The 64,145-nt window shown below is 33.8% G+C and overlaps 5 protein-coding genes and 1 long non-coding RNA gene across 7 annotated transcripts; 5 read left to right on the top strand and 1 right to left on the bottom strand.

The window, feature by feature from the left end:
- The first annotated feature begins 3,911 nt into the window (after positions 1-3,911).
- On the top strand, positions 3,912-5,537 carry LOC123905290 (F-box/LRR-repeat protein At4g14103-like). The gene is made up of 4 exons (XM_045954902.1): positions 3,912-4,873; positions 5,036-5,076; positions 5,129-5,172; positions 5,265-5,537. Exons 1-4 carry the CDS (start codon positions 3,912-3,914, stop codon positions 5,535-5,537), a joined length of 1,320 nt encoding a protein of 439 aa, XP_045810858.1.
- A 4,477-nt stretch (positions 5,538-10,014) lies between these two features.
- Positions 10,015-11,885, top strand: LOC123908592 (probable E3 ubiquitin-protein ligase ZFP1). Of its 2 annotated transcripts, none has more exons than XM_045959274.1 (3): positions 10,015-10,271; positions 10,443-10,525; positions 10,822-11,813. In XM_045959274.1, exons 1-3 carry the CDS (start codon positions 10,119-10,121, stop codon positions 11,408-11,410), a joined length of 825 nt encoding a protein of 274 aa, XP_045815230.1. In that variant the 5' UTR covers positions 10,015-10,118; the 3' UTR covers positions 11,411-11,813. The 2 variants fall into 2 exon arrangements, with proteins under 2 accessions (XP_045815230.1, XP_045815229.1); XM_045959273.1 differs by having other exon boundaries at positions 10,028-10,271; positions 10,440-10,525; positions 10,822-11,885.
- Positions 11,886-14,662: 2,777 nt separating this feature from the next.
- Positions 14,663-17,220, top strand: LOC123908893 (60S ribosomal protein L11-like). Its single transcript, XM_045959619.1, has 5 exons — positions 14,663-14,822; positions 14,924-15,031; positions 15,123-15,165; positions 16,169-16,364; positions 16,812-17,220. Exons 1-5 carry the CDS (start codon positions 14,820-14,822, stop codon positions 17,005-17,007), a joined length of 546 nt encoding a protein of 181 aa, XP_045815575.1. The 5' UTR covers positions 14,663-14,819; the 3' UTR covers positions 17,008-17,220.
- A 3,057-nt stretch (positions 17,221-20,277) lies between these two features.
- On the top strand, positions 20,278-21,888 carry LOC123908892 (senescence-specific cysteine protease SAG39-like). The gene is made up of 2 exons (XM_045959618.1): positions 20,278-20,754; positions 21,171-21,888. The coding sequence occupies exons 1-2, from the start codon at positions 20,319-20,321 to the stop codon at positions 21,752-21,754; spliced, it is 1,020 nt and encodes a 339-aa protein (XP_045815574.1). The 5' UTR covers positions 20,278-20,318; the 3' UTR covers positions 21,755-21,888.
- A 20,348-nt stretch (positions 21,889-42,236) lies between these two features.
- LOC123909458 lies at positions 42,237-43,572 on the bottom strand. The gene is made up of 2 exons (XR_006809926.1): positions 43,366-43,572; positions 42,237-42,415 (listed from the first exon to the last, which is right to left on the bottom strand). It is a non-coding gene; the product is annotated as an uncharacterized LOC123909458 (long non-coding RNA).
- Positions 43,573-46,841: 3,269 nt separating this feature from the next.
- Positions 46,842-54,714, top strand: LOC123908526 (chaperone protein dnaJ C76, chloroplastic-like). Its single transcript, XM_045959194.1, has 9 exons — positions 46,842-47,281; positions 51,595-51,723; positions 51,801-51,930; positions 52,498-52,618; positions 52,814-52,895; positions 53,180-53,233; positions 53,326-53,364; positions 53,805-53,904; positions 54,380-54,714. The coding sequence occupies exons 1-9, from the start codon at positions 47,042-47,044 to the stop codon at positions 54,508-54,510; spliced, it is 1,026 nt and encodes a 341-aa protein (XP_045815150.1). The 5' UTR covers positions 46,842-47,041; the 3' UTR covers positions 54,511-54,714.
- The last annotated feature ends 9,431 nt before the right edge of the window (positions 54,715-64,145 follow it).

Below are 64,145 nucleotides of genomic sequence, written 5' to 3'. Positions count from 1 at the left end.
CTCCAAGAATCTACGATCTCGTTCAACATGCGACACTAATTGTCCGGTCATTATCCAAATCCAATTACCCTTTCTTCGACAAGCCTCTCACAAAATCTTTCGAATTGTTATCCTACTTCCATCTTCGAATAAACTCGATTATTCATACAATCCTTACTTCCCATGATTCAACAATCATACTCATTCTATCACAATGCCTCTTAATCCCATTCTAATCTCATTTGAGAATTCACATCTTTTTCCTGATTAATTACCACCAACGGTGCACTAATTTTAATATATATTTCTCAAGCTTCTCAAACTTCTTCCAGAAATCACTTCGCACACTAGGCTTAGAACTCCGAATTGTTCAACCAATTCAACCTACTACCATATATAAATGTGGAACACTATCCAACATTTCGTCTTTATTAAGATAACACTATACCTTAATATACGTCTTTATCGAATAACATAATTCGATATCCTTCTTTATTAGAATAACATAATCCTAATATCCTTCTTTATTAAGTTGATTAACACCTTAATATACTTCTTTGATATTTAAACAAACATCATCAACACAATCAACACATACCATGCATTTACTCACATTTTTAACACAATACTAATAATATAAGTAAAGTGTATTAAGCATACATTTTATCATAAGACAAACACCGGAATCGGAATCTACGCGAAAAACTGGGTAAAATACATAATATAACATATTGGAACCCTCAAAGCCCTTCAAATTTCAAAACAGCAAAGTGTTGTGCTGTCACGGTGGCTGAGCGAGGGCTTAGCGAGTCGTAGCGAACCTGCCCTGTTCGCTGAGCGAAGGCTTAGCGAGCCGTAGCGAACCACACCAGTGGAACTCATGCTCGTGGCGAGCTGTAGCGAGCCGTAGCGAACAGCTCCTGCCAGAACTGCTCAAAACATGCGATTTCCACCCAAATTCACCCAAAAATCCCATTTTTCATGTTATAAACCCCAAATGAGTTTGTATTCAAGTGCAACAAGCATATCTAAACACAAAAGGACGGTTCATTTCACCGATCTACCATTTTTACTACGAAAAAGTAAAGATTTACCACTTTTACTCAAAACACTCAAGAACACAATGTTCTTGAGTTTAATCCTTTATAAATCTCGTTTTTAACCATTAGATTTGTTCATACATCATGATAAGAGCATGTTAAACATGTTATGAACCTTAGAATCGATTTCCATTAAGAAAATCCATCCAAAACTAAAACGAAAATGGGGTGGAGGAAGTTCGGGTGAGGAGAAATCGACATTCTCCCCTTCCTCGAGTCACCCACGAATATGAAATCTACTCTCTTACCTTAGATCGACGAACTCACGAAGATTGCTCCTCGAATCTTCCCTCCAAGCTCTTGCCCTAGCTCTCCTCTTGCTCTCCCTTCTCTCTAGCTTTCTTAAGAACAATGAAAAATATGAGCTTTCTCTCTCTACCTTGCCCTATATGGGCGCCCCTCACATGCCAAGGCCCATTGGGCCTCAAGCCCAATTGGCTGGCCCAATAACGCGTTAACTCCCACTAACTCGCGCATTAATTAAAACTCTCGATAAATAACTTAAAGTTACTATCTTACTTAAAAGCCACGTCACCAAATAATTAAACACTTAAATAGTGAATAATAAATTTGGGTCGTTACAAGTAAATTGACAAATATACCACTTTGTGTTGTATATTTGTTTGGTCCTTTGTGTCTCTATAACATTTCTGTAACCAGAATTCTAGAAGGACCTAATAACAATTTCGCAATAGAATCGTAACTCCACTATTTGGGCTAGAATATTACTATCTTGGGCCTCACAATTACTATTGGGCTAACTCATAAAAAAAAAAACATCTGTTCATAGTACAAAATTATTCAATAATTATATTTTTTGATAGTCGTCTTGTCTTGTGACAACATATAGGATACCCTATGTACAACACCTAAATAAAACTTATTAAATGAGACCCACTAATAATTTTATATCATCTATCAATAACTTTATATCACTATCTTTTATTTTTTTTAATCTTAAAAAGTGTGGGTTAGCGATGACTAATCTCCGTCGGGAACTTGTGGGACACACAACGTGAGTTCTCCTATCTCAACTGAATTTTCTCCATACGCATGAGTCAGGAATCGAACCCTTACCACTTGAACCAATTCATTGTTGGTGTTATTGCTAGTTTTTAAAGAGCCTCATTTTAAATTTCACTTTAGTCCTTCAAAGTGGTTGGACCGGCATGCAAGAATGCGGATATACATGTGTGTGCATTTTGACGTAGAATTTCATATTTCTCCATATTTAAGATGTGTGAGATTAGTCTTTTTAGACTACTGGACAACATTTATGCCTCTCCCATAATTTGTTTTTTCTCATTACCCCTATGTTTCTCCTAGACCCCTTGAAATTTTGTTTTGACCCTTTCCAACTATTCCTATTTTCTTCACTTCTTCTTCATCTATACTTAACTTTAATTCTCTCAAAAAGTTTTCATTTCTAGTTAGATCAGACAGATAAAGTTAACATTGGAATAGCAGATTATAAATCTTGAAAATAGCGCTACTTAAAGTCCCCTGAATTTCTTGTGTGTCTCCTGAAATTAGCAAAATACTCTTTTCGCATATATATATATATATATATATGGGTCATGCTAAACAGTGCCCCAGGGGCACTAGTTAAGCATACTAAAAAAGGAAACAAATGATAAAGTTAATGATGAGTAATAATTTTTCACATCATTAAAACATTGAATGCACAATTTACGAGATAAAACTTCTATATTTATATCCTTAACTAGTGCTCCGGGGACACTGTTTAGCATTTTCCTATATATATATATATATATATATATAACTTCCTCTCGTCAAAGAAGCTCAAATAAATGATAAATTCTCTTTCCACCCCCACCCCCACCCCATGTTTTTTTTTCACCCTTTGGATTTTCGCTTTTGTCCTTTTATAAAAAATTCTGTTTCTATTTATTGAATTTTTTTTGTCTTAGAAAAAAAAAACAGGTTCTTTTACCGAATTTTTCCTGAATTTGCACTAAAAAAAATCGGTTTCTGCCTACCAAATTTTTTTGTAAGGGCAAAATTGAAATTTTGAGTTTAAAAAAAAAATACCGATCTGGCCGTGGGGCCTGTGGCCCGATAACAAATTTTCACCCTAACTAAACGAACGAGTCTCACTCACATATCAGTGGTCGCACCTTGCCGTACTGGAACTCCTCGCTGCGCTCTCTTACCGTCGCCGTTTCAACTGCATTTTTTCATCAGTTGAGTTATCACATACTTATATTATATTTTACGTTTTCGATTCAACACATTTATAATGGTTTTTGTGCTTTAATTTTTCACTTGTTTGCATTGCCTTCTATTCAACAAGTTTGTTTCTTTTTCTGTTGCTTTTTTACACCTTGCACTCAAATCCTTTTTCTGCGAACAATTTTCAGACATTTGTTTGGGTTTGCAAATGGTACCTATGTTTGATTCTCTGTAATCTCATAGACATTATTTTTATTTATTTTGATAGGAATGTCAAGTTCATGAATATATCAATTGTTTGTTCAATAAATAAATACAGCAACCAAAATTATTTTGATAATAAGTTTGTTTCATCTTATTTTGATAATAAGTTGTTCAATATAGCATATGAAAACAGCTCGTAGCATATATAAAAGCAATTTATCTTTTGCTATAAAAGATAAATGTGCTTGTGCTATGAGCTGTTTATCAAAACAGACCCGAAATAGACCAATGAACTAATAATTTGCCTCTACGCATATGATAATTGTGCTATTTGTTTTCTTCCCATTCTTGTAGTATACTTTTCACTTGTCATTATTTTACAATATGTAATTTTATTTTATTTTATTTTTTATATTTTGAGCAGGCATAGAGATCATGACTGATGCAATCTCATTGTCAAAATTATCTAAGCTCCAAAGACATAATGTGGGTAATATGAAAGATATGATTAGTGAATTACCTGAGGGAGTTCTTCTTTATATTCTTTCTTTTCTCCCTACAAAAGATGCCGTAAGAACTACCATATTGGCCAAAACATGGAGGTACTTGTGGACTCACTTATCTGTCTTTGATTTTGAAGTTTTTTGTCATCAGCATGGGTCAAAGCCAAAACAGAAGTCAGAAAATCGCCTCATAAATCAAGTGGACAACCTACTTCAGAGATCTAACCGTGTAGAAAGACTATGCATTAAAGTACGCGGAACTATTGATGCACAAAAAGCTACTTCTCTGTTATCTAACACATTACTGCACAAAGTCCCTGATCTTAAACTTTCCATAGAAATAGAATATATAAATGACATGTTTGTGTTACCCAATAGTTTCTCAGCATCGCAGTCGTTGAATAACTTGTATCTAGAATTTGATTTTAATCTTAATATAGGTGATGATATTTGTTTCCCTAGCTTGAAGACATTATATCTTTCACATATTTGCTTTGTAAATGAAAAGTCGGCTCAACGACTGTTGTCTGGGTGCCCTGTCCTACAAGAGTTGACCTTGTTCAGATGTTCTTTGTTGAACGTAAAGCAGATCAATGTTGCAATGTCCGCATTAAGGAAGTTAACCATCGAGGGTCTAGGACTAGGTTATCCTTTTCACAATTGTACAATCAAATTTGATGTTGGGAATCTTTTATCTTTAAGTTACACAATCAATCCTGCTATAAATTTTTTCCTTGTCAACCCTACTTCCATAGTTGATGCATCTATTCATCTTCGGCATTTATATCAGCAAAATGAACAACTACATATCCAAAGTGTAATTGAGCTATTGAGTCGACTTAGTAGTGTCAAAACTCTCAGTCTATCAAATTATATTCTTCAGGTATGTTTAACGTTTACTTATTATCATCTTCATTTTTCGAAATGTTATATAAAATAATGTATAGACAATGTTGCATGGGTTATATGATTTCTTGTATTCATTGCATATTCTTTTTGTATCACAATGATGTATCTATTTTTGTTTCCTTTATTAATGTCTTAACTATGCAAAAGACACTCTTCATCTTTTGCCTTCGTTCGACAATTTGATGCATCTTGATGTGTTCTTGGATTATTTTCGCACCACTAATGAAGCATTAGCAAGCATTCTTTGTAAGACTCCTAAACTGGAAGTTCTTCATATTAATAAGGTACATCTTGTATCTTTGCTTCTTCTACCATGTTTCACGACTAACAATGATATAATTTCCGTTCATCGACTTATCTATTGATTCTTGTTTAGGGATCTTCCTTATTCTTTGATGAAGGATGGACATCAAATTCATTGCCTTGCTGTTTGAAATCGTCTCTCAAATTATGTTTTATTTCAAATTTTCATGGAAATGAAGATGAAATTCGATCGGTACAGTTTTTGTTAGAAAATGCTACAGTCTTAGAGTATATCAACATATTCTGTTCGGAATATTTATCACTAAATTTGGAGGAGCTGGCTGATGTCAGGAACCAACTGCAACATTTAGGCCTGGGTCGACGTTGTATCATCAAGCTTCAGTAAATCTTTTCTTTCTTATTTTTTCTTTTGTTTTTGTGAGAAGAGATTCAATTTACTCATCTAACTTCATTCCTTAACTTAAGATAGTGGTTAAATGAAATGACATAAACTTGTTAGACTACCGAGACTAGTTTATAGATCTTGCACTTTGCAAGAGTTTATATTATTCGAACTACACATACGATTAGATAACATTGTGTAGAGATAAAATCTTCAAATGATTTACGAAGTTGCAAGAATTGTCACCTTGATTGTTCAATATTAGCTAAGCCTTACTGTAATCAGCTCTATAAATTTGCATTCCCAAGTTGGCAACAATTTTGTTAAATGACCAAAAAACGTGTCATTCCTAACTCTCTGTTAAATCAGCTAGAGGACCTACGATTTGTTATGAATCATGGAGTCGAAGGGATAAAGATCATAGATGTCGGCAAGATAGAGTGCATAAGAGTATTCATGAGGAAGATACTCATAGAAATTCATATTGAATGAATATAGATTGATAAAAGAATGATAAATTGTACAATGAAGTAGCTTATTTATAGGACTATATGGAGTAATTAACTCCCTAACTAACATTGTAAACTCTAACTAACTTGGTAACCTATCAAATAACTCTAGTTGATTAACTATACTGTAATAGTCCCCCTCAAACTCAAAATGGAGAATTTCACCAATTTGAGTTTGAAATACAATGAAAATACAAGTGATTAACTATACATAGTAACTAGTGGAGAAATAGGGGTAAACTAGCAAAACAAAAAATTAAAACATAAAACTGATAGTAACTAATGGGTTAAGCCCACTTGCAGATTTCAATCAGGACCCAAGCATTGCACATGAGGGTGGAAAACAGAAACAACTTCCAGAACCTTCAAACGCGATCTATTGAGCCAAACCACAACGCCTTGGAGTCTGATCTGTTTCCCTTTACTCACAAAACACAAACGCGATTTACTTCTTCAAATGATGCAAACATGTTGTTGAACCAAAATAGCTTATTCAAAACGCGCTTTTGCAGAATCAGCTTTTCTAACCTCCAAACGTGCTTCTGCAAACCAGATTCACTGCTTCTCTCTCGCGAGAACTCTTCAATGGCGTCGCAGCGTTTGTAATCGACAATACCGATGGCTGTGATTCCGGAGAGATCGACGATAGATTCCGACAAATAAACGATGATAAAGAACATCTCCTCCGGGATCAAAAACGAAGTGCGATGATTTGAAATAATGAGATCTTAGTGACAACATCATCGCAAGGAAAAGGAGACAAAGAAACGTTGCAAACTCAGTCGATGTAAACAAAGAGGATCGGAACAAATTTGTTCCACCAGGATCAAAAACTGTGAAGCCTAAATCACGATGGTGAGAACTGAAAACGATGCTCTCCGACGAACAGAGTAACAAATCAGAAAGCATATCACCTTTCTTGCTGTTCTGATCGTGATCTTGCGAGAATCGGACGGTGTTGCCGTGGTGTTGACGCTCGACCTTGATCGGAGAAGAGTATGCTTGAACACCGAATTGATTCTGCAATTGCTTGATTTCTGCAGAAACACCAAACTCAGATTTTCGTTCGTTCAGTCCTTTGATTGCTTCAGAAACCACAATTTCAGAATCAAGATTCGTTGAATTCTCATTTTCTTTCGAAGCGGCAAACGCAGATTCAACGTTACAATTTGAAGAAACAAGAAGAGATGCGATTTCCCCGATCTGAATTGTGAATCCATCAATTGTTGGCGTGATTGAAGTGATTGAAGCAGATTGAACGGTGGAAGGGTCTGAATTCCCGAAACTGCCAAAAGAGATTGAATCTTCCGAAGGTGAAAATTCCAAATCTTGAGTGGAATTGCTGAGAATTACAACATCAGCAGATTCATCTTCTTCGCAACATTCAGAATCGAAAGCGGAAGCACTATCTTCATCTTCATCCCTTGGGTATCGCTCTGATACCATGTTATGAATCATGGAGTCGAAGGGATAAAGATCATAGATGTCGGCAAGATAGAGTGCATAAGAGTATTCATGAGGAAGATACTCATAGAAATTCATATTGAATGAATATAGATTGATAAAAGAATGATAAATTGTACAATGAAGTAGCTTATTTATAGGACTATATGGAGTAATTAACTCCCTAACTAACATTGTAAACTCTAACTAACTTGGTAACCTATCAAATAACTCTAGTTGATTAACTATACTGTAATACGATTTAACCTTAGCTGAGCAAGTTTTTCTGTTTTAGAATCTCGGGCGTTTTGAACGGGATTTTACATGAAGCACTGAATCACTGAAGCTCAATTCTGCAGTATCTATTCACCGAGTCAATGAGACTTATCTATGCTCACATTTAGAGAAGAAAATTATTGTCCGGATGTTTTATCCCGTATGGTCATACTATTTAAGATTTCTACCGGTGGTCACAATTACCAAACTATCGTTTTACTTGGGTTTTTTTACATTGGGTTTTGACATAGTTTGACATAGTTTCCCAATTTTGTATTTCCTTTTTTTTTTATAAATAAATTATGGGTATAAGAGATGACAGCATAGTTGAAATTTCTTTTCCCTAGAGTGTGTTTGGATGGGGGAATTTTTTGAGGTAAAGTAATGTTTTGAGGGAATTCAAATGATTTGAGGTGAATTCCATTGTTTGGATGGAAATTTGAAGAATTTTCAAAATGATGGAAATTTATGAAGTATTTTGTTCAAGTTAAATTTAGAGAATTTCAAAATGACACCTAAAACCAAAGAATTTGAAATTCCTTCTTCTCCGTAAACTTTTAAAAATTACTAATTGATAGTAAAACCTAAAATTAGCCGAAAAACCTAAAATTGACGATAAACACTAAATCAGCCGAAAATCCAAAAAATCGGCAGAAAAAACCTAAAATCGGCCAAAAGCCCAAAAATCGACTATAAACTCTAAAATCGGCCGAAAACCCAAAAAATCGGCAGAAAATCCTAAAATTGGCCAAAATTCCAAAAATCGACTAGAAACCCTAAAGTCGGCTGAAAACCCAAAAAATTGGCCGAAAAACCAAAAATCGGCCGAAAACCCAAAAAATCGGCCAAAATCCAAAAAATCGACTATAAACCCTAAAATCGGCCGGCAACCCGAACAATCGGCAGAAAAACCTAAAATCGGTCAAAATTCCAAAAATCGACTGTAAACCCTAAAATCGGCCGAAAACCCAAAAAATCGGCTGAAAAACCAAAAATCGACCGAAAACCCAAAATCGGCCAACATCCAAAAAATCGGCCGAAGAATCTAAAATCGTCCCTAAACCCAAAAAACTCGCCCGAAAACCTAAAATCGACCCAAAATCCTAAAATCGTCTATAAACCCCAAAATCGGCCGAAAATCCTAAAATCGACTATAAACCCTAATATCGGCCGAAAAATGGATTTATAGTCGATTTTTAGGTTTTTCGGTCGATTTTTTGGTCGATTTTAGGGTTTATAGTCGATTTTTGGGTTTTTCGCCGATTTTAGTTTTTTCGGCCGATTTTTTGGGTTTAGGGTCGATTTTTGGTTTTTCGATTAATTTTTTGGGTTTTCAGCCGATTTTAGATTTTTTAGTCGATTTTAGGGCTTTTGGTCGATTTTAGGTTTTTCAGCCGATTTTGTATGTTACTATCGATTTTAGGGTTTTTGGCCGATTTTAGGTTTTTCGGCCAATTTTATGTTTTTGCTGCCGATTTTATGGTTTTCGGCCGATTTCATGGTTTATAGTCGATTTTAGGTTTTTCAGCTGATTTATGGTTTTTGACCGATTTTAGGTTTTTCCACCGATTTTTTCGGCCAATTTAATGGTTGATAGTCGATTTTATGTTTTTTGGCCGATTTTATGGTTTTGGCCGATTTTAGGTTTTTCGGCCGATTTTTTTTTTCCGGCCAATTTTTGGGTTTAGGGTCGATTTTATTAAAATAAATAAAATTAAATGAAGGAAATTCAATTACATTACCCAAACAAAGAATTTTAAAATTGATGGAATTTCATCACTTTATCCAAACAATGGAATTTGAAAATAAAGGGAATTGAATTGCCTAGTATTTTAAATCCCTTGAATTTCTAGAATTCTCCATCCAAACACACTCTAATATAAAGATGCCTATCTTGATCTATCTTTAAAAAAATGGTAAATTAAAATTTTGAATCAATTTTCTCCACGTAAACAAAACTTCAGGTATCCAAGATTATTATTTTTGTTCGATATCATAATCTATTATACAAATTCCAAACTAGTGATGCAATTTTTCCCGTCACCTCAAAGCTTAAAAAATAACGTTTAATAAACAAAGCATCCATTGACACTTTAAGAACATGATTCTTTCTTGATTTGTTTTGTTTCAACATGGAGTAAGCATCAGGCTTTGAATCAGAATAGAAAGCAGAAGAACTCAAAAGTAAGAATAGATCATAGAAGTGACAACATTACATTATATAGCATATATTCTAATCTGACAGCTAAAATGAACATAGCCATTAATTCCCAAAGTTCACAAATGAAGCAATATTTACAATCCCTAAGTAAGAAAAAGAATATATGCATGATCAATTGAGGAGGAAGGTGAAACCATGAGCCGAAACATGAACAATTTCACGCCTTTGCCAGGGCTTTGGAGAACAGGTTCTAGAGCCTATGGTGACGCTTCTCATAATTCCAATAATAGTCACGAATTCAATGAAGTGCCTGTGTTTTACAGATCTCATCACTCTACTAGGGCCAATGTAAGTATATCACAAATATTCTTGATTTAATATCAATATTTTTAAGATATGGTAAAGAATATAATACACCAAATTAAATTTATGTGCATAGAATAAGAGAGTGGAAAATTGGAATAATCATTGTTTTAGGACAAAAAGTTTTATGTATGTAACTTTGGTTCATGTTAGCAGGATGAGAGGAGTTCAGGTGCACAAGATCCGTTGCGGTTGTGGGAAGTTAGAAGAACTCCTGAAGAACATCACAGAATACCAAAGTAAGGCCATATTCCAAGTTTGTGTATGCGTTTAGCTATGTAGCACTGACACTTCAAATTAAAGGTGTGTTTGGTGTCTGACAGTCTGACACATGTGGTTACATTCAATCACTTCTATTTTCTTAAATCAGTGTTTCATAGTTGCATGAAATGAATAACTTATTTTCAGTTGGTAAATGAATAAACAATGAAAGTGATATTCTCAATGATTTAAAAAGAACATAATAAGAGTCTAGTTTTCAATAGTAATATAACTCTTCCAATTTAGCTTATAAGAATTTTGGAGCAATTTGCAGTTTTTCAGCACAACCACCTAGAAGACAACAAACTTATGTTCAAAATGAGGACATGAGAAGGGGTTTCAATTTCAACCCAACCAGACTCGGACAGATTTTTCAGCATTCACCTTCAAGATCAACATCAACAGAACAAACAAACACACAAGTTCCACAATTGGTAGAAAATTCAAAATCAACTATTTTGAGCAAATTAAGGAACGTAGTCTATGATCCTACACCGAAGCGGTTAGCTAGAAAAGTGAGCTTATATTATAGAGGAAATGCTGCAAATGATTTGAAAGATAGTGTGAAAGAAAATAAGGAAGATGGTATGAGATGTGCTATTTGCTTAGAAGATTTTGAGGCCAAAGAAGAAGTGATGCTTACTCCATGCAACCACATGTTTCATGAGGATTGTATTGTTACTTGGTTAACAAGTAAAGGTCAGTGTCCAGTCTGTAGGTTTGTGGTTTTTGAGGGAGTAAAGGGAAACGCTTCATCTTTTAATAGGAATGATATTCCCAATTTGGAACCTAATGATATGATCTCTGGAGAGCTTTTGTCAATTTTGAGGGCCATGGAAGAAGCTTTTCAGTTAGAAGTGTGAATTAGTAATGTTTTAAAAGTCAAACCGGATTGCGAACAATTGAAACTTTTGGATCATGGTTCAACTGGATTAAACTGCTGGAACTAAGACAAAACTGCGATCAAACTGTCAAATTAACTGAACCGCAGTAATGACTGGTTCAAATTTGAATGTTCAACCGGTTGAATCAACCAATTTTGTTTGGTTTGTAAACCAGTGATTACTGATATACTATAAAATTTGATGTGCTGCCAATAATATGGCATAGAAGTATACATTAGTTCAATATAAATTTTATAACAGTGTGTTGGTTCCCAAATGCTTATTGATTTGTATGTCTGATACGGGGTGAAAAACCCAAAATCATGTTCATTTGGTTACAAAAAAGTGATTTTATTGAAACACACCTTCTGGCTGCAGTGTGACCACATGTTTATGCTGAAGCTCCTTTTGTATAAGGGCTCGTTTGAATTGACTTATTCTTTAGCTTATGCAAAACAACTTATGCAAATAATTAAGTTTTTTATGCATTATGATAAGCTTTTCAAGGTAGTTTATGAGAAAACAACTTATAAAGATACAATTTTTATAAATATAAAATTTTATTTATTTGCATAAACTATTTTCATAAGCTCAAAAATAAAATAAATAGAAACGAGACCTAAGTATGTTTGGTTGGGATTTAGATTCTCTACATTCACTTGCATTTAGTGTAAAAATACTAGGAGATAAATGGAGAGAGATGATATGGTAGGTGGTAATGACAAATTTAACCTTAAATATAAACTAAATGTCGGTGAAGGTAGAATTTTTGAACGTAGAGAATTCAAATCCGTTTGGTTGAGAGTTGAGACCCTTGGTTAAATTTAGAGCTCTCTTACTGAATTTTAGTTGCTCATCAACATGTAACTTCTGGACCTATCTAAAATTTCAATGTCATTTTAGTTATCGTAAAATTGATAAAAACTCTAATTTCTAATTTTTAACTCCAAGTTTATGATTTCTAATTTTTGTCGAGTCTTTTTGTGAGGTACAAATTTCTTGGTGTGTTTTTGGGTTGTTTGCCTCTCTTGATTCTTGTTGTATTCCAATATTGAATGTAGATCTTGATGATGTTTATGTATGCCTCTAACTAGTGTTAGAGAGAACCTTGCTTGTACCTATTGTTGATTATAGTGGAGATATTAAGTGGCCTAAGTGTCCCGTAGTTTTTTACTTCTAGTTAACAGAGGTTTTTCCATGCTAAAATTGTGTTGTTTAGTGTGTTTTGTTAGTTGTCGTTGCATTTGGTATTTGGGAGAGATTGCATTGTTAAATTATTCCGTTATGTTTGTGGTTTCCTCCTAACAGTTAAAAAGAATTATAGAGACAAAATCGATTCTAATCAATAACAATCAAACATGTCAAATTAACTTTACCAATCAATTTAAGTCCCCTAAACTGAAGTAGAACCAAACATTAATTGTTTTAGTAAAAAAAAAAGAAATTGAATGTAAATTCTGCTTTGAATATGAGTAAAAAAAATTAATATTTTTAACCTAAAACCACTTAAATGAGATGACGCTGATCTCTTTTACCTTAACCAAAGTTTTGGGTTCAATCCTCCATAAAACTCGAGAGATTAATCTCTACAATTACGCATAGAGGAAACATAATTTACGCAACAAAAAATATATATAACTTTCTAGTTATTACTAAATATTTTCCTTTGTCTCATCTTATTTGTGTACTTTTCCTAACACTTTTTATAAAAATTTCTTATACTTCAATCCCAACTACTTTCAACTCATAAATAAATAAGTGGATGAATTATTTATTTATCTTTTTTATGTAATATGATAAATTTAAGTACTCAACCATTGGTTGAATAAGATTCCGGTGCATCTTCGATATCATGGTAAATTTATTAAAATCACGGTGAATCTTCAACTACAATCTTGCATATTGGTCCTTTTATTTATTTTATTAAATTCACAAAAATAGTTTTTCCATTTTAAAATTGAATTTTTTTGTCTCTATTTTTATAGTTGTTCGAACCATATTTTTCTTTAAAAATGTTGATTTTTGACGTACTAAAAAGTGATTTATTAACACTAATATTTAATCAAAAGGTGAAATATTACATTTGAGACCAAAATCCACCTTTTTTAGCATAAAAAAATCGTCACTTTTATGGAAAAACATGAGTTAAGATCAAAATTGCAACAAACGTGAAAATATAGGGACAAAAAAGTTCGATTTTAAAATAGAGAGACTATTTTCGTGAGTTTGATAAAATAGGAGGATAAAAAGTGCAATTAAATCTTTAATTTATATTTGCTAAATTTGCCCTTTAGAATTTTAAAATTTGAATGACAAAAAAAGAAAAATATCAATTTTACACATCAAAGTTATAAAATTAGAACTCTCCTGTATACCGGTTCAAACCTGTCTATAGCAAAATGAAATTTCAGGATTTTTCACATCCGGATTTTAAAATCTAAAAGCATAAAAAGTTAATTTTATACATCTAGATTTTAAAATTAAATGTGTAAAGTTCACTTTTATGCATCTACTACAAATATTATCAGAGAGACCAAAGTTTGAACTCAAATTACATATTTCTCCACACTTAAATTGTGTGAGTCTAGCCACTATAGGTTACTCGAAAAAAAATACAATGTTACGCATTAATAAATGCTTATATTATTAGTTCCTCTAGATAGAGAAATTGTGACAAAAGGAAGAACTACAAAGGATGGAAGAGCTAACAAAGATAAAACTATCAGTAAATGAGTTATTACATGTAGAATGGTAAAAAATACAATGAACTTTATTGTAGATGAACATCTGGAACATATGGAATTGGCTACACCAAAGAAGCAGATATCTTCAATTAGTTGTTGTATTCGAAACTATGCAAAATCTTGAATCATATAAAAGTGAATGATTTTAGTATCTTGAATCACATGAATTATATTTTGAAGGTAACTATGTTCAATAACACCCTTGCCCATTTTTGCAGGTTTTTCACATCCATATTTAAAAATCCGGATGTGAAAAAATCTTAAAATTTTATTTTGCATTTAAATTCTGAAATCCGGGAATGTAAAATTAATTTTTTACCATAAGAATATTAATACCCAAAAGGGTTAAATATGACCAAAATAAATATAGGGGGTGCGCAAGAACTGTGGTGGTGGGAAAAGAAACAGTCTTGTTTTACAATTAGAATGGGCCAATTCAACCCAATTTCATTGGCCTTAACAACTGATTCATAAAGAGAAGAGAAAATTGTTACTCATAATAATACATAAAACATAAATAGGGTTTAACGCTGTCGTTTTGATGCTCGCTTGAAGGCAAAAAGCTTCTGAAATTGGGGTTTATTCATTCATCGCCGTATACCTAACCCTTCACTACTGCCGCAGCCGCAACAATTCCAAATCCAATGGTAAGCACTATCCACCTCTTCCTTCTCAATTTTCATTCTGTTATTCACACACTTCAATCTTCTTTTCCATTTGTGATGAATTCGAATGAACTGAATCTTAGGCTTCCGAGAAGAAACTTGCGAACCCAATGAGGGAGATTAAGGTTCAGAAGCTCGTCCTCAATATCTCCGTCGGTGAGAGTGGAGATCGCCTCACCAGAGCCGCCAAGGTTTTCACCGCTCTTCTCACTCGATCCGCTTTTTATTTTTCCTCAATTTTTTTCTTTCATTTTTATATATTTTTTTTATGATACATTGCAGGTCCTTGAGCAACTTAGTGGCCAAACTCCAGTTTTCTCCAAAGGTTAGTTTTTAAATAATTTATTACTGAGTGGATCTTAATATTATGTTAATTTTAAGTTTAATTAATTAATTTTATCACCATTTTTTGGATTCTATAATTTTTTTCGTCACAAACACTCCTATTTGAAAGGGTAATGAGTTTCAACATAAAAAATTAACCAAGGGTTTAGTATTAAGTAAATTTTAGGGTTAACAACTTAATATTAATGTTTAAATTTGTTCTGTTTTTATTTTTTAAGTAACAATTTGAAATCTTGATAGTAGGGTAATAATGGTAGTTTGAGTTTTGTAATTATTGGTCACGTTAAAAAAATTTACCGTATTGCTTTTTTTTTTTTTGTAGAAGCTAAAAATATATTAAAACGGTTACCTTAGTACAAGACGTGCTAACATAACGGAAACATTACAACATAAAAAAGTCCATAAAAAATAGTACAAGCATAAAAGATTAACAACATTGAAGAGGATTTGTCCTCCAATGATAACAATCATAACGAAAACCAATGCATTTTGAAGTGATCCACCACCAAGAGCTAGTAATGACTCTCAGAAATATCATCTATGGATATAAACTTTTGCCAAAATAAACAACTATTTCTTTCTCTCCAAATTGACCAAGAGCATGCCAACCAAATAATAATGAAGATGCCCTTCTCAAACTTGATATTATTAGCTAGACCACAAAATTGTCGAACATGACCAAGAGCATGACCACAAATAATAAACCTTATTGCTGAAGCTCTTTGTAGGGTTCTTATGGGTGTTAGAGCCATAGGATTAATGGAAGCATTAAAAGAACTGATGATATTATGGCTTTTACTTTTGTTCTCCTTTAGTGTTGTGGTTTTTGTTTGCTTAATTAAATATAGTTTCCATTTTCGAAAAATAGGAGTTTATCAAATGCATTTTATGTGATAAAAAACCTACTTTATTTTATCACTTTTATGAACTGGTTATTATACATAGTACGGTTGTCTCATTTTTCCCCTTTGGATTTTTGACAGCAAGGTACACGGTTCGGTCCTTTGGGATTAGAAGAAATGAGAAGATTGCATGCTATGTCACTGTTAGAGGTGACAAGGCAATGCAACTCTTGGAGAGTGGTTTGAAGGTGAAGGAGTACGAACTTCTCAGGAGGAACTTCAGTGATACCGGATGTTTCGGCTTTGGAATTCAGGAGCACATTGATTTGGGAATCAAGTAAGCTTAAGACCAATCTTGGATTTTATGCTATTGCTTTTACTTTTGTCATAGATAACATTTTAGGCGGGAAAGTTGATGATCTTATGTAAATTGTGTTACAGTCTATGCATATTCAAAACTGGTTTAAAATATTGGTGTTATTATTTTATTTTTCTGTGCTTGTGCTTTAATACTATAATAATGAAGTTTCTTTATATGAAAGTCTTGAGGAACCAGGGCTTTGGCTAGGTTGATTTGTGAATTAGATTTTTATGCCTTCAATCTATTATCTGTTTTTGAAATTTTCAAATACTCTTTTAAATGATATCTCCGTGCATTTCAATTTGGGATTCATTTTCCCATGTTTACGGTAACTGACTTAGGGTTCATTCTCATAACTGTATTGTCAAGATTTTAATCTATTGACAAATTGTTGGGTGCCTGATGTTTTACAATCTGCATCAGGTATGATCCTTCAACTGGTATTTATGGAATGGATTTCTTTGTTGTTCTGGAGCGCCCTGGCTATCGTGTGGGTCGTCGCCGCAGATGCAAGGCCCGCGTTGGAATTCAACACCGTGTCACAAAGGATGACGCGATGAAGTGGTTCCAGGTCAAGTATGAGGGTGTCATACTTAATAAATCCCAGGCAATTGTTTAGTTAAACCGAGTTATCTTAGGAGTATGTTACCGTTTTTGGCAACAATAGTTTGGTTTCTTCTGGACAATGTCTTAATTTTCAGGCAGGTTTTGAATCACTGTTTTTATGATATTTTATGTTGTTTTATTAAGCACACGGATTACCTATAACTGTGTCAAATACTCCTATGCTAAGTTTGGAGCCTCCGGTAAAGCATGGCTACAATTTGCGATATTTTCTTGGCTACAAATAAAGAGAAATTCGTGGAAAACATTTTACTGTCAAGGGCCGTTGAAAAACTAAACAGGCCCTCCATTCAGTTAGCAACCAACCACACCCACCCCCACCCCCACCCCCACATAAACCAACTGAATCATTGTAGAAGTCAATCTATGATTGCACTCAGTATAGGCAAGACATTTGTATTAACAATATCACTCACTGTTTTTACTACTATACCAATGCTTTTTTTGAAGCTTTTGCTATATGGTAGCATTAGTCTAACGGTTGGTGCGCAGGATAGGATAGAGGTAAGATAGGATAATAAGTTGGAATACAACAAGAATAAATAAGGATAGTGTTTGGTGATAGAATAAACACTTATCATATCATGTGTTTGGTGCACAGATGATAAAAAAGAGGATATGATTTTATTTTATTTTTTATAAAAGGATATCATTATTTTATCTTGTTTGGTACACTTGATTTTTTCAATAATCAAAAAGAATTTAATAATTTTATTGAAAAAAAATATTCATAATTGTTTCATAATCAAGAACTGATGAACATAAACCATTATTTTTCAATGGATACAGAATCATGATTGCTTCAATTTGATCCATAAAGCAAACAATTTATTTCAATCAACAAAGCACATATTTAGGAACTGAAATACAAAATTAGGGGAAATTAGAGATGAGGGAAGCACATCGATAGGAATTATTGGGAGAGAAGAAGGTGGAGTCAGTTTGGAGTGGTTGCAGCGAAAGGAAAAATAATTGGGATAGAAGAGACTATTTGCAGAATATGGGAGTTGAAAATACGTGCATTAAGTTTGTGTTATTCTGTTACTAACCCACCTAAAACTAAGGATTAGAATAACAAAGAGCCAACAAGATAGGATTAGTGATAGGTTTAACTTATCCTTTCCTATTTGTGCATCAAACAACGGATTTAAACAGGATATGTCTTCTTATCCTGTGCATCAAACGGGTCCTAAAAATTTATTTTTGGATGGCACAATGTGTCGAAAAAACCTTGGAAATAAGCATAACAATAAGGTGTTGGTAGCCAAAACAGGGGTGTTAATGTCACTTTCCTTTCCTCAGTTATCGACTTGGACTCTTACTGGGGTGTTGTCATAGCCCTTTCCTCAGTTATCGGACACTTGAAAGTGTTTTTATTTTTTGTTTGGAATTATATAATTAGGAAGACATTCTCCAATACATTCAACAGCCCGTGCATGTCCAATATATATAGTGAATAGGCAAATTAATTATTAAAATTGAAAGTTATATAAAAAAAAAAATACCTTTAAGGCGAATAGGTGGATTGTCTGACTTCGAATTCCAGCTCTTTCATTTATAATGTAATGTATCGATTAACTAAGCTAAGCTAAACTCACATAGACTATTTTGAAATATCAAGTGTTCAAAATAGTTCCTCTTTCAACTAGTTGGTAAAAAAAATTAAACTGTAAAATTAAAATGTAATTTAAAATAATTCCTCGTTTAGCTTTTATATCTCTAGGGGTAAATTCTATGCAAGCCAACTATCGACTAATCTACATATCTGAAATTTAGATTAGAAGGGGTAAATTTATCATGGGTAAATTAGTCTATGATGTGATGACATTGATTTGGGAATAATGCCACACATATTTGATTAATGTTCCATGTCTTTACCAAATAGTAAAAGCTACTAATAAAGAAACATTTTGTCTGTTCTTACTTCATAATTTTAGGGGTGTATTTGTGAATTCACAAAAATAAGAAACTATTTTGTGTAATACCTAAACCAATTTGTATATCTACGGTCTCAAATGAAATAAAGGTAGTACATAGGGGTATACATAGGTTGGGCAAATCCGGTCAATCCGGTCAAACCCATCCAATCAAACCCAAAAAAGTGGGTTGGGTCGGGTAAGTGGGTGGATATGGAAATACTAAAGTCGGGTTTCAGGTAAAATCGGACCCAATCCAAAAAAACCCACTAACCCACTAATGCTATGTTTCTTGAATTTTTTTTTAATGAAAATACTAAAGATTTTTTCATTTTATTATTAAATATTTTTATATTGAAAATGAGTTATACTATTTTTTACGAAAATAAAAAAGATTGAATAATTTTTATGAACAAATATGATAATTTTTCGCATTATATTTTTAAAATTTTAAAAAATTGAATAATTTTCATAAACAAATATAGTGATTCATGGTTTAGTCATTTGATATTAAAAAAAGCAAAAAAATTATTTGGATAACACGCTATCCAACCCGTAAATTAATAGATTTACACAAAAAAATGGGTGATTACTTTTTATAGTGAAAAAAAGTTACCCTATTTTTCAAGAAAATACATTGATTGAGTTATTTTTTATGAAAAAATATGATGATTCAACATTTAGATATTTAATATAAAAAAAATAGAAAAATAATTTGGGTAACCACAACCCAACCCAACCCAATCTAACCCGGAAATTAGTGAATTTACCCAACCCGGCCCAATCTTATAACGGGTGGTTATTTTACTAAACCCAACCCGGAGTACCATATGTGATTTGGGTTTTGGTTTTGGCCAAACTCAACCCAATCCGGTCCACGTACACCCCTAGTAGTACATATTAGCTATTAACAAATTATGTTTAACGCAGAGAATATACAATTGTCATGTAGTCATGAAACAAACTTCCGTGCAAGGGAATTCAATCACACCATACAAGTTTAGTGTCATCAAATCAAATATGGATAAAACCCAAATAAATAATCCATATTCCTATTGTATAAAAAAAAAAAATCCACAATACATAAAGTATTACTTGCCCATACATATTATATTTATTATATTTATTTTGTGTAGGTTGTTCGCTATTCTGTTTTCTTACGTAGATTAGCCACTTTAGACAAAACACAAGCTACCATGTTCTTTAAATAATAATATAAAATAGATATGAATTAATAAAAGAAAATACCCATCAAAATCAAATGCAAATTCACATTAATTTGATTTTTTTTATTTCTATATAAACCACAATGTCATTGCCTTCAATTCATACCAATTTACAATTCTCTCTCAAACACACACCTCAACAAGGCTTTCTTTGATAGTAAGAAATGGTTTCCACTAGCCAAAAACAATACATATTTATTCTATTCCTCCTCTTTGCACTTTGCATTACCAATGTAATGTCAAGAAAGCTGCAACAATCCTCATCATCTTTACAAGAAAGACATGAGCAATGGATGACAAAATATGACAAAGTGTATAAAGACGATGCTGAGAAGGAAAAACGTTTCATGATATTCAAGAACAATGTTGAATTCATTGAATCATTCAATGCTGCTAACAACAAACCTTATAAGCTAAGTGTTAATCACCTAGCTGATTTGACACTTGAAGAATTTAAGGCTTCCCGTAATGGTTACAAGAAGAGATCTCTTGAGGTTACTACAACATCATTTAAGTATGAAAATGTGACTGCTATTCCAACAACTATAGATTGGAGGGTAAAAGGAGCTGTCACTCCAATCAAGGATCAAGGTCAATGTGGTAAGATAAACAATGAACAACATCACACACATGAATACTTCATAATTTTATTTTTTGTTTTAAATTTAATCCCCCATTTTTAAGAGGAAAGGGGCATGATACCTCGATTCAACATTAACTAAATCTCTCTAACCACATGAAATCAACCACTTTATCATATAAATTTAATTACACAAGCGTTCAGTTATATCTTATTATTGACTATCACGCAGGAAGTAATATTACAAGTGACACAATAAGACGATATGATTGAATATCAATGCATAAAAAAAAATATATATATTATGCACATGTGCGTATGTGCGTGCATGCCAGTGTTATATATTGGTCATATTATGATTTTTTTTTTGGCATGACTTAGTCTAATTGGGTTGAATAATTAAATTTGTGTTAATTTTGTTCGAAAATGAAACTAGGGAGCTGTTGGGCATTTTCAACTGTGGCTGCAACTGAGGGTATCAACCAAATAACAACCGGGAAACTAATCTCTCTCTCAGAACAAGAGCTGGTTGATTGTGACACAAAAGGTGAAGACCAAGGATGTGAAGGAGGACTAATGGAAGATGGATTTGAATTTATTATTAAAAATGGTGGAATCACAAGCGAGGTTAAGTACCCTTATAAAGCAATTGATGGAAGTTGTAACTCTGCAACTATTCCTGTAGCTAAAATTAAGGGATATGAGAAAGTTCCAGTAAATAGTGAGGATTCACTTCTTAAAGCTGTGGCTAACCAGCCAATATCAGTTTCTATTGATGCTAGTGACTCAAGTTTCATGTTTTACTCTAGTGGAATTTATACCGGAGAATGTGGTACTGAGTTAGATCATGGTGTTACTGCTGTTGGTTATGGTAATGCTAATGGTACTGATTATTGGCTTGTAAAAAATTCATGGGGTACAATATGGGGTGAGAAAGGATACATAAGGATGCAAAGAGGTATAGCTGCTAAGGAAGGCTTGTGTGGTATTGCCATGGATTCCTCTTATCCAACTGCTTAGTTTGTCCAATTATGTAAATTGTGTCTCAAGCTTGTATTTTTTCTCTTACTATTTGAACTTATATGGCTACATATACATGTAAACTTATACTTTAACAAAATTACTCATACAGGTATGCGAAATCAATGTGTTATTTGAACGTCACAATACATGATATCATGATATCAGTGGGACATATATAAAGAAACTTGAAACAAGAAAACAGAGGAAGAGAGAATGAACTTTCAATACTACTAATTGATTTAGAAACTTAATGATATAACAATGCTTGATACATGCCTTTATATAGGCTTTTAATTCTTAACCATTAAGCTAACAATCTACTACCTATTAAGCTAACAATGAGGCAAACGGCGGAGAGGTGATGGCGGTGCCTCTTTCTTTTTCTTGAGGTCCAATAGAAAACTTTCTTAGTGGCCAAGCATATGTTTCAAGTAGCTTCTCAATGTATCTACTAATGTCTTGATTTTTCTCAATGTTTCTACTAGTCTTTTGTCTTGATTTAATTAGCTAACATTGCCTCCCTTAAATCAAGCTTTCAAACTTATCATTCCAAGCATCTTCTTCAATTTGTAAAATAACTCAATCTTCAATGGCTTTGTAAAAATATCTGCAACTTGTTCTTCGGTGGGACAATATTCGATCACCACTTCTTTTTCATCAACTAGTTCTCGTATCTTATGAAACCGAATATCAATATGCTTGGACCTTCCATGAAAAACTGGATTTTTACTCAATGCAATCGCTGACTTGTTATCACAAAATATATCCGTAGGATTATTCTGCTTATGGTGCATCACTTCTAAAATTCTTCTTAACCATATTGTCTGAGTAGCACAACTGGTTGCTGCTATATATTCTGCTTCTGCTGTAGAAAGCGCGACAACTGGTTGTTTCTTTGAAGACCATGAAATTGCTCCAGTACCAAAATGAAATGCATACCCTGACGTGCTTTTTCTTGTTTCTAAATCTCCAGCCCAATCACTATCGGTATATCCAACAAGCTTCACATCACTATTACTATCATAAAATATTCCTTCAGTCATAGTACCTTTGATGTAACGAAGAATCCGCTTAGCTCCTTGTAAGTGACTAACACGTGGCTCCTCCATGTATCTGCTGAGCAAACCAACTCCATATACTATATCCGGCCTTGTTGCTGTCAAATATCTCAAATTTCCAATCAAACTTTTATAATGAGTTGAATCTACTATTTTTCCATCACTCTCTCTTGTCAGCTTTAACTTTTCTTCAACTGGCGTGGAAATTGGCTTTGAACGCTCCATCTTGAATTTCTTCAAAATATCAGTTGCATACTTTTTCTGAGAAATAAATATCCCATCATTTTGTTGAACGACCTCAATGCCAAGGAAATAGGACATTAGGCCCAAGTCTGTCATTTCAAATCGTCTAATCATAGCCTCCCTGAATTCTGCAATCAACTTTGAATTATTTCCGGTGAAGATTAAATCATCAACGTAAAGGCACACAATAAGTACATCTCCGGGATCAATGAATTTGATAGAGTGTGTGCTCAAACGGACATCTCTGAAAACCATTCTGCAGAAAATAAGAATCAATCTTCTTGTACCACGCTCTCGGTGCCTGCTTCAAGCCATACAATGCTTTCTTCAATCTATAGACTTTATCTTCTTTTCCTCGAACTACATAACCTGCAGGCTGCTCAACATACACTTCTTCTTCCAAAGTACCATTAAGAAATGCAGACTTAACATCCATTTGATGTATTTTCCAATTATTTTGAGCTGAGAGTGAAATAAGCATGCGAATTGTATCTAACCTTGCAACAGGAGCAAATACCTCAAAATAATCAATACCTGGTTTTTGTTTGTAGCCTTTAGCCACCAACCTCGCTTTGAAGTGATCAATCTCACCACTGGGTTTGTACTTCGTGTTGTACACCCACTTCATTCCTATAGGCTTTTTGTCTGCTGGTAATTCAGTCAGCTCCCATGTTTTGTTTTTCTCAATTGCATTGATTTCTTCATCCATTGCTTTTATCCAATTTTCATCACCCGAGGCTTCTTCAAAATTCAATGGCTCACAATCTGCAAATAAAGCAAAGTTGATAATCTCTTCATCCGATGGATCGTTATCGTTCCCCAAAATACAATTTTGCAGTCTGGCTGGTAATCTCCGCTGCCTTTGTAGTCTATTAGATGTTTCTGGCTCATCGGGTGTTAGATCTACATGTTCAGTCTCTTGCTCGTTCTCCTCTTCGTAACCATTTGATGTTACTATCGGCTCTTTTTGTGACTTTGAGGACCAATTCCACATTCCTCCTTCATCAAAAGTCACATCTCGACTGATAATCACCTTCTTTGTCTCTGGGTTGTAAAGTTTGTAGGCTTTTGAGTTTGGACTATAGCCAAAAAAAGACACATATTTCACCTTTGTCATCTAACTTCTTTCTGAGTTGATCAGTTACGTGAGCATATGCTATACATCCAAAAACTCTGAGGTGCCGGATCGAAGGTCTTCTTCCACTCCATGCTTCTTCGGGAGTCTTTTCTCGAACACTTTTTGTTGGACACCTATTCAAAATATATACTGCGGTAGCAACTGCTTCTGCCCAAAATTCTTTCGGTATTTGTTTTGATTTGAGCATGCATCTCACCATATCCATGATTGTCCTGTTCTTCCGTTCAGCAACTCCATTCTGTTGGGGTGTGTATCTTGTTGTTAATTGATGCTCAATTCCATGTTACTCAAAGAAATTTGTACCAGCGAGGTATTCTTGGCCTCTGTCTGTTCTCAAAGCTTTGATTCTACAACCACTTTGTTTTTCTACAAATGCCTTAAATGTCTTGAAGGCATCACAAGCTTCTGATTTATGCTTCAAAAATTATACCCAACCTTTTCTACTGAAGTCGTCAATAAATGTAATAAAATACCTGCAGCCACCAGGTGTTGGTATCTCAACTGAACACAAGTCTGAATGAACTATCTCCAATATTTTTCTCGCTCTCCAAGACTTTCCGGTTGGAAATGAATCTCTATGCTTCTTTCCAATTTGACAAGTTTCACATACTCCACTTGGAATATTCACAACAGGCAACCCAAAAACATATTCTTTTCGTGACAAGTAATTCAAGCCAGAAAAATGGAAGTGACCAAATCTCATGTGCCACAACCAATCATCATTTGGAATAATAGAACTCAAGCAAGGAAATCTATCATGTTGAATTCTTAAAGGGAATAGGCGATTAGGTGTCATTTTTACCTTCGTGATGAATCTTCCATTTTTGTCGATCAACGTGCAGAAACCATTGTGAATCTGCATATTGTACCCTTTCTCTGACAATTGTCCCATACTCAATAGATTGTGATGAAGACCATGAGCATAGAAAACATCACCAATAAAGTTCTGAGATCCATCTTTCAATCGAATAGCAATTTGGCCTTTTCCCAAAATTGGAATATTTGAATTATTTCCAAACTTCACGGTAGATTTTACCGATTCGTTTAGAGAATAAAATAGCTCTTTTTCCCACACATGTGATTACTACATCCAGTATCCAAATACCAAATGTTTACTTCTTCTGAAAGCGTATTGCTTGCAAGAAATAAACTGTGTGGATTTTCATAATTCTCACCAGTGTTTTGATTCATATTTTCTGCCATGTTTGCCTGCTGTCGAAATCTGCAATCAGCTACTTTATGCCCAGATTTTCCACAATGAAAACAATTATAATTTGTCCTCTCTTGATGATAGTTTCCTCTTCCTCTTCCACGGAAGCTAGAACCGAAATTATTTCCACCTCTTCCTTGATATGATGGATTGAAATTGTTGAAATTGTTGTCTCTCCATTGGTTGAAATTGCCACGTCCTCTTCCTCGAAAGTTTCCTCGACCTCGGCCTCTAAAATTTCCTCGGCCTCCATGATTAAAATTATCACAACGTCTGCCTTCTCCCATTTGACTTGACTCGCCAGCGTTGTTGAAATTCACTTGACTCTTTAAGGCTTCTTCTTTAACTTTTTCCATTTTCTCCAATATTCTATTGACGTGACTTTCAATACTTCCCTGCAACTCTGCTACAGACAAGGTGTCTGTATCGTGGGACTCAATTATCGTCGTCACCACATGATCAAACTTCATCGACATGGTGCGTAGAATTTTCTCCACCACTTTGCTATCTGGGATATCTTCTCCGTACACCCTCATCTTGTTGACAAGATTTATAACTCGAGAAAAATACTATTTCACTGTTTATGAATTAGACATCTCGTACCTTTCATATTCTCGACGTAGAGATTGCAATTTTGATTTTTGAGCTTTCTCAACTCCTTTACGTGACAACTTCAATATGTCCCACGCTTCTTTAGCAGTTTTGGCATTTGCTATCTTGCCAAACATTGAATACTCTATTCCTTGGTGTATTTGTGAAAGTGCCAATTGGTCCCTTCTACGAGCGGTATCATCAGCTCCTTCTTGCAAACCAGTTTCAACATAGCTCCAGATATGTGAGCTTTAAGATGTGTTGTCATCAACATCTCCCAATAATCAAAATCTAACTCGGTATTTGATTTAGGACTGGACCAAACGAAATTGTAATTAGTACCCATATCTCTTTGAAAATATACTCACAATAATTTTTGGCACAATGAGAACTCTTTTGTTCCTCACACACCCAAACTATTTTTGACACTAACACCCGCAGGACCTAACCTGCTCTGATACCAATTTGATATCAGTGGGACATATATAAAGAAACTTGAAACAAGAAAACAGAGGAAGAGAGAATGAACTTTCAATACTACTAATTGATTTAGAAACTTAATGATATAACAATGCTTGATACATGCCTTTATATAGGCTTTTAATTCTTAACCATTAAGCTAACAATCTACTACCTATTAAGCTAACAATGAGGCAAACGGTGGAGAGGTGATGGCGGTGCCTCTTTCTTTTTCTTGAGGTCCAATAGAAAACTTTCTTAGTGGCCAAGCATATGTTTCAAGTAGCTTCTCAATGTATCTACTAGTGTCTTGATTTTTCTCAATGTTTCTACTAGTCTTTTGTCTTGATTTAATTAGCTAACAATATATAAACAAATGGTGGTGCGATGAGATCTGCCAATTCCTTTTCCGGCGGTTTGGTTTCGTTTCTTCTCTTTCCGGTGTCCAATGTTCCATCTCGTTTAAACCTCCTCCGCCGCCGTTCCGCCGGAACACCGCTTTCAAGTTACGGTTTGCTTCTGGATCTAGCCGCCTCCTACCACGCTAGTGAGTTTGATGCTGTTTCCGCCTCCGGAGTCTTGAAACCCCATTTCGGGTTGTTTTGTTACCTGCACCGCCGGCGACAGGTGTTGTCGTCTTTCTGTGGCTCTGGACCGCCACCGTCAGCAACTGTTCTGGCTTGCTCTTGTGGCTTTGGTTGCGTTGTTGTTTAGGATGTTCTCCGTTCGTGCTACTAGACTTGTTTCTTAATCATGTATCCCCGTATCTAGGGGTAGGGAGGGCAACAAGCGCCCATGGGTGCGGGTTTGACATTTACTAAACACACACCCGAAATCATCACCCACACCCACACCCAACACCCACGCCCACACCCATTGGGTTCGGGTTTTTTCCACCCAAACCCGTAACACATTTGAAAATAATTTGCAAATTTAAGAAATTAAATTTCAACATAGACTTTGAATTAAATTACAACTAAAATTAAGGTCTTCCAATAAAATTCAAACATAGACTTTCAAGAAATTACAACATAGACTTTCAAGAAATTAAATTACAACTAAAATTAAGGTCTTCCAAGGAAATTGAGGGAGACTTTGGGGGTAATTAAGTAATTATAAAATATTTCGGGTGGGTGTATGAGTTTCGGGTGTGGGTTTGAGTGATACTAAACCCACACCCATATTATCGGGTGTCACCCGAACCAAAACCCAAACTCAGTCAAATCGGATTTCGCTCGTTGACTTGGGTTTGAGTTCGGGTGGGTCTCTCGGGTTTGAGTTTTTTTGTCATCCCTATCTAGGGGTGTGCATGGTTTAAAAACCACACCACACCAAATCATATTTATGGTTTTGGTTTAGATCCAAAACCATTTTAATGAAAAATTGGTTATTTTGCAAAACTAATTTAGATATGATTTATAATCGGTTCGGAACCAATTTATAACCGATTTATAATAAAAAATAGGTTACTTATTTATAACCAGTTCATCTTATATTTTATTTTATTTTTTATTTTTTTTAAAAATGCATTATTATAACTTTTAATTCCTATATATTTAAACCTTTTTTTTTACAATAATTAAGCCAATTCTTTTTTTTGTTTAATTGATTAAAAGAACATATTTAATAATTATTGTTTATAAAAAAAACATATTTTTTCTTTAATTTTATGAATTATTGGTTTATAATCAACTCATAAAAGTTTTTTTTCTAAGCCCAAACATATTTTAAACTAAGCCCAAAAAATCAGATTTTTTTAAGTCAAAAATAATTAAAATAGAGATTTTTTTTAAGAATAAAACCATCAAAAATCTATTTTTTATAATTATTTTAAAAATAAATAAATTTTTTTAAATAAAAAATAATTAAATATTAAAGGGTGGCTGACGGTGGTCGACCGCTGGGGCGCCGCCACCAACCACAGCGCCGGTCGTCGGAAGTCTGCCAGAGGTCGCCGGAAAATCACCGTCCGCCGCCGGAGCTCCGCCGCAACAGCCGTCGGTGGTCCGGCGTTGACCAATTCCCTCCACCACATTATTAATTATTTATTAAATTATATAATTAATTGAATTTGGAAAATTGGTTTTTTTTAACAAAAAAACTCTTGGGCTTTTTTCTTATTGGGCCTCAATTTATAAACCAATTTTAAACCAATTATAAAAAGATGGTTTCTCTCCCAACCTCCCTCATTTCTTTTTTACCCCCTGAATTTCCGTTTTTGCCCTTGGGAGGTACTTCGGTTTATACGAACCGAATTTTTTTGTCATGCTAAAAAAATTTGGTTTATATAAACCGAAATATTGTGTTCCAAATTTTTTTTTCAGCTTTCCTGCATAAATTCTGCATGAGACCCTCAACTTCCACAATTTATTTGAAATACTAAATGATGTCCGATATGAGTAAACGACCACTCGTTGGAAAGCTTAGGGTGTCAAGAATACAAATATAATTTTTTTTTTAGGGTTAACTATCCAATTGGTTCAGTTTGACCAAATAATGGGTACTGGTACAGAAACAGAGCATAAACTTTTCTCAAACTTGTAGGTAGATTTTCTCATACTATACTTAATGAAATTTAACAATTCCGGTGTCAATCTTGTATTAAATTTTGTCTTCTTTACACTGGATCAAAAATCATTAGCATACGACTTATATTCAGAGAGTTATGATAAATTTACCACATGTATCTCTACAACATTTTGCAAAAACTTTTCTCAAACTTGTAGGTAGCTTTTCTCATACTATACTTAATGAAATTTAACAATTCCGGTGTAAATATTGTAGTAAATTTTGTCTTCTTTGCACTGGATTAAAAATCATTAAAATACGACTTATATTCAGAGAGCTATGATAAATTTACCACATGTATCTCTACAACATTTTATAGAAACGTTTCTCAAACTTGTAGGTAGATTTTCTCATACTATACTTAATGAAATTTAATAATTCCGGTGTCAATCTTGTAGTAACTTTTGTCTTCTTTACAATGGATTAAAAATCATTAGCATATGACCTATATTCAGAGAGATATGCTATATTTACCACAGGTAGCTCTACACGAATTTTCACATAAATTTTCCTTCTTTTTAGGGGGTATATGTTTGTTGTCAAAAAAATTTCATACCGCAAGGGGCAAAATGAGATTTTTGGGGGGTAGAAAAGAAATGAGGGGGGTCGGGAGAGAAAAGTTCTTATAAAAAATTGGATATGATTTAGAATTGGTTTTTTTGTATTGGATTGGTGTGATTTTTTTTTAAATGGATTTGGTTATTAATTTTGGATATGGTTTGGTTAAGGATACTTGGATTTTTTGCACACCCCTTAAAAAAAATATGAAGGAAATGGTTTGTTTAAGGTTCATCTTAAAAATAACAATTGTTGGGTTTTTGTATGTTGGCTACATTTTGCAAAAGCATCTTTTAGCCAAGTGTTGAGACATATGTGCGTACACCAAGTGTTGAGACAGATGTAACAACACTTGTATGTCTGATTGTTCGCGCCAGCTAGCGTTTTTATTTTCTACTCAATCTTTCGAAGATTTGATTGAAGAATTGTTTCGTGGTTTCTTACTCAACAAGGCGCACGTGATCAATGTGTTTCAGAAGGCAGCTGAACCCTAGTTCTATTTTCTAAAGGAATAAAATAACTTTTAGAAAATATAATATTTGTTTCAAAAATATATCTTGTGAAGATTGCTGCAGAAAATATAAAAGATTTATTTCAAATAAATCTTTGTGCTTCAAGAAGATTAGAAGATTTAATTTTAAAATATATTTACAACAAATATATTTATGGGAGGAATATATGATGCAAAGAAAGATTTGGTAAAAATATATATTTTGCATCTAGAAGATTTCTTGGAGCTGGAGCATTGTAAAAAGCCCACGAGGCTCTGCTATTTAAAGGGTGCTGCTAACCCTATTTTATTTACCTAAACTTGAAGCAAAAATAGAATATCAAAGATGTAGTCTTTTAAGGGTTTCGTGTCTTTAAGCCACTCTCTAGGAGAGTTGGTGTAAAGTGAACCACTTGAGTTGTGAGATGGTCACCGTGTCCTCACTCAGAAACCTGTAGGTAATGAGTTGAGTATTGTAATTGGAGGAAGCTTTTAAGCAACTCCAAATTGTGAACTTAGTCGTTGGCTAGGTGGTGATGTTATTGAAGTGTGTCTTCATCTTTGTCAAGGAGAGTGTCTCCATTCTGTTGTTATTGAAATCCTTACTGGTTGTAAGGTTGAGGGGAGTGAGACGGGGTCTCATATCTAGGAGTTCCTAGGTAGAAGTTGCATTGGGTAGGGATTAAGTGAGGAGTTGTAAACGGGGGAGTTTAGCTCTGAATTAATACTGCTGATAGTGAATTTCCTCCTGGATTGGTATCCCCCAGATTAGGCTGTTAGGCTGAACTGAGTTAACAATTATGTGTGTCGTTTATGCTTTTCAGTATATGTTTTTAATGCTCTATTTTATTGTTCTTACTGCTAAGACAAGTGTTACGACAAGTGTCTGCACATCGTGGACAACACTTGTCTACTGTGTACCAGAATTTCAATTGGTATCAGAGCAGGCATCCTGTTCTGTATCTGGGTGAGATCCTAGGGAAGATACTTTCTGGTTATGAACAAGTAAGGAATACTGAAAAGTTGTTTGGACTTGAAGAAGTTCATATTTGTTTGAATGGTCCCTAGAAGTGGAGGATGGACTATTCATGGCACGGTGTATAGCTTTGATGTTGAGCTTCTGTATGGTTTGATTTATTTTCAAACTTTTGTTAACCTGTTGCACCTGGAGTGTGGAATTTGTGTAAAGGTCATTATGGTGTGCCTGAAGTTTGTTGAGGAGTTTTTCTGCTTTGAATTCCGCTGCATATATATATGATGGAAAACTCTTGGTGGTTTTGAGTGTGCAACACTCTGTTCTCCTCTGAAGATGTTCAACTAACTTGTTGGAGATGCCAACGATACTTGAGGGTGATCTCAAGTCCACTCATAAAGGCACTCATACATGAGTTTGTTGAAGAGAGATCTAAAGGTAGTTATGAGCAATTTATTTTTGCTTCTAACCCTAAAAGCCAACCTCAAATGGCTTTGATAAAAGATCTCTTGGTGTGTTCCTTGAGAAGGGGACTGATGTCTTCCCAGATGTTGGTACATATGACCAGTATGCAGAATCTTTTTGGATTTATTTTTACACTAGAAACTTATGGTTGACTTCTTGGGTGAGTTTATTTCTGATCCAAGTAAGTGGTGGTGCAGATGTGTGTTTTGATTTTCCTGTGGAAGCTTGATAAATGTATCTCATTTAGATTCTTTATGTGGAGGTCAAGCTCAAATGTCAAGGACATCTTCTCTGACATCTGGAGAATCCTTCTGATCAAAGGAACCAGATTTATGGAATCTTGTTTATGGCCATGAAATAGATTCTGTTTGGAGGAGAGTAACTTGCGTATACCAACCACTAGATGTGCAGCTATTGAAGGGGAGAATGTATAATTCTCTAGAGTGCTCTGAGAAGTTATTAATATGGAGTCCTTATTCTGAAGCTGTGAGATCTTGAAGACAAGTCAGACTCAATGTCTTGACATCTTGAGAACCTATTTTTTTTGTTCAATATGTCTAGTGGTATTTCTCTAAAACAGGATGAAGGTTGTTTACTCTAACTTGATATTATCAAGTCTACGAGAGCATGGAACTCTTGTTCTGTTGTAGTGAAAAGAGCTTCATGGGATTATGAACATTGGAGCTGCTTCAACCTATGTCCAATGGGTGAATTGTTATCTGCACTTTGGAGTGTCATCCAAATCACCTAGGATAGGCATTTCAGTTGTTTCTAGCAAGGAGGAGTTATTATTTTTGGGAGCAAAGGATTATTGCTCTTTGGTATTGAAAGTTGATCAACTACTGATGGTTGATTCTCTTGTGGCCCCCTGCTGTTGTTAATTATGATGTTGGTGCTTCTACTAAGACCACAAGTGAATGTGTTGCTGATTCTCTCAAGGGAACTGTCCCTGAGACTGATGTTGTGCCAAATATTGACACATCTGTGGCACCTGAGACGGATGTTGTGTCAGATGTTGACACATCTATGGCATTGGAGACAAATGTTGTACCAAGTGTAGGTACATCTGGGGTACCTGAAATTGTCACAAGTGACACTGTTCATAATGATGCTACTGAAAAAGAAGGAACTCCTGTGGTAGAAAAATCTAGTAATAATCTTGTGGATTACTCTGAATCAGATGAAAGTAGTAAGACCCTATCTGAAGGTAAGGGAGTGAGTGATCCTGATGTTGTCTTCATGCATGAAAACGTTACAGGTGACAAACTTGTGACAGAAGTGCATGATACTGGTGTTGGTAAAAGAACTAGAAGTAGGACAGGTAAAGGTATGACAACTGTTAGTACACCTGTCCATCAGTCTGAGGCAGAGAAGTCTGCTAAAATGGCTGGGAAGAAAACTGTGACTGGTCCCCCTAGAACCAGTAGCAAGGTGATTCCAACTTCTGAGGTCAAGAAGAAGAGCTTAAAGAGAAAAGAACCCCCTTCTAGTGATTCAGACTTTGAAAGGGAGACAAGTGTAGCTACATCTGGTGGCACATCTTGAAGAAGTGTGAAAGGTTTGATGAGAAAAGTGTCTGATCTAGGTGACTGTTTTGATAAGCTGGTAAGGGAATTTGTAGTGAATGTTGCTGACAATTGTGATGACCCTAAAAAACCCTGAGTAAAGGCCAGGTTTGATTATGGCTCTTATGTGTTTGATGCCACTTTGGAACATGCTGTTTCTTTTGCTCTACAACTGCCCATAGCATTTACAACCCTGCTGTGTGGTATTATACTTGACCAACATCCAACTATTCTTGTGGATGCTGATGTTCCCTGTAGAAGGGCTAGTAAGCTGACTGTTAGTAAGAATTTACTGTCTGGGACACATGTAGATGCCGGCGTAGGTACATCTGTCCAGCAAAAGGCTGGTGCTCTCACTAGGTAAAAAATGATAACTGACTTTACTGAGTCTAGTAGAGTTGTTGAAGCCAATAAACTGAAGACTGTGATGATCCTTTGAGCAAGGAATTCATGAAGGTTTTTTTAACATGGGTTGATGTGTTGAATTTTCACCTGCTGTGATTAATAAGTTTTTGGCCAGGAGTGAAGATCCTGAAGCTGAGATAGAGTTATCTGACTGTGCTATAGATTTGAGTAACTTCATCTACATTGTTGGTACCAAGACCAAATGAGGTTTTGACTCTTATATTTTTTTTAAACTACTAAGCATGCTAAGTATTTGGCTGTGAAGATGCCAACAACATTTCCCACTGTGCTTTGTAGTATTATTCTTGATTAGCATCCAAATATTTTGATTAGCTCTGATGTTTTCTGTAAGAGGGAATCTCCTCTCACATTGCACTATAGACTAGTTTAAGGGACAAATGTTCTACATAATGTTGCAACATCTGACAAGAAAACTTCTGGCTTCATGATCAGAAAAGAGATGATTGCTGATTCGATGAGACCTTTGCAAGTTGAAAACCTTGGTCGAAAGAAGTATGTCTTTTTAGTTGTTGATGATTCCTTCAGATTTACTTGGGTAAATTTTATTAAAGAAAAATCAAATACTTTTCATGTCTTCAAAGACCTTTGTCAACGCCTCCAAAGAGAGAATGAGGGTGTAATTGTCAGGATTAGATGTGACCATCGGAAGGAATTTGAAAATGCTAAATTCTCTAACTTCTGCTCCTCTGAAGGAATTAGTCATGAGTTCTCATCTACCCTCTCTGAGCTTTGGAAGGGGAGAAAACCAAATGTTAATTATTTCTATGTCTTTGTGAGTAAATGCTACATCTTGGCTAATAGAGAACAAAGATGAAAAGATGAATCTTAAAAGTGATGGTAGGAATGGTGATCCTTTTGTTGTTGTCAATAAATCACATACTATGACATGTTTGTATCTTGAACCTATCAAAACCCCTAATGTAGAATCAAATGTTGTTACCCATGTTAAAGGTTTTGTCAGTTCAAATGTTGTGGGTAGTGTTGGAACATCTGTCAGATGTACCTCTGAAACTTTCAATCTAGTATGAATGTTGCTGTTGTTGATGACACTGTAGTTGAAATTGTGCATGTGTCATCTTCCAAGGTTGTTGGTTCAGACACTTTGCCATCCCTCACTAAAGTTGTGGTTGAGTCCCCCAAAGGAACCTCACATAAGTCTAATGTCATATCAGATGTTGAAACATCCTGGACCAACCCGTTAGTGTTGTTGAAACCTGTTTTGCAATTCCTCAAACTGATGCTGATATGGTTCTGAGAGTCCTCAATCTAATGAGGATCAACTAATGGTGGTTTGGAGTATTGAGGTTTTGAATGTGGTAGAAGAAACTGATCTTGATGATCTTTCACTTGACCAAAGTTGTTGCTAAAAGTGTGACTAAAAGAGAACCAGCATGGTACGATTGTTTGTGTGGATGTGCATTATGCTGAGAAGTATTATATGTGTTCAGATGTGTTATGATCAGATGCGATAATGCTCAAATATGTGATGATCAAAGGTGATTACTACTATGGTAAGTGATTGTTTTCAGACCTGTTTCTGAAACCTCTAGTTTGATGTTCTTATGTGATGACAATATATATATTGTTGAAGATGCTTTTGGTATAAGTCTCTTGAGATTGAAATTGAATAATACTCATCTGTGTTGAATAACTTGTCTGTTCTGGTACGAGATGTTGTAACATCTGTCTCAACATCGTGTTATCTCAAGTGTTCCAACATTGTGTACAACATCTGCCACCAAAATGCCAGAATGTGGTTGACTATGAGCCAAATATTGAGGATGATGTTATGGGCATCATGTCACTTGACAGGAAGAAAGTTAACATCTCTTCTGTCCTCTTAGAGAATGTTTCATTCATTTTGAAGAAAATGTCTAGAAATAGAAATTTGTGTTTTAAAGGAGATAATGCTATGAGAAGTTGGATTTTTGGTGAGTATGTTTTTAACTATGAAGCAAGCTACAACGTTTATGGTGAAGCTACCAATAACCTTTATGGGTGTAATCTCTAAGAGTATTATGAGACAACTCTTTGAGATTGAAAGATCAGAAGCACTCCAAAGCCAAAAAGGGAGTGTCTTTGACTTCTGACTATAGATTTCTTTTGTCGGACCACATGTTCCTAACATTGTTTTCTCTGCCGGTTGGTACATGTTGTTTCCAAGAACAATGGTTTCTCATGCTCTTGTCATGTTGTGGAAACAATGGGAAAATGTCTATTTTATGAGTGTTGACTATGGAGTTTGATGTGGTAGATATGATATGGTTCCTCCACTACTGATTTATATATGATAAGGTATGTATCCCATGGTGTTATCTTCAGTAGTAGTAGCTCTGTGCACTTTGTGGTTGATGTGATGAAGATAGTATAAGTTTATACCTTATGACTTATGATCTTCATGCTATACTGTTGGAGTTTGGTTATGGTATTGTGGATGAAAGTTCGCATGTTCTCTTTCCACTACTTCTGTTCTCCGTATCTTTTGTGGGCTAGGCCCTGGATTTCTAGCACTTGTATGTGCCTATGGTCTGTAATATGTGCACTCTGGATATTTCTGTTTTTGCTACTCTGTGTTCTGATATGTATGATGTTTGTCAAAATCATGACTAAAAAGGAGGAGTAGTGTGTGTGTGGACAAATGTGTGGACCGATGTTCTTACATTTGGTGAAGTTGCTGTTCTTATGCTTCTATGCTCATATTGATGTTCTTATACTTCTATGCTCGTATTGAGGGGGAGTGTAGGTTATATATATATATGCATGTGTTGAGGGGGAGTAATGCTATTCAGGAGGAGTAGTAGTGTGTAGCTAGCTTGATAATGTGTTCTGCTAGCTTATGCTCTAATAGTGTGCTTGATGGTTGTGGGAGTGCCATGTTCCTGATGTGTGATGTCATGCCTGATGTCTAGACATCCTGATCTGATGTGTGAGACTTTATTTTTCTCAGTATGTGGGAGTTTATTTCTCCCTATGTGGTTCTTTTGTGAGAGTTTAGTTCTCTCTGTTATGTAACTTGCACTTCTGATACTGTTATGGTACCTCTATGCCTCTGTTCTTTTGTTTAATGCACACTAACTTTATTTGTCAGAATTTGTGGCTAAAAAGGGGGAGTAGTGATCTATGATCTGTAAGATCTATCTGCGTGATGTGTGGACAGATGTGCTGACATCTGGTGTGTTGCGGTTCTTCCTGCGATGTGTTAATCTTCTAGGCCTATGTCTGAGCGGAGTAAATGTTACCTTCAGCTCTGTTTCAGCTCTGTGTGATGTGCATGCAAGAATTCCAAAAAGCATTTAAACTTGTAGCATAGGGCATGATCATAATCATAGTCATAGAAATATGGATGATTCATCGTGCTTAGTCATAATCATAGAAATATGGATGACTTTTATGCTTAGGATCATAATCATAGAAATATGGGTGATTTGGGTCACAGTCATAGCAATATGGGTGACTTAGTTAGTTACAGTCATAGAAATATGGGTAACTTGTACATGCTTATTTATGAATGCACACATGTGTGTCTACAACAACCATTAAGTGTTGATCACTCTGATTGAATGCTTCTGCTATTACAAGGATGTTGTAGTTCCTATGGTTGACTACATTGTATGCTTGTGCTCTATCATGCACAAATTTAGGGGGAGTGGTAGTATGAATAAGTGACAAGTGTGATGCCAGATGCTGAGACATCTTGGCTTTATTCTCTGGTGGCTGGGAATTTATTTTTCCTAGTTCTATGTTTGTGGGAATTTATTTTTCCCTGGTGATCTTTTGTTGAATGGATGTACTCTGATTGTAGGAGTTTATTTCTCCTATCTTTGAATCCACTGTGAGAGTTTATTTCTCTCTATCTGCTCTATGAGGCTATATGTGTTTATTCTTGCTGTTGCATGCCTCTGTTACTACTTACAAGTTATTCGTAGCTGAAGAGCTCTCTTGGAAGTAGCTTAGTTGTGTTACTTTCTTTCCTTGTTGTGGGCACATGTTGACTTGAAGGAAAGTATGGATTGTATCTCTCTAAAGACTGGTCTAAAATTGTTTTAGCCAAAATTTGCCAAAGGGGGAGATTGTTGGGTTTTTGTATGTTGGCTACATTTTGCAAAAACATCTTTTAGCCAAGTGTTGAGACATATGTGCGTACACCAAGTGTTGAGACAGATGTAACAACACTTGTATGTCTGATTGTTCGCACCAACTAGCGTTTTTATTTTCTACTCAATCTTTCGAAGATTTGATTGAAGAATTGTTTCGTGGTTTCTTACTCAACAAGGCGCACGTGATCAATGTGTTTCAGAAGGCAGCTGAACCCTAGTTCTATTTTCTAAAGGAATAAAATAACTTTTAGAAAATATAATATTTGTTTCAAAAATATATCTTGTGAAGATTGCTGCAGAAAATATAAAAGATTTATTTCAAATAAATCTTTGTGCTTCAAGAAGATTAGAAGATTTAATTTTAAAAATATATTTATGGGAGGAATATATGATGCAAAGAAAGATTTGGTAAAAATATATATTTTGCATCTAGAAGATTTCTTGGAGCTGGAGCATTGTAAAAAGCCCACGAGGCTCTGCTATTTAAAGGGTGCTGCTAACCCTATTTTATTTACCTAAACTTGAAGCAAAAATAGAATATCAAAGATGTAGTCTTTTAAGGGTTTCGTGTCTTTAAGCCACTCTCTAGGAGAGTTGGTGTAAAGTGAATCACTTGAGTTGTGAGATGGTCACCGTGTCCTCACTCAGAAACCTGTAGGTAATGAGTTGAGTATTGTAATTGGAGGAAGCTTTTAAGCAACTCCAAATTGTGAACTTAGTCGTTGGCTAAGTGGTGATGATATTGAAGTGTGTCTTCATCTTTGTCAAGGAGAGTGTCTTCATTCTGTTGTTATTGAAATCCTTACTGGTTGTAAGGTTGAGCGGAGTGAGACGGGGTCTCATATCTAGGAGTTCCTAGGTAGAAGTTGCATTGGGTAGGGATTAAGTGAGGAGTTGTAAACGTTTGGCTCTGAATTAATACTGCTGATAGTGAATTTCCTCCTGGATTGGTATCCCCCAGATTAGGCTGTTAGGTTGAACTGGGTTAACAATTATGTGTGTCGTTTATGCTTTTCAGTATATGTTTTTAATGCTCTGTTTTATTGTTCTTACTGCTAAGACAAGTGTTACGACAAGTGTCTGCACATCGTAGACAACACTTGTCTACTATGTACCAGAATTTCAACAATAAAGGAATTAATATGATTTTAACTTGAGAGAGATAAAAATATATTTTTAATTTTTTATACAAAAGGGGGGTTCTGGGTGGTACTAGGCTACTAGCATCCCAATCAATTTGAATTTTTTTCGTCAAATTTAGAACAGGTTTAGGTGGAATATCCACTAGTACGAATATTTTTGTCATGCCTATTCAACACTTATGGATAAAGCTATTGAGAATTTTTTTTTTTCTACCCCTACATTTATCACTATACCCCAACAATTTTTCAAAAATGCCCATTCTACCCTTATCTTACTCTATTATTTTATTTTTTTACTAAATTATATTTTATTATTTTTTACTTTGTCATTTTATAACTTTTTCGGTAGATTGGTTCCGCAAGACTTTTCCGGTACGTATTTTTTCTTTCCGGTATGTTAAATTTACCGGCACACTTTGAAAAAGTGTCCCGATTTGCAATCGTTTTTACCGAAACACTTTAAAAAAATGTACCGGTTTGAAAACTGTGCAGAATTTTTTAATTACCAGAACACTTTGAAAAGTGTGCCGGTATTAAAAGCAATAACAATCACACAATAAAGCAAGCAGGACATTACTTACTCCTTCGTTTCAATTAATAATTATTTTCGTAACATTTTGTATGTTTCTCTTCATGTGCAATTATTGTACTCACACACATAGATTCCAAAGAGATTTTTGCCTCAACATTTCAGTTGAATTGAATTTCAGATTCATCAAATTCATCCATGTCTTCCTTCATTTCCTGCTTCTACAAACACCGCAAATTTGAACCCAAATCTACCACCACCACCACCAATGCTCTAAACAGGAAGAGGTACGATGTGTACTTGAGTTTCTGCGACAAAGACAAAAGTTCTTTGTTTTGGGTGTCTATAACGTCCTTACTTCAGAAAATGAGTTTCTGTTTTCTGGGACACGTTTATAATACTGGTATGCTTTACATCATACCGGAACACTTTTTAAAAGTGTTCCGGTATGTAATTAGAAAATTTTTGCACACTTTTCAAACCGGAATACTATTTTAAAGTGTTTCGGTAAAAACGATTGCAAACCGGAACATTTTTTCAAAGTGTGTCGGTAAATTTAATGTACCGGAAAGAAAAATACGTATCGGAACAGTCTTGCGGAACCAATCTACAGAAAAGTTATAAAAGGACAAAGTAAAAAATAATAAAATATTATTTAGTAAAAAAAATATAATAGAGTAAGATAAGGGTAGAATGGGCATTTTTGAAAAATTGCTGGGGTATAGTGATAAATGTAGGGGTAGGAAAAAAAATTTCCAGCTATTGAATAGGCTGGCCCGACATAGCCCGGTCCGACCTATTGGGCCAGACTAATTAAATGAGGCAATATAGCCCGAAATTTGCTATTTAGGCCCCGTGTTGCTCCCAACCCATAAACCCAAAGATACCCTTGCTTTTGGGTTCAGAGTGTTCTGGAATCTACTAACCGAAATGACAAACAGTTCAGATTTCAGGATCCGAAAACGCAGCAATTTCATGCATCTTCCAATATCGTTTCATTTGCCTTTACTTGGGTGAATTTTAGGGCACGCAATTTGGATTCTTTCTCAATCCCTTCCATTCCTGCAAAGATTTCGTCTCATAATCCCTCATCTTCTTCAATTTGTTCCACTTTGTTTTTCTGTTTCTGTTAATCCACATGTATGAAGTTTGGGTTTTGTTTTCCATGAAATTGGATGAAGTTTGTTTTGTAAATTGAGTTTTTGCAAAAATTCTAAGTTTGAATGGAGTGGGTATCTTACTTATGTATACTGCATCTCTCAAATCTCATTACTTGTGCTCGCGCTGCCGCTTTAAGTGCAACTGGACAGTTGCAACCATCGAAGGATGCAAAACAAGAAACTCAGAAGCATCCCCTAAGAGCCAACTCAACTTGTGTGATTAAGCGTTTTTCTGTTCTAACCTCGGAAGTTACGTTCCGAAATTAATCATGTTCGGTTTGTAACTCCCGAAACACATATATTTTTTGCAGTTCATTCCGAAACCAAGATCCTAAAATGGGTAACTTAGGAAGCACGTTCCGAAATACCCTTATATGATGCAGGTTGGGCATTAGGCATGGCAATGGGGCGGGGTGGGGACGGGTTTTGCCCTCCCCAAACCCAAACTCATAAAGTTCGGGTTTCCCTAAACCCATCCCAAATTTGAGCGTAACCCATACCCAACGGGGATCGGGTATCCCCATCGGGTTTCGGGTATCCCCATTACGTCTCTTTTCACATGAATTTAGATTATATTTTAGTATTTTTTTATTAAAAAAAAGTTAAATGTCCAAAATTATTTTTTCTCAACAATATTTTTTTAAATAAAGAAAAAAAAATAGAGAAAATGGTTTGTTTAATACTCAAATTAAAATAAAAAATAAATATATGAACCTAATTTAAGAGATTATTTAAGCGTTTCTAATTTAAAAAAGGTGAAATCTAATTTTTAGTATAAGTGGGGCGGGTTCGGGGACAGGTTCGGGGTAGGTATTAATGTACCCATTACCCGCCCCAAACCCATCTTTTGAAATCGGGGAAAACCCAAACCCGAACCCAAACCCAATCAATTCGGGTATTCCCCGTCAAAGCAGGTATGGTTTGGGTGGGTACCCGCGAGTATGGGTTTTATTGCCATGCCTATTGGGCATAGCACAAGAATGAACCATGGAACACTCTATCAAGTTAGTCTCTCTCCATTCAACTTTAACTACGAACATCTTTGTTTCAATTCTCTTTTTACCATTCCTTCGGATCACCGTTTTTCTAAGGTGAATTTACTAATGCAAGAGAGACGAACGCAGGTCCTGAAATTGATATTTCAGTTTCACTGTCTCTCAATTTCATGTCCCGGAATTGATATTTCAGGTTCACAAATATTTTCTCTTCTTTATTTCCGCTGTTTTTTTTTTTTTATCCACCTCTCCAAGTTTTCCCCTAGTTAATCTTAATCTTCACTTAGTGTGTCTTCTATTGAACAAGTATTTGCTCAGCAATTAGCATGGATGAAGATTGTTCCTATGCAAATGGATGAAGATTATGGGTTTCAACTTTCAAGTTTCAAGTAGCAGTATGTTGCTATAGCAGTATTGTTACTGGTGTTGTTATTGCTAGTGGGGTATGTTACTACTGAAATTTGGTTGGGGAGAAATAGAAATTTGGTAGAACTACTGCAATAAAGTCATTGGATTGAAAATCAATGGCTTCATGAAGCTGTTGCTTGAGAAGGACCAAAAGAAGCCATATGTCTTCACCATATCTCTCTGTCACTCTATGCTTGCCACCTCAATTTCCCTTCACTTAGTTGGTCTGTTGTTTTTCAGTGCCTAGTGGTGGTGTTATTATAACATCCTAATAATTTAAGCTAATAAATCAATTAGGACATTAATATATAATCCTGAACACATTCGATCACGTCATTCCTTTGATACAATACTTAGTTCGGTCACATAGTACTTGACTCATTAAGTCCAAGATACAAAAGGAGTTATAACAAGATTCACAACTAATTCAAGTCATTAATTACATAGCTCTTGACTTAACTAGTTCAAGATACAACTTAGGAGATATAATACATTCCACAAAAGTTAAACAAGGGATTAGGCAAGCAAAATAAAACTGAAGCTTAAATTCCCGTTTCCTTTTCCTTCCTTGGAACCTGTTTATCTGAAAATAAAAACTTGACGGGATGAGATTATATCTCAATGAGTTCTTAACTAAATCCATAACCAGCCTAACCCGAGTACCCGGATTTTTATAACTATTAATAATAATAATAATGTAAATAACAATCATTATCTTTCCAACGTAATAGAATAGTTGAACACTCAAGAGGGTATTATCTTGTCATTTTTTTTTCTTTTAACTACAAGGCAACTGAGTGTGAGCGATGTCGGAAGCCTTGCCTATCCGGATGAAATATTCATCTCAGACAACTACTCACGATGATTATTACTACGTACGTTGCTTCACAACATATGTCTTTATCCTTATGGATAATTAACTAGATCAACAACTATTCTTTAATTTAATTTAAAGAAAACTAATGCTTAGTTATAGTAAAGTCTATAAACATCTTCACTATCCCTTTTGTTTCTAAATCAAAAGCTAAAGTTATTTATTTGACAATTTCTATTAGTCCAAAATATGAGTACTAATTCTAAGTACGTAAAGGAGTGTAAAACTAGCATAACCTTATGTTCACACTACCTAAACTCATAATATACAATTTTGGCCACACAACAAGGCTGGCCACCTCTGTTTTGGACATTTTTTCATCCAAGACAGCTGCTGTACCTGTTAAAATGTCACAGAATTTTCCAACAATTCAAACCAACCATTTTGCTACAATATTAGTAGTCACCAAACAATTTCAACAGTCCTAAAGAAGTCTCAGCACTATTCCAATTTCAATTAACATGGAATTTTAATTAAACCATGAGCAATCATAATAAAATTATGAATTTAACATACTCTAATTTCTACATTAAAGTCTCTAAGCATAATTTTTCATAAGTTGGGATAGAATTTCTTAACATTCTAAAACATGCAACTTTTAATACTTAGGTTTACTCAAACTCTAATTTCTACCAAAATCAAACTTAATAAGAACTCACCTTGACTCTTTGAAGGTAGTTCTTGATGGGTGAGTGAAAATGATGAAGATTGGAGAAATCCCTAACACTTGAGTTCCAACTTCTTCTCTTTGTTAACTCATGATCTTAGAAATGAGTATTGGGCCTAACTCATCCTTACAAAACCGGCTTGTAAGGTGAGGATTGCCTCTAGTATATAAACACTTAGTCAGGCCATCTCGCAACCGATGTGGGACTTCTTAACACACCCCCTCGCGTCCAGCGCTATTGGGCTTGGTACGCGGATATAAATGATAGGCGGTCCGATATCGGGCGGTCGAACGGATCATGGAGATGCTCTGATACCATCTTAGAAATAAGTATTGGGCCTAACTCATCCTTACAAAACCGGCTTGTAAGGTGAGGATTGCCTCTAGTATATAAACACTAAGTCAGGTCATCTCGCAACCGATATGGGACTTCTTAACAGCAGACCCAATGTATAATCTTCTTCACTAAGCTTGTTAATAAGGTAGAAGGTGTTTATTCTTCTTGAATCCTAAGCATGCATGTGGTGTTAATGGTGAATTTGAAGAAAACTACATTGGAGGGGGTGGGGTTGTATTCTGCCGAGAGGAATGAGAGAGGGAGAGACTAAAATTGTTTTTCTTTTTTCTTTTTCCCAACACTCACATTATGTATACTTGTTGATAGAGTTTTACAATAATGTCCCTCTATAGTATAGTTTATTCTCTATGATACTATTCCTCTTCTCATATTTACTAATAAGTCCTATTTAAATTAGTGACTTAATTTAACATGAAGTTACTTATAATTATTATTTACTATAATAATAAAATGGGTTGTTAAAGTTATTTTGATTGGTATTTTGGCACTTTTAGTTTTTGTCCTCCTTTGATTTTGTTTCATTCCGTAACATGTTTTCTCTTCATTCTATTTCATTTTGTTATATATCATATTTATATTATTCATATCTTTGTTTGCTCTTAAAAAAGAAAGGTGAAGAAGAGCCATGTGGATTTGCGAAGAATTTAAGTGAGAAAAGTAAATATTGAAAATTTTGGAACCTAACTTCTAAAATTGTTCAATTTCGGATTCTCAAATCCAAAACACTATTAAGGGTTATGAAGTCAAAAGCTCGATTTTTGGCTCATGCGTATCGAAAAAATTAGGTTGAAAGTGGAGAAATCACCTCGTGTGCCCCACAGGTTCCCCGACGGAGATTATTCATCACTAACGGCAGTAGAAACTCCGTACCAATATCATGGTACCCAAAAAAAATATTCGACAATAACAAATACTCCCTCCATTCCTATATTATATAAGGAACACTTTAGAAAAAAAAATTGGTCATTTTTATAAGAAACACTTTTTAAATTTATTCTTTATTAAATAGATAATCCCTTGTATATCATTCTTAAATTGTATAAAATGCAACATATTCCAATGTTATGTATTAATTACACAAACATATTAATTCTCGATGTTAGTTTTGGAATAACACATAAGAACGAGTTAGAATAGTACAATAATACAATTGTGCTCCTTTTGATGATAAGGTTGGGGATAAGGATGATGTACTATTTGATTATTCTTCAATCATGTGATGTCATCAGATAAAGAATGTCCTTCAATCATTTGCAAAGCAGATAATCAATTTTGAACGTAGTCTTGTCAGTAACATATTATGGCTTCTAAAGGTCTTCAACTTCTGAGGTTTTAAGAGGTTGTGACTGTCTTCAGAACTTGAAATCTCTTTTATTAATCATTTTAGGGAACTGTTCCACCGGTTGAGTGACAGTCAAGGTGGGAAAGATCGGTTATTCCTTCATCTCAGCATTAAGATTGCATCAATAAATATGTTTCTAAATAGACATTTATTTATCAAATTTGTTTTAAGTAGTTAATTTAGAGGATTGCTAAATAGTACGATACAGTTAGACAAGAAAGGTAGTAAATTTTAAAGAAATAAAAAAAATTAAAATTTGTTTTTGTTGGAAATCATTCTCGTATACCGATGAGAATTGACGGATAGTAATAAGTCGTGCACAAAGAAGCATTTTCCGTTAATTTATTATTGTTTGAGAGTTTTATGAGAAAGATGGGAATGATATTGAGAAAAGTAGAGAAAAGGTGGAATGATCAAGTCTGCGTCTACCGCGCCTAAGACATTGACACCGACTCAACCATAAACGCGCCCCTATCAAACCTAAAACTTGAAAACTAACTTTAACAACTTTTAACCACCAAAAACCAACTAAAACTAATAACTTACATTTCAAACTAGCTATTAACAGACAAACTAAGAAATACAATGTAAAACATCACATCGAAGAGCATTATTTGCTAGCATAGGATTAGGGATGTTAACAAGATTTGGATTGAGTCGTTGAGCGGATGATACTTTTTCACTTCCTTCCCCACCATCTAAAATATTCACATTCCCCACCATCTAAAAAATTATGAAATTATTGTGGGTCTTGTGACAATAGTAAACATCACATATAAACAAAATCTATAAAATATTTTTTTCACTAAAATATTAATAAATATAATATATAAAATACTTGAATATACATTTATAAATCATATTTTAATAAAATGTTTTGGGGACAAAATCTTTGTGGCCGGGACAAAGGATTAAATTTCGTCCCCATATCTTCCCTCTCGGGGGAACTTTCTCCTCCTTTTCTATCTTTGGAGGACAAAATTTCTCATCTTCAAATCGCCAAACGGAACAATTCTTACAAGAATCTCCACTTACGAATACAAGTAGAGGTGAGAATAGGTTAGGTCAGCCTACATAGGCTCAGACTAGGCCATCCGATTTCTTTAAATAGAACAGACCAAAAAAAATTTATAAGCCTATTTAGCTAAAAAACGCGAGACCGCAAACCATTAAAAAAGTCTTTGAGGCCTATTAGACCGGTTTATTTAAATTAATATGAATAATATTTTTACTATAATTATTATTTATATATTAAAATTTGTACTTTGATTAGATTACAAATCTATTAACTTTTTAAGAAGTTGAAGTTTATTAATCTACGTTAGTTTTTAACATATATAAATGGATTATTATAAACAATAATTAAAATATGATGACATATAGTCAAATTATCTAAAATATCACGTTAAATATCAAAAGGAACATTAGTTTATTAATTCATAATTATATTTAAAAATAAATATAATTATTTATTTAAATATATTCATATGAAATAAGATTTTAAACATGCTAACATCAGGCTTTCAAAAGGTCAGCCTCAAACCTAAAAATTAAGCTTATGACAGATTACATGCCAGACTCAAACGTTCAATTTTTTGATAGGTCAAACTCAGACTTTGTCCGGCAAAACCTAGCTCTATTTGGCCTATTCCCACCTCTAAATACAAGAAATGAAGCACATATGCACGAGATGACACGTGCCACTCGCAAGTAAAACCCACTTTACCTCGTTTTATTTGCTGTCTAGATTCATCTTAGGTTTCGTCCAGATTCTATTGATGTCTTTGGTTGTGACACTGCCACCACAGCATTACCCATTCATAGTTTCATGTACACAAAAAATTCTCCACCTCAAAAATTCTAAATATAAATATTTCCATTCTCATCAAAATATCAACCACCATTTTTATATTCTTATTTTTATTCATGTTGTATTTTATTTCTTTCTTTGCTCAATTGGTGATTTGAATGGCTCAATTACTATCTCCACTATACACAGAAGCTCTCAAAATTCACAACCCATCACTGAATTTGTGTCACAGAACCTCATGGCAGATGGCACAAAAGACTGCAACTGGTTCTTGCAGTTTTGCAACACGCAGTTCCAAAAGAAAAAGCTTTGGTAGGGTAAGAGTTGCTACTGATCAAGATTCATTTTCAACTAATGACACTGTTGGAGCAGATGACTATTATGCAGTTTTGGGTCTGGTAATAACTCACCTAACTCAGATTTTTCTTCTTTTTACTTCAAGCTCAAAATATTCAATCATTTGTTAAATGAATTCAACATGCATGTTATAGAATTTGAAAGGTTATATTAACCAAAATGGTTTGATAGAGTGGTAGATACATTACTCAGGTTTATGTTCCTTAATTAACCGTTTGTGGCTGTTGTGTATGAAAAAAATATATTTTAGGAGAGGTAAAACCTTAAATAAATATTAGTTACCTCGCATGATTAATTTTTAGTAAACAATCAATTTGGTACTTAAATGTGTGAGAGGTTGTCACAATGATCCTTTGATGTATCAAAACCTATGAAGTGTAGACAATCGTCCTCTTACACCGATACTTATAATTACATTGAATTATGTCATTTTCTTAAATTATTATCGGTGTCGACGTCTCAGTGTATGTGTGTTTGATGTATGTTCTTCATAGATCAAAACATTTCATTATGAACTAAAAAAAAGAGTCTAAGGCTGATTAGTGAGGTCTTAAAAACTTCATACAATGAATGATAAGTCATTCCATTTGTGCTTTCAGTAAGCAGGCGACGCGATTCTATGTTTCAATCGGGCATCAATTGCTTGGATACGTTTGAAAGCCTCGAGATGACAAAAAGAAAAATAGATTCTATATTTGTCTTGTATCTCAGTAACAAATGATTCATTTAGAAAAACCATAAATGTGTCATTTGTGTCTTTCATTAGTCAATTTAGTCTTCGAATGTGTCTTTTATGAGTCGGATCCGTTGACACCATATGTCAACGTTTACTTTGACACCAAATCCTATCCATTTATTTTATTTGATTGATATTTTTTTTTTTACAAAAATTTAAGGCTAAATTGCAGTTTTGGCCCCCCACGTTTCATAATTGTGCGATTTTGGCCCCTCACGTTTCAAATGTGCGATTTTGGCCCCCCACTTTTCATAATTGTGCGATTTTGGCCCCTCACGTTTCAAATGTGCGATTTTGGTCCCCCACGTTTGCCCCCTTTTGCATTTCTTGGTCCCCGTTGACTATTTTGACCAAAAAATTGATGACATGGAATATTTTTTACACGTGTCTTAATTGTATTGGCCAACCAAAATTTATTATTATTTTTTTAAAAAAAATAATCAAGGAAAGGTCACGTGATTTTTTTTTTTTGGGGTTAATTTTTTTTTCCGACAATGTCCTTTTGTATAATGAATGAATATTTTGAATTTGAAATATTTTGAATTATGATTTTTTTGTTAAACCAATTAATGAGACCAAGTTTTTAGATTCTGGTTTTTCAATATAGCATAATCAATTCTTGAAACCAATTAATGAGAATTTGGTAGAAGCAAGTGCATCAACATAATATTTGTGGTGGAGAATAATGTTCTTGAAAAAGTCACGTGACCTATCCTTTTTTTTTAAAAAAAAAAAAAAAATAATAAATTTTGGTTGACCAATACAATTAAGACACATGTAAAAAATATTTCATGTCATCAATTTTTTGGTCAAAATAGTCAACGGGGACCAAGAAATGCAAAAGGGGGCAAACGTGGGGGACCAAAATCGCACATTTGAAACGTGGGGGGCCAAAATCGCACAATTATGAAACGTGGGGGGCCAAAATCGCACATTTGAAATATGGGGGGCCAAAATCGCACAATTATGAAACGTGGGGGGCCAAAACTGCAATTTAGCCAAAATTTAAAAACAAATCTTCTAATATTAAAAGCAATGATTTTCTCCTAAATTATCTCTCTTGCTAACACCAAGCTACACAATCCCTCATAAGCAGGGACGGACCCAAGGGGGGGCAAGCAGGGGCTTCAACCCCCCCTTCCCCCATGCATATATGATTAATATATATAAACTGCATTTAAGCCTATAATCTTTAATGTATATGAGTTGCTAATGACACCTCTTAATTTATTCACTCTTGTTTTAAGTGCTTCTAAATAAATTATTGTGATTTTATCTTATAATTTTGAGTTAAATATATTTTTTGTCTTTATAAAATTAAGAGTTTTTAAGTTTTGTCCTTCAAAAAATTTACTTTTAGTCCATATTTGTATTTTATAGCAATTATTTTGAGGACTAAAAGTATCAATTTTTTGTAAAAATATTTGAAAATACGGACTTTCTTACCAAACTACAAGATTTTAGAGGATATTTTCATTTAAAATTTAATAGGACTAAACATAAAAACTCGTTATTTTATAAGGACAAAAAATATATTTAACACTGTTATTTATCATTAAAAAAAGAAATTCGGCCCCTCGTGTGATTGATTCCTGAATCCGTCCCTGCTCATAAGCAATATCGATTAAGAACAAGACCCGACCTGGTTATCTTTTTTTATCATTTTTTTGTTGTTGTCAAATTATGAGATCAAATTTTTATCTTTCCAAATTTCTGCAAAAGCATATTCGATTATAATGTTGCAACCATAAATTAATCCATGGCTTAATTAATCTATGATGCAGTATATATAATTTAGAATGAAAATAGCAAACACAAAAAATATTGATGGCCTTTCGTTTTCTCTCGAGAATTCTGCATGTTGTTGTATATTTCCAAAAAAAAATGGTTATGAAAATATGGAAAAAGAAAATTGGTTCCTTGAATAAAACAGATCACTGATTCTTGTTCTTAATCAATATTGTTTATGATGAATTGTGTAGCTTTTAGTGAGAGAGATGATCTGAGAGAAAATCATTGCTTTAAATATTAGAAGATTTGTTTTAAAATTTTTGTAAAAAAAAATATCAAACAAATTTAACCATTAGATCAAATAAAATAAATGGATAGGATTTGGTGTCAAAGTAAACTTTGACACTTGATGTCAACGGATTCTGACTCGTCTTTTATTAGTTAAGTTAGTCGTTAAATTAGTTACAAAAGAGACACTTGTGGGTCCGTTTGTTACGGATTAAAAAAAATAGCGATGTTGATGCAAAATAATTTAGAGATTAGTTTTAAGAGATTTTTAGAAAAGTTGAATTTAATTTATGTTTGTTTATTATAATAAAAATCATTTTTTTTTAAATAAAATAATCTTTAGTTTGTTTGGATACAACTTATAAAAGTGATTTTTTTAATTACAAATAACTTTTTTCTTTTAACATTTATTTTCTCTATCCTCTAAAAAAAATCTATTTATAAGTTGTATAGAGTAGCTTATAAAATAATAGATTTTTTTTAGAGGATAGAGAAAATAAATGTTAAAAGAAAAAAGTTATTTGTAATTAAAAAAATCACTTTTATAAGTTGTATCCAAACAAACTAAAGATTATTTTATTTAAAAAAGTGATTTTTATTATAATAAATAAACACAAAGTAAATTCAACTTTTCTAAAAATCTCTAAAAACTAATCTCTAAATTATTTTACATCAAAATCACTATTTTTTTAATCTGTAACAAACAGACTAAGAGGTCGTTTGTTATAACTTATTTTAGAAAAAAATCATTTTTTTTTTATAAAAATAATCACTTTTAATTGTTTTGCATCTGTTTGTTATATATTTTTAAAGTAATCAGAAGCTAAAAACAGTTAAAAATGAGAAGCTACTAAGAATAACTTATAATATAATGGATTTTTTTAAAAGGAGAGAGAAAAAAAATATTAAAAGAAGAAAGTTATTTTTAATTAAAAAAATCACTTTTATTAGTTGTATCTAAACAAACTAAAAATTATTTTATTTAAAAAAGTGATTTTTATTATAATAAACAAACACAAAGTAAATTCAATTTTTTTAAAAATCTCTAAAAACTAATCTCTAGATTATTTTACATCAAAATCACTATTTTTTTAATATGTAACAAACGGACAGTAACTTCTCATTTTTAGTTATTTTCTGATTATTTTTAGCTTCTGATTATTTTAAAAATCTGTAACAAACAAATGCAAAACAATTAAAAATGATTATTTTTATTAAAAAAAATGATTTTTTTTTCTAAAATAAGCTATAACAAACAGCCATCTGTTTCTAATTTTGTTACATTCAGGACTGTGGTGACAACAGCCTCACACAGTTAGAGATCAAAATGATGGTTTACTTGATTAGTTTTAGTTTACAAAACAAAAAAAAAAAAAAAAAAAAAAGAAATTAAACTTTTTTTTCATCCTTGATGCGAGTGATTTTCTGAACTATGGCATAACTTTGTATGTGGATCTGTCACATTTGATTAATTTTTTTAAAGACAGTAGGAGAATGCCAGATGATAAATTAGTTGTGTTTTTCACTGTTCCTATATCTAGAGATGCTGAGATAAAATATTAGATGTTTAATGATTGTGAAATTGGTCCTTTTTACCAGCTTCCAGATGCAACACCAGAGCAGATCAAGAAGGCATACTACACTTGTATGAAAACTTGCCACCCGGATTTGAGCGGCAATGATCCTGAGACCACAAATTTCTGCACCTTCATCAACGAAGTCTATGAGGTGGTTTCCTTTCCGACATCTTCAATTTTATTCTTGAGAAATTTGTGGTTTCAATTTTTCTAACTATTGCAGTTCAGGTGCTCAGTGATCCAATTCAGCGCAGGGTTTATGATGATATACATGGGTATTCTTTGACATCAATCAACCCCTTCGTGGATGATTCTAGTCCAAAGGATCATGTTTTTGTTGATGAATTCAGCTGCATAGGTACTTACAAGTCACTCGGCTATAATTATTATTAGAGAACAATCTAATAGGAGAGGCAGAAATTAATTGGCAGTTACAGGCAGTTATGTGTTTTACTATGTCAGTTATGTTGTTTATTTTTATTAATAAATAAAAAATAGAGAAAGGAACGGAAAAAGTGATTATGGGATTGTTATTGAGTGGCTGTTGGAGGGAGAGACCAAGCTCTCAAACTCTTGGAGGGATAGACCATGACTCAAATTAGGCGTGAAGCACATACACTTCTCGGATTAGGCGTGTCCCAATATCTGGCACACGTCAGTTTCCGACTCCGACATTGACTAATCGATTGGTGTCAATGTGTCGGTGTTTGTGTCGTTTCCAGTGTCCATGTTTGTGTCAGTGCTTCACCATAGTTTGCACCCAAATTAGGGTTGGTCTGACTGACATAAGGTGAATGCCCATACCCTAGAAAAGGGATGCATATATAAGTCTTGAGGGTACTAGGGAGAGAAAGACAGAACTAATTTACATAATTCCCAAAAGAAATGTTATATAATTATAATTATACTTCAAATTCTTGAACAGGCTGCAAAAACTGTGCCAATGTTGCCTGTGATGTGTTTGGAATTGAAGAAGACTTTGGAAGAGCCAGAGTATACAATCAGTGCGGGAACCCAGAATTAATTCAGCAGGCTATTGATAGTTGGTATGTTTATAACCATGCACATCACTCTAATCATGATTTGTTGTTTTGCAGCTTTTGCTTCTACAAATAGGTTTACATTTTACATTAATCACCATTCTGTATTCCTATTCGGCATAAAAATGGGATTTTTTGTAAAGCAACTAAACTAACGGAGATTTCTGAAATTTAATTTGACATTCATTTTTTGTATTTTAGCCCTGTTGACTGCATTCATTGGACATCAGCTGCACAACTATCATTACTTGAAGACGAAATGCGCCGTATAGAAAGAGTCAATGTAAGTCCAGAATCTATTTCTTCCCTTTTTATGTTCCGTTCTTAAGATCTCTATTCCGAAGATAATTTGATCATGTCTTATTCTGTCGCTTTCTGCTGGATGGTTACCCATATATGATATTTTTCTTAAATGATACTTTAGATAACCAATTGACTAAAATTGAGATGACTTTTTCTTAATCCATAATCCATATGGTATAAATCATGACCCTAATCACCAAACGGATCTAGCTAAGCTTTTTGTATACCATTAATATAACTACTAAGCTTCTTAAATTTGAGCAGGTTGCTCTGATGCTCTCAGGAATGGGATCAGCATTAAGCGACGTTTTCAGAATGGTAATATAACTAAGAGATTACTGGGTTATTCATATTTGATATTTATGCGTTGTCTCCTCTAACATGATCCAACCATACTTTAACAATGACAGGCAAATACCCGATGGGAGAAAAGGCAGTTAAAATTCTTGGTAAGAACTCATTAACATTCACTATTTTTTTCACTTAACATTATATGAACAACTTACTTGTATGCAACTAATCCTATGAAAACTATCATGGTTTCTCCTACGAATCTTAGGAAAGTTTATAGGTTTTTAAGGAATTCAAAATTAGTGTAAAAACAATATTCTTGAAAATTTGTACCATCAGTTTAGAGGAGGCTCTACAGTTCAAGATGCAATATTTCCTTAACTGTATAAAACTCTGAAAAGTCTCAGTTCTTAGGTTTAGACCAAGCTGCTTAAACACAAACATATTAGTGACTTACTAATTTTACATTAATGAGGGATCTCTTAACTAATGTGAGTCTTTCTATGCCCGAAATATCACCCCAGCTTCAGTGTCTCTCTCTTTGGTATAAAAACTGCAAATGATCAAAATGACAAACATTGATGCATGTGTCGTGCAGGAACAAGCGAGATCGAGAATGATGAAGCAGAAAGGTTACGATAAAACTAATTCATACTGGGACAATCTTCGTGGAAAACCAAGAGACTACAAAAGTTCAGGTATGGAATGTGAAAACACATAAGAAAGTTGCACTTTTTATGATTAGAAATCATATTATTAATCAACCAAATTCTTTCTTGTCAATATGCTTGAGTAGGCATCATTAATTTTTTGTTTACAATGGTGGCAATGAGGATCGAACATAAGACCTCATGCATATTATCCAAACCCCTCACCACTAGACCAAACCTAGTGGCTTAGTAGGCATCATTATTTGGTTGTGTTGCAATTGCTTTTGTACAATTAGGTTATATTGTTTAGGTTAAATTGCACTCTAGCACCCTAACTTTAGCCCCTTTTGCAAAAGTTTGGCCCCCCACTGATTTTAACCAAGTCAATGCACACGTGGTGTCTTGCCACATATGTTAATGTGGCATGTGAGTCACTCTCACAAGTTTTTAAAAGTTAGGGGGTCAAAAATGCAATTTAGCCTATTGTTTATTCCACTTGAAATTAATGATGATAATTTTGCAGAGGAGGAAGTAAACGAAAGAGCTAAAAGAGCTGCAGCTGCTGCTAGAAAATGGAGAGAATACTCAAGGAAGAAGAGTGCTGCCCCCACAGTCAAACTTCCAGAGGCAACTTCCTCCACCAAGGACAAGTGACCCTTATTTTCCATATAATATATTCTCTGCCATGTAATTAATTCATCCATATATAGCATGTCAATGATGTCATTGAGTTTGATAAGTCAATTTCTCATTAACAATCCATAATTGTAATTGTAATCTGGGTAAATATAACAAACATACATGATTTATAGTAAATATTACACGGATAAATAAATAAAAGAAAGCTAGTTCAATGTACTTTTTTTATTGAACGTTCAATGTACTTTACTAGATTTCCCACCCGTGCGACGCACAGGGAAGAATTTGTTTATATGATATGATTTTATATTTCGTTTGTTAGTACGACCAATAAATAATTTCACATAATATTTTGATATCATTATAAATTAAACTAAATATAATAGGACATTGTCATTAGATTAGAGGGATAATCATTATACAACTCACTCAAATATGTAAGTCATCCATAAGGTTGATTGAAAATTAGACTAATAACAACATAATAAAACATCACATGGTTCTTAAAATATAAGTTACGTTAATCAAATGATCAAGGCAAACATTAACTCATCATTTTCCTGCCCAATTGAATAAAACAAATGTGTGTATAAGTAGAGATCTCAAGCTAATGGGTTGGGCCAAATTAATAATAGCACCCACAGGTTCGTTACAAACATTAGTTCATCATTTCCCTGCCCGATTGAAGAATGGGTTGAGCCAAATTAATAATAGCACCCTCAGCTTCGTTACAAACATTAGCTCATCCTTTTTCTGCCCAATTGAAGAAAAAAAGTGTGTATAAGTAGAGATCTCAAGCTAATTGGTTGGACCAAATTAATAATAGCACCCCCAGCTTCATTACAAACATTAGCTCATCTTTTTCCTACCCAATTGAAGAAGAAAAAAAGTGCGTATAAGTAGAAATCTCAAGCTAATGGGTTGGACCAAATTAATAATAGCACCCCTAGCTTTGTTACAAACATGCTCATCCTTTTCCTGCCCAATTGAAAAAGAAAAAACAAAGTGTGTATAATTAGAGATCTCAAGCTAATGGGTTTGGCCAAATTAATAATAGCACCCCCAGCTTCGTTACAAACATTAACTCATCCTTTTTCTGCCCAATTGAAGAAAAAAAGTGTGTATAATTAGAGATCTCAAGCTAATGAGTTGGGTCAAACTAATAATAGCACTCCTAGCTTCGTTACAAACATTGACACATCATTTTCCTGCCCAATTGAAGAAAAAAAAGTGTGTATAATTAGTGATCTAACCTGATGATCAGAAAAGGTTGATGGCTGGTCCGTTGAGCAAATCGTCCATCGGAGGGGGGGTTTGTACCTGCAGGTGCTCCGATGCCTAAGTCAGCAAGAGAACCAGAGATACAAGAGAGAAGAGAGAGAAAGTAAAGTGTGGAATGAATTAGAATACCTGACTCTCCTGTCTAGGAGAGCTTATATAGTTGCTGTTGGGAAATTGTTTCATAAACACTTTTATAAACGCAGCGGAATTTTAAAATTAAAATTTCCCATCAATAGATTCTTGTGAATGAGCATGATCAGGTCTAGAATATTACCTTTGAAGAACAAATTTGTGGCCGCCTTTCGTGATCACAAGCACCGCACTTGCAGCACCTCCACTTAGTCCACACGAACAGGAACCTTCGATCTCACAGTGCTAGCTGTTCTTGGATGAAGGCTGAGGGAATTTTGTGCGGTTTAGGGTTTAGAGAAATTCAGAATTTCTCTAAATTCAGTTAGGGTTTCTTAAAACGTAACTTATGAACCTCATAAGGCTCTATTTATAGAGTTTCTTATGAGGTCTTTAGTTTACAGGAAATTGGGCTTCTCAAGCCCAATAACCGTTTGTCACTAACTGCACCTCCGCAATAAGTCTTACTTATTTTTTTCCCTTCTTAACTGTCCTGATTTTTAGCCAATTTTAGTGTTTGTAGTCGTTTTTATGCTTTTTGGCCTATTTTATTGTTTGTAGTCGTTTTTATGGTTTTTGGCATATTTTAGGGTCGATATTTGGGATTTTGGCCAATTTTAATGTTTGTAGTGGTTTTTAATGTTTTTGGCCTATTTTAGGGTCGTTCTTTAGTTTTTGGCCAATTTAAGTGTTTGTAGTCGTTTTTATGGGTTATGCCAATTTTAGTGTTCGTAGTCGTTTTTTTGATTTTGGCCTATTTTAGGTCGTTTATATGGTTTTTGGCCAATTTTAGTGTTTGTAATCGTTTTTTTTATGGTTTTTGGCCTATTTTAGGTCGTTTATATGGTTTTTGGCCAATTTTGGTGTTTCTAGTTGTTTTTATGGTTTTTGGCCTATTTTAGGTCGTTTATATGGTTTTTGGCCAATTTTAGTGTTTGTAGTGGTTTTTAATGTTTTTGGCCTATTTTAGGGACGTTCTTTAGTTTTTGGCCAATTTAAGTGTTTGTAGTCGTTTTTATGGGTTATGGCCAATTTTAGTGTTCGTAGTCGTTTTTATGGTTTTTGGCCTATTTTAGGGTCGTTTATATAGTTTTTTTTGCCAATTTTAGTGTTTGTAGTGGTTTTATGGGTTATGGCCAATTTTAGTGTTCGTAGTCGTTTATTTGATTTTGGCCTATTTTAGGGTCGTTTATATAGTTTTTTGCCAATTTTAGTGTTTGTAGTCGTTTTTATGGGTTATGGCCAATTTTAGTGTTCGTAGTCGTTTATTTGATTTTGGCCTATTTTAGGTCGTTTATAAGGTTTTTGGCCCATTTTAGTGTTTGTAGTCGTTTTTTTATAGTTTTTGGCCTATTTTAGGTCGTTTATATGGTTTTTGGCCAATTTTGGTGTTTGTAGTTGTTTTTACGGTTTTTGGCTTATTTTATGTCGTTTATATGGTTTTTGGCCAATTTTTGTGTTTGTAGTCGTTTTTATGGTTTTTGGCCAATTTAAGTGTTTTTAGTCGTTTTTATGTTTGTAGTGGTTTTTAATGTTTTTGGCCTATTTTAGGTCGTTTATATGGTTTTTGGCCAATTTTAGTTTTTGTAGTCGTTTTTATTGTTTTTGGCCAATTTTAGTGTTTGTAGTCATTTTTATGGTTTTTGGCCTATTTTAGGTCGTTTATATGATTTTTGGCCAATTTTAGTGTTTGTAGTCGTTTTTATGCTTTTTGGCCTATTTTATTGTTTGTAGTCGTTTTTATGGTTTTTGGCATATTTTAGGGTCGATATTTGGGATTTTGGCCAATTTTAATGTTTGTAGTGGTTTTTAATGTTTTTGGCCTATTTTAGGGTCGTTCTTTAGTTTTTGGCCAATTTAAGTGTTTGTAGTCGTTTTTATGGGTTATGGCCAATTTTAGTGTTCGTAGTCGTTTTTTTGATTTTGGCCTATTTTAGGTCGTTTATATGGTTTTTGGCCAATTTTGGTGTTTCTAGTTGTTTTTATGGTTTTTGGCCTATTTTAGGTCGTTTATTTGGTTTTTGGCCAATTTTAGTGTTTGTAGTGGTTTTTAATGTTTTTGGCCTATTTTAGGGACGTTCTTTAGTTTTTGGCCAATTTAAGTGTTTGTAGTCGTTTTTATGGGTTATGGCCAATTTTAGTGTTCGTAGTCGTTTTTATGGTTTTTGGCCTATTTTAGGGTCGTTTATATAGTTTTTTTTGCCAATTTTAGTGTTTGTAGTCGTTTTATGGGTTATGGCCAATTTTAGTGTTCGTAGTCGTTTATTTGATTTTGGCCTATTTTAGGGTCGTTTATATAGTTTTTTGCCAATTTTAGTGTTTGTAGTCGTTTTTATGGGTTATGGCCAATTTTAGTGTTCGTAGTCGTTTATTTGATTTTGGCCTATTTTAGGTCGTTTATAAGGTTTTTGGCCCATTTTAGTGTTTGTAGTCGTTTTTTTATAGTTTTTGGCCTATTTTAGGTCGTTTATATGGTTTTTGGCCAATTTTGGTGTTTGTAGTTGTTTTTATGGTTTTTGGCTTATTTTATGTCGTTTATATGATTTTTGGCCAATTTTTGTGTTTGTAGTCGTTTTTATGGTTTTTGGCCAATTTAAGTGTTTTTAGTTGTTTTTATGTTTGTAGTGGTTTTTAATGTTTTTGGCCTATTTTAGGTCGTTTATATGGTTTTTGGACAATTTTAGTTTTTGTAGTCGTTTTTATTGTTTTTGGCCAATTTTAGTGTTTGTAGTCATTTTTATGGTTTTTGGCCTATTTTAGGTCGTTTTTATGATTTTCAGCCAATTTTAGTGTTTGTAGTCGTTTTTATGCTTTTTGGCATATTTTATTGTTTGTAGTCGTTTTTATGGTTTTTGGCATATTTTAGGTCGATATTTGGGATTTTGGCCAATTTTAATGTTTGTATTGGTTTTTAATGTTTTTGGCCTATTTTAGGGTCGTTCTTTAGTTTTTGGCCAATTTAAGTGTTTGTAGTCGTTTTTATGGGTTATGGCCAATTTTAGTGTTCGTAGTCGTTTTTTTGATTTTGGCCTATTTTAGGTCGTTCATATGGTTTTTGGCCAATTTTAGTGTTTGTAGTCGTTTTTTTTTATGGTTTTTGGCCTATTTTAGGTCGTTTATATGGTTTTTGGCCAATTTTGGTGTTTCTAGTTGTTTTTATGGTTTTTGGCCTATTTTAGGTCGTTTATATGGTTTTTGGCCAATTTTAGTGTTTGTAGTGGTTTTTAATGTTTTTGGCCTATTTTAGGGACGTTCTTTAGTTTTTGGCCAATTTAAGTGTTTGTAGTCGTTTTTATGGGTTATGGCCAATTTTAGTGTTCGTAGTCGTTTTTATGGTTTTTGGCCTATTTTAGGGTCGTTTATATAGTTTTTTTTGCCAATTTTAGTGTTTGTAGTCGTTTTATGGGTTATGGCCAATTTTAGTGTTCGTAGTCGTTTATTTGATTTTGGCCTATTTTAGGGTCGTTTATATAGTTTTTTGCCAATTTTAGTGTTTGTAGTCGTTTTTATGGGTTATGGCCAATTTTAGTGTTCGTAGTCGTTTATTTGATTTTGGCCTATTTTAGGTCGTTTATAAGGTTTTTGGCCCATTTTAGTGTTTGTAGTCGTTTTTTTATAGTTTTTGGCCTATTTTAGGTCGTTTATATGGTTTTTGGCCAATTTTGGTGTTTGTAGTTGTTTTTATGGTTTTTGGCTTATTTTATGTCGTTTATATGATTTTTGGCCAATTTTTGTGTTTGTAGTCGTTTTTATGGTTTTTGGCCAATTTAAGTGTTTTTAGTTGTTTTTATGTTTGTAGTGGTTTTTAATGTTTTTGGCCTATTTTAGGTCGTTTATATGGTTTTTGGACAATTTTAGTTTTTGTAGTCGTTTTTATTGTTTTTGGCCAATTTTAGTGTTTGTAGTCATTTTTATGGTTTTTGGCCTATTTTAGGTCGTTTATATGATTTTTGGCCAATTTTAGTGTTTGTAGTCGTTTTTATGCTTTTTGGCCTATTTTATTGTTTGTAGTCGTTTTTATGGTTTTTGGCATATTTTAGGGTCGATATTTGGGATTTTGGCCAATTTTAATGTTTGTAGTGGTTTTTAATGTTTTTGGCCTATTTTAGGGTCGTTCTTTAGTTTTTGGCCAATTTAAGTGTTTGTAGTCGTTTTTATGGGTTATGGCCAATTTTAGTGTTCGTAGTCGTTTTTTTGATTTTGGCCTATTTTAGGTCGTTTATATGGTTTTTGGCCAATTTTGGTGTTTCTAGTTGTTTTTATGGTTTTTGGCCTATTTTAGGTCGTTTATTTGGTTTTTGGCCAATTTTAGTGTTTGTAGTGGTTTTTAATGTTTTTGGCCTATTTTAGGGACGTTCTTTAGTTTTTGGCCAATTTAAGTGTTTGTAGTCGTTTTTATGGGTTATGGCCAATTTTAGTGTTCGTAGTCGTTTTTATGGTTTTTGGCCTATTTTAGGGTCGTTTATATAGTTTTTTTTGCCAATTTTAGTGTTTGTAGTCGTTTTATGGGTTATGGCCAATTTTAGTGTTCGTAGTCGTTTATTTGATTTTGGCCTATTTTAGGGTCGTTTATATAGTTTTTTGCCAATTTTAGTGTTTGTAGTCGTTTTTATGGGTTATGGCCAATTTTAGTGTTCGTAGTCGTTTATTTGATTTTGGCCTATTTTAGGGTCGTTTATATAGTTTTTTGCCAATTTTAGTGTTTGTAGTCATTTTTATGGGTTATGGCCAATTTTAGTGTTCGTAGTCGTTTATTTGATTTTGGCCTATTTTAGGTCGTTTATAAGGTTTTTGGCCCATTTTAGTGTTTGTAGTCGTTTTTTTTATAGTTTTTGGCCTATTTTAGGTCGTTTATATGGTTTTTGGCCAATTTTGGTGTTTGTAGTTGTTTTTATGGTTTTTGGCTTATTTTATGTCGTTTATATGGTTTTTGGCCAATTTTTGTGTTTGTAGTCGTTTTTATGGTTTTTGGCCAATTTAAGTGTTTTTAGTCGTTTTTATGTTTGTAGTCGTTTTTATGCTTTTTGGCCTATTTTATTGTTTGTAGTCGTTTTTATGGTTTTTGGCATATTTTAGGGTCGATATTTGGGATTTTGGCCAATTTTAATGTTTGTAGTGGTTTTTAATGTTTTTGGCCTATTTTAGGGTCGTTCTTTAGTTTTTGGCCAATTTAAGTGTTTGTAGTCGTTTTTATGGGTTATGGCCAATTTTAGTGTTCGTAGTCGTTTTTTTGATTTTGGCCTATTTTAGGTCGTTTATATGGTTTTTGGCCAATTTTTGTGTTTCTAGTTGTTTTTATGGTTTTTGGCCTATTTTAGGTCGTTTATATGGTTTTTGGCCAATTTTAGTGTTTGTAGTGGTTTTTAATGTTTTTGGCATATTTTATTGTTTTTAGTCATTTTTATGGTTTTTGGCATATTTTAGGGTCGATATTTGGGATTTTGGCCAATTTTAGTGTTTGTAGTGGTTTTTAATGTTTTTGGCCTATTTTACGTCGTTTATATGGTTTTTGGCCAATTTTGGTGTTTGTAGTTGTTTTTATGGTTTTTGGCTTATTTGATGTCGTTTATATGGTTTTTGGCCAATTTTTGTGTTTGTAGTCGTTTTAATGGTTTTTGGCCAATTTAAGTGTTTTTAGTCGTTTTTATGTTTGTAGTGGTTTTTAATGTTTTTGGCCTATTTTAGGTCGTTTATATGGTTTTTGGCCAATTTTAGTTTTTGTAGTCGTTCTTATTGTTTTTGGCCAATTTTAGTGTTTGTAGTCATTTTTTTATGGTTTTTGGCCTATTTTTGGTCGTTTATATGATTTTTGGCCAATTTTAGTGTTTGTAGTCGTTTTTATGCTTTTTGGCCTATTTTATTGTTTTTAGTCGTTTTTATGGTTTTTGGCATATTTTAGGGTCGATATTTGGGATTTTGGCCAATTTTAGTGTTTGTAGTGGTTTTTAATGTTTTTGGCCTATTTTAGGGTCGTTCTTTAGTTTTTGGCCAATTTAAGTGTTTGTAGTCGTTTTTATGGGTTATGGCCAATTTTAGTGTTCGTAGTCGTTTTTTTTATTTTGGCCTATTTTAGGTCGTTTATATGGTTTTTGTCCAATTTTAGTGTTTGTAGTCGTTTTTTTTTTATGGTTTTTGGCCTATTTTAGGTCGTTTATATGGTTTTTGGCCAATTTTGGTGTTTGTAGTTGTTTTTATGGTTTTTCGCCTATTTTGGGTCGTTTATATGGTTTTTGGCCAATTTTAGTGTTTGTAGTGGTTTTAATGTTTTTGGCCTATTTTAGGGACGTTCTTTAGTTTTTGGCCAATTTAAGTGTTTGTAGTCATTTTCATGGGTTATGGCCAATTTTTGTGTTCGTAGTCGTTTTTATGGTTTTTGGCCTATTTTAGGGTCGTTTATATAGTTTTTTTTGCCAACTTTAGTGTTTGTAGTTGTGTTTATGGTTTTTGGCCTATTTTAGGTCGTTTATATGGTTTTTGGCCAATTTTGATGTTTGTAGTCGTTTTTATAATTTTTGGCCAATTTTAGTGTTTGTAGTCATTTTTATGGTTTTTGGCCAATTTTTGGGTTATGGCCTATTTTAGTGTTCGTAGTCGTTTTTATGGTTTTTGACCTATTTTAGGGTCGTTTATATGGATTTTGGCCAATTCTAGTGTTTGTAGTCGTTTTTATGGTTTTTGGCCAATTTTTAGTGTTTGTAGTCATTTTTATGTTTTTTGGCCTATTTTTGGTCGTTTATATGGTTTTTGGCCAATTTTTGTGTTTGTAGTCGTTTTTATGGTTTTTGGCCTATTTTAGTGTTTGTAGTGGTTTTTAATGTTTTTGGCCTATTTTAGGGTCGTTTATATAGTTTTTTGCCAATTTTAGTGTTTGTAGTCGTTTTTATGCTTTTTGGCCTATTTTATTGTTTGTAGTCGTTTTTATGGTTTTTGGCCTATTTTAGGGTCGTTCTTTAGTTTTTGGCCAATTTAAGTGTTTGTAGTCGTTTTTATGGGTTATGGCCAATTTTAGTGTTCGTAGTCGTTTTTTTGAATTTGGCCTATTTTAGGTCGTTTATATGGTTTTTGGCCAATTTTAGTGTTTGTAGTCGTTTTTTATTATTGTTTTTGGCCTATTTTGGTGTTTGTAGTCGTTTTTATGGTTTTTGGCCTATTTTAGGTCGTTTATATGGTTTTTGGCCAATTTTAGTGTTTGTAGTGGTTTTTAATGTTTTTGGCCTATTTTATTGTTTTTAGTCATTTTTATGGTTTTTGGCATATTTTAGGGTCGATATTTGGGATTTTGGCCAATTTTAGTGTTTGTAGTGGTTTTTAATGTTTTCGGCCTATTTTAGGTCGTTTATATGGTTTTTGGCCAATTTTGGTGTTTGTAGTTGTTTTTATGGTTTTTGGCTTATTTGATGTCGTTTATATGGTTTTTGGCCAATTTTTGTGTTTGTAGTCGTTTTTATGGTTTTTGGCCAATTTAAGTGTTTTTAGTCGTTTTTATGTTTGTAGTGGTTTTTAATGTTTTTGGCCTATTTTAGGTCGTTTATATGGTTTTTGGCCAATTTTAGTTTTTGTAGTCGTTCTTATTGTTTTTGGCCAATTTTAGTGTTTGTAGTCATTTTTTATGGTTTTTGGCCTATTTTTGGTCGTTTATATGATTTTTGGCCAATTTTAGTGTTTGTAGTCGTTTTTATGTTTTTTGGCCTATTTTATTGTTTTTAGTCGTTTTTATGGTTTTTGGCATATTTTAGGGTCGATATTTGGGATTTTGGCCAATTTTAGTGTTTGTAGTGGTTTTTAATGTTTTTGGCCTATTTTAGGGTCGTTCTTTAGTTTTTGGCCAATTTAAGTGTTTGTAGTCGTTTTTATGGGTTATGGCCAATTTTAGTGTTCGTAGTCGTTTTTTTTATTTTGGCCTATTTTAGGTCGTTTATATGGTTTTTGTCCTATTTTAGTGTTTGTAGTCGTTTTTTTTATGGTTTTTGGCCTATTTTAGGTCGTTTATATGGTTTTTGGCCAATTTTGGTGTTTGTAGTTGTTTTTATGGTTTTTCGCCTATTTTGGGTCGTTTATATGGTTTTTGGCCAATTTTAGTGTTTGTAGTGGTTTTAATGTTTTTGGCCTATTTTAGGGACGTTCTTTAGTTTTTGGCCAATTTAAGTGTTTGTAGTCATTTTCATGGGTTATGGCCAATTTTAGTGTTCGTAGTCGTTTTTATGGTTTTTGGCCTATTTTAGGGTCGTTTATATAGTTTT

The sequence above is a fragment of the Trifolium pratense genome, linkage group LG2 (genome assembly GCF_020283565.1).
Source record: "Trifolium pratense cultivar HEN17-A07 linkage group LG2, ARS_RC_1.1, whole genome shotgun sequence".
Taxonomy (NCBI): Eukaryota; Viridiplantae; Streptophyta; class Magnoliopsida; order Fabales; family Fabaceae; genus Trifolium; species Trifolium pratense.
This window is presented reverse-complemented; position numbering and strand designations above follow the sequence as displayed.

What these genes read in the sequence shown, in the direction of transcription:
- LOC123905290 (XM_045954902.1), top strand. Translation starts at nt 3,912, where the DNA reads ATGACTGATGCAATCTCATTGTCAAAATTATCTAAGCTCCAAAGACAT. An exon ending in CGTTCGACAATTTGATGCAT is followed by an intron (nt 5,077 to 5,128) that starts CTTGATGTGTTC and finishes CATTAGCAAGCA; the next exon opens with TTCTTTGTAAGACTCCTAAA. An exon ending in AAGTTCTTCATATTAATAAG is followed by an intron (nt 5,173 to 5,264) that starts GTACATCTTGTA and finishes ATTCTTGTTTAG; the next exon opens with GGATCTTCCTTATTCTTTGA.
- LOC123908592 (XM_045959273.1), top strand. Translation starts at nt 10,119, where the DNA reads ATGAGCCGAAACATGAACAATTTCACGCCTTTGCCAGGGCTTTGGAGA. An exon ending in ATCACTCTACTAGGGCCAAT is followed by an intron (nt 10,272 to 10,439) that starts GTAAGTATATCA and finishes GGTTCATGTTAG; the next exon opens with CAGGATGAGAGGAGTTCAGG. An exon ending in GAACATCACAGAATACCAAA is followed by an intron (nt 10,526 to 10,821) that starts GTAAGGCCATAT and finishes AGCAATTTGCAG; the next exon opens with TTTTTCAGCACAACCACCTA.
- LOC123908893 (XM_045959619.1), top strand. An exon ending in AACTCCAGTTTTCTCCAAAG is followed by an intron (nt 15,166 to 16,168) that starts GTTAGTTTTTAA and finishes GATTTTTGACAG; the next exon opens with CAAGGTACACGGTTCGGTCC. An exon ending in CACATTGATTTGGGAATCAA is followed by an intron (nt 16,365 to 16,811) that starts GTAAGCTTAAGA and finishes AATCTGCATCAG; the next exon opens with GTATGATCCTTCAACTGGTA.
- LOC123908892 (XM_045959618.1), top strand. Translation starts at nt 20,319, where the DNA reads ATGGTTTCCACTAGCCAAAAACAATACATATTTATTCTATTCCTCCTC. An exon ending in CAAGGATCAAGGTCAATGTG is followed by an intron (nt 20,755 to 21,170) that starts GTAAGATAAACA and finishes AAATGAAACTAG; the next exon opens with GGAGCTGTTGGGCATTTTCA.
- LOC123908526 (XM_045959194.1), top strand. Translation starts at nt 47,042, where the DNA reads ATGGCTCAATTACTATCTCCACTATACACAGAAGCTCTCAAAATTCAC. An exon ending in ATTATGCAGTTTTGGGTCTG is followed by an intron (nt 47,282 to 51,594) that starts GTAATAACTCAC and finishes CCTTTTTACCAG; the next exon opens with CTTCCAGATGCAACACCAGA. An exon ending in AAGAGACTACAAAAGTTCAG is followed by an intron (nt 53,905 to 54,379) that starts GTATGGAATGTG and finishes ATAATTTTGCAG; the next exon opens with AGGAGGAAGTAAACGAAAGA.